This window comes from Oryza sativa, chromosome 7, assembly GCF_034140825.1.
Source record: "Oryza sativa Japonica Group chromosome 7, ASM3414082v1".
Classification (NCBI taxonomy): domain Eukaryota; kingdom Viridiplantae; phylum Streptophyta; class Magnoliopsida; order Poales; family Poaceae; genus Oryza; species Oryza sativa.
In genome coordinates this window covers 9,815,787-9,887,875 of record NC_089041.1, presented here as the reverse complement: position 1 = coordinate 9,887,875, position 72,089 = coordinate 9,815,787, and the positions used below count along the sequence as shown (strand labels likewise).

The window sequence follows — 72,089 nt, the reverse complement described above, 5'->3', positions numbered from 1 at the left end:
CCGTCGCCGGCGATCTCCAGTTGCGCCGCGCCGTCGCCTCCGCCGTCGCCGCCGTTTGCCGTCGCCGCCGTTAGGTGCGCCGTGGTGAGAGGAATCTCGGCCGCCCGTTCCCCTTCGCCGCCGACCACCGGAGCTCCGCCGTCGCCGTCAAGCCGAGCCGCCGCTGCCGTTCTCTTCGTCGCCGGTTGTCGTCGTGCGTCGTTTGACGTTGTGGTGAGTACCGTTGGGTTCGCCTCGTCGTCCTCTACACGTAGGTGTCTTCCAAATCCCCGGCCAAGGCCCCTATCTCCGGCGAGCTTGCTAACCCTAATCGGCCGGCCGTGGGTGACGTCATGCTGACGTCATCATCCTTTCTTTTTCCCTTTTTCTTTTAATAGATTAGATCTTCTAAAAATCATATCTAAATAACCGTAGATCCGTTTCAGGTGGTTCAAGTTGCTAAATTTTTCTAAAATAAAGATCTACATATTAAAATTGTCCATAAATTGAATTAAATTTATTTAATTCTTTTTAAATGGGCTTTAATTAGATTTGATCTTGTAAAATTCATAATTAATTCATATGAAGTCAGAATGAGGCCGTTCAAGTCTTATAATTCATCTAAAATTATGATCTACATGTTTGTTTACTTTTTATGTACTGTTTATTTTGTTTTTATTAGTCTTTTTCTTCGTTTTGCGTGTTAGCTTGTCGTTTCCGTCGTTGCGAAGGTTCGTGAGTGCGTCGGAAGTGATCAAGAAGATTAATTGAAGACCGATTATTGCAAGGCAAGTCACACAGATCGTAAACACAATCCTTTGAGCATGTTGATCCTATATTTAAATTCTCTATTTATTTCAACTGTGCATTTATTTTCGAATGTCACCGGGTGGTGTGAACCTATTCCTTTGTTATGGCCAATTTGCATTGAATGTCCTATTCCTTGATACCTTGGGTAATAAATTGATTAGCTTGAACCTTATGTATTGGTTTGGTTCAGCTAAATGTTATATATATATAATTGCTTAGCAATGCTTAGAAACATTAGCTCACTAATGGGATGAATCATATATACTACATTATTATTTATGGTTATATTGAATGGTAGCTCACGATGGTTAATCGTGTTATGATAATTAATTGGTAATTAAAATATGATTATTGGTGGGTTGTGAGCACATGGTTTTGAAGGTCGTGCTCATGGCAATTAAGGACCGGTTCGCGAGCTACTGTTGTGAAACATTTATCGTGCCAACCACAAGCCAGCGTGGGCAACGGCTTTATCTTTTGTATAGCGTGATTCATTATTGTGCACCAGACTGAGAAGTGGCGAGAAGTCCATGGGGGTCGCTGGGGAGTCCATGCCTTGTTTATAAGGGGGTGATTATGATCCAAGTACGGTGCACTGTGGTGAGTTGTGTTATGCGAGGGGTATTGTCACAACTCCTTTCCGAGGTACCGCGGTGGTACTGAGGCACATGGTGACATGATGTGGGGTTGTGTCTTGTGGGTACAGTGGTACACCTCTGGCCAGAGTAAAACTATTCGAATAGCCGTGCCCGCGGTTATGGGCGAGTTGAGCAATGTTTTTCGTGATTAGTCTCACACCTCTCATAATAATTATAGATGTTATAACTGGTAATAATTTGCTTAGCTCCTGGTTTGGAGTTAGATCTGTACAGCCGGGTATGGTTGTTCAGGATGGTTGGGCCTGTACAGCATGGGTGTGCTGTTAAGTGTTGATTAAAATTTTGGATTAATTACTCCACTGTTTTATTTCTCTTAAATGTTTTGCTAAATGCTGCTTTTGCAAATGAGCCTATATTATGCCATCCTTTGGTATCCTTGTGCACTTGCATACTTGCTGTGTGGCTTATTGAGTATGTCATATGCTCATTCTTGCAATAATCAATCAACCTCAGTTGAAGAAAAAGGATCCAGAAGGAGAAGACGTTTGGCTTATACCCCAGTTGAGCTGCCTGTGGGAGTGGAGCCGGAGCTTCGCTAGATTTTATTTTCCGCTGCAGTTTTCTTCTTGGTGAGGACTAAGTGCCTCTTAAGTAAGTATTTATCGATTTAGTTATTATGATGGATTTGTATATTAAATTGTCAGTTTGTGTACCTCGGCTGATTCCTGGACGAGGATTTTATGCACAAATTAGTTCGGAAATTACTAGTGAATTTCCGGGCGTGACATCTAACTTGATCAAACAGAGTAGGTTTAGCTTGTAAAGCGGCCACAAAACCTTTGTTGACTATTCCCAAGTTCAAGTTTTCAAATTCTTGGCATAACTCCCAAGGTAAACGTCGACCTTCTGACATATTACAGTAGCTTTTCCTGCTAAGGGCATCGGCTACAACATTTGCTTTCCCCGGGTGATAGTGGATTTCCATATCATAGTCTTTAATCAATTCTAACCATCTTCGCTGACGCATGTTCAAGTCAGGTTGAGTGAAAATGTACTTCAAACTTTTATGATCCGTATACATCTCTGTACGGTTACCGAAAAGATAATGACGCCAAATCTTCAATGCATGCACCACAGCTGCCAACTCTAGGTCATGCGTAGGATAGTTATTCTCATGAGGACGTAATTGCCTAGATGCATAGGCAACCACCTTTCCTTCTTGCATCAACACACAACCCAAACCGAGTCGGGATGCATCACAATACACTTGGAAACCTTTCCTCGAATCAGGCAAAATTAACACAGGCGCAGTCACTAGCCTTTTCTTCAGTTCTTAGAAACTTTGTTCACAATCATCCGTCCACTTGTACTTCACTTCCTTCTGAAGCAGACGAGTCATTGGTCTGGCGATCTTTGAAAAGTTCTCAATAAAACTGCGGTAATACCCAGCAAGTCCAAGGAAACTACGAAATTCTGAAACCGTCTTGGGTTGCTTCCAACTTAACACTGACTCCACATTGCTTGGATCTACTGCCACTCCTCCAGACGAGATGACATGACAAAGAAACTTCACTTCGGACAACCAAAATTCACATTTACTGAACTTGGCATAAAGCTGATGCTCACGTAGTTTCTCTAAAGCTAGACGAAGATGCTCTTCATGTTCTTCCTTCGTCTTGGAGTAAATAAGAATGTCATCAATAAACACCACGACAAACTTATCCAGATATTCCATAAACACCTTGTTCATCAGATTCATGAAAAAGGCTGGGGCATTAGTGAGTCCAAATGACATAACGGTACATTCGAACAAACCATACCGAGTTGTGAAGGCGGTCTTTGGTATATCTTCCTCACGGATTCGAAGTTGATGATATCCAGAACGGAGATCTATCTTGGAGAAAACTGTAGCACCTTTCAATTGATCAAACAGGTCATCAATTCTGGGTAGAGGATCCTTATTCTTGATAGTGACCTCATTCAACGCTCGATAATCCACGCACATTCTCTAAGTATGATCTTTCTTCTCCACAAAGATGACTGGTGCTCCCCATGGCGAAGTACTGGGTCTAATGTATCCTTTCTGAAGCAAATCATCCACCTGTCTCTTCACGTCAGCTAACTCATTAGCTGCCATTCTGTATGGTCTCTTATGGATAGGGTTTGTTCCAGGTACCAAGTCTATCCGAAACTCTATGTCTCTCTTAGGTGGCATACCTGGCAAATCCTCGGGAAACACGTCTGGGTAGTCTTGTACTATAGGTATCTCTTGTAGAACAACTTGGTTCAAGGTCACACCATGAGATTTAGGAGAGGACGCAAAGAAAGAAACAGTTTCCCCATTGCTACTGGTTAAAGTCACCTTACGGTTGGCACAATCTATAACTCCTCTGTGACGAGATAACCAGTCCATCCCTAGGATAACATCTAGATCTTTGGATTCTAGCAAGATAAGCGAGGATGGGAAAGGAACTTCTTCTATTTCTATAGTAACAGAAGGACAATACTGTGTCGAAAATACTTGATTACCTGGGGTATTAACTAGTAAAGGTCTCCCAAGACTAATAACTTCCATCCCATGATTGCTCGCAAAACTTTTAGACAAAAAGGAATGTGTAGCACCGGAATCAAAAAGCACAGTTGCGGGTATAGAGTTAACAGGAAACGTACCCAAAACAACATCTGGTGCATTCTGAGCTTCTACTGCTGCAACATGATTAACACGTGCCTTCGGTACTGGAACATTGGAGTTGTTCGGGGCTGGAGCGTTCTTCACGCGCCGAGGCTTAGGACACTTATCAGCATAATGTCCTGGGTCACCACAATTGAAGCATATCACTGGCTTGCTTCCCTGTTCCTTCCTGACGGGCTGATTCTGAGCTGAAGTTGCTGCAGGACGAGCAACCATGTTGCGGTTGTCATTGCCACGATTACCAGTATTGTTGTTGTAGAACTGGCGTTGGGGACGGACAACTGATGAAGATCCTACTTGAGGGTACGATGGAGCTTGAGGTCCAGTAACGAGTCGCGGTCTCTGGTTACTGCCCTGTTGTGCCTTGAATTGGGCAGCCCTGCGCTTCTTCTGCTCCATCCGGTTATACTTGTCTTCCTGACGAATCGCCTTGTCCACCAACTGCTGGAAATCCCGGAAATCCGTAGACATCAAAGCATAAGACAACTCATCATTTAGTCCCTCCAAGAACTTCTCCTGACGCTCTTCATCGGTGCGAACATCTTCCGGAGCATAACGAGCTAAACGGTTGAAATCATGGAGGTACTCAGTGACCGAACGAGATCTCTGGTTGAGTGCTCTAAATTCTCTCTTCTTTAGAGCTACGACACCCGCTGGTATGTGCGTCTTCTTGAAAGCGGCCGTGAACTCCTGCCACGTAATAGGCTCTCCTTCAGCCCTGCCTTGGCGAAAATGATCCCACCATTCAGCAGCAGGTCCATGCAACTGATGCGAAGCAAAAGAAACTTTCTCCTGCTCAGTACACTGGATCAAGTCCAACTTCTTCTCCACCGCATGCAGCCAATCTCCTGCTTCTACTGGATTGGTGGTGCTTGAAAAGGTAGGGGGTCTCACACGTAAGAAATCTGCCAACTTGTTTTGGGGAGGTGGGGGTGGATTCTGATTCTGATTGTTTGCCTGCTGATTCTGTGCCTGCTGCACTAACAGATTGATCAGTTGTGTTTGTTGGGCCAGAATCTGAGCTAGCGTGGGATCTCCTCCATCGTTAGTAGCTCCACTTCCACTTCCACTTCCACTTCCGGTGCGCGTGTTCACCATCTGACGATAAGCAGAAACAACAGGAAAGAACGACAGAGAGACACCCTTAGAACGAAGTTATTTAATTAATTTAAATTCTATATTACTCTTAACTGTGTATGATTACATTTAAGTTGCATTAACACTATCTCACCAACTATCTTACACTCTGACAAGCAAAAGAACTAGACTCATGCTGTTACATCCCACCCATGATGTAAGCAACAACTAAAACCCACACACTCACAAGCAAACTTAAACAAGCAATCTAACACAACGAACTACGGCAACGATCTAACTAAGCGACTACTCCCGCCTTGCGTCGGAACGAAGCGATGGATCTTCTTCCTCTGGAGTAGCTGGCTCTCTTTCTTCAGGGTCTTCCTCCTCTTCCTCATCACTTATGATGTCGATGACAGGTTCAGCACGATCGGGCACAGCTTCACCCATCACGCGAATCTTCGAAGCTAACTGGAGACGAGGTGGCGGACAGGTTCTCTTTCTTAGTGTGACGCGAAGCTTGGGTGTTGGCGGCGGCGTTTCTCCTTTAAGTTCAGCTAATTCGTTCTGTAGACGGTACACCTTGCTCTCCAACTTGCAAATCTTGCCTCGATTCCAGTTTTCCCTGTCATGAGCTGCTTTGTCTCGCTCCACACTTACTGCATCCATAGCACTAAGCATATGCACCGCATGCATCAGAGTGGCACTCTCTTCACCATCAGGACAGATATAGGTTCCATAGTCTTGACCATGAGGCTTGTGAGGATGATACTGGAAAGCTGATGAATCCAACTCTTCTTCAAAACGTTGACGCAACTCTCCAATGGCCACCAAAGCTACTTCTTGACAAGCATGGCTGTACGATCTTCCTCCAGCTTCAAACTTAATGGACAGAAGGTCTTCACGATCACTAGCCAACGTCACACGAACACGACACTTCTCTTCGTCGGGGTCATGGGAAATTTGGCGATACTCGGGAGCAACTTCATAGCCTACCTCAAAAGCCATCAACCTCAGCTCCCTGACGAATCCTAACACCTCGATCAAATTTCTCGGTGAATGTGGCGGCATCTAAGGAAACATAGAAGAGAGGAATTAATGCATATTTTTCTAAGTTAGCTGCACCAACTTGATTTAACTGATTTTTGACCAAAAAGGAAGAAAATAAAATTAAAATACTTATGATTTAATTTGAGCACGGTACAGTGTCACCACAAGAAAGATGAGTAGTACTAGTGCTATCATGATTGTATCGATACCATAATAGATGTACAGTGCGGACTAATCAATAAAATTTGGTAAAGAGAAAGAAAGAAACATTTTGGGAAGAACAACTTTTTGCTTTTAAAAGAAAAGAAATTGAATTTCAATAAATTTTGTGCTTAACCTTGCATGTGCTGCCAACTTAATTAATTTATAAGAGAATAGAGAAGAGCAGTTCTATTTTTTTTCAAAATATTTTGAAGGCTACTTAAGGTTTACCATTTGGCTTATCCTAAGGTCAAGGTGGCTCTGATACCAACTTGTCACGCCCGGAATTTCTATCCAAAATTCCAAACGCTTACATGTGTGTTAAACCCTCGTCCAGGAATCAACCGAGGCACACAATGACAATATTGATAATAGAGTACAATTAAATAACTATTTAATATTCGCAAATAATAAAATATTACAGAGGTAGATAGTTCCTCCCAAAAATATAAAACATTCTACGCAGCGGAAAAATAAAACTATAACAAACTACGGAACAGCTATGACGACTCCACTCCACAGGCATCTTAACCGAGAACAAGCCTAATCCTCCAGATCATCACCTTCACTGAGATACTCCTCTTCTGATGAATGAATATTGCAAGAATGAGCATATGACATACTCAACAAGCCACACAGCAAATATGCAAGTGCACAGGATAACAAAGGATGGCATAATATAGCTCATTTGCAGAAAACAGCATTTAATAAACATTTAAGAGAATAGTAAAACAGTTGAATAATTAATCAATATTAAATAAACACCATACAACACACCCATGTTGCATAGGCCCAACCACATTTGAACAACCCAACCCCAGTTGAACAAATTGAACCTCCAAACCAGGAATTGTCCATTCCAAACCAGGAATTAAATTAATTACCACATTATTACCATTAATGAGTAGTGTGAGACTAATCACGAAAAACATTGCTCAACTCACCCATAACCGTGGGTACGGCTATTCGAATAGTTTAAACTCTGATCAGAGGTGTACCACTGTACCCACAAGACACAACCCCACATCATGTCACCATGTGCCTCAATACCACCACGGTACCTCGGAAAGGAGTCGTGACAATACCCCTTGCACAACATAACCCATTACAGTGCACCTTTCCTGGATCATAATCACCCCCTTTAAAACAAGGCATGGACTCCCCAGCGACCCCCATGGACTTCTCGCCACTTCTCAGTCGGGCGCACTATAATGAACCATGCTATACAAAAGATAAAGCCGTTGCCCATGCTGGCTTGTGGTTGGCACGATAAATGTTTCACAACAGTAGCTCGCGAACCGGTCCTTAATTGTCATGAGCACAACCATCAAAACCATATGCTCACAACCCACCTTATCCAGGTTTTAATTATCAATTAATTAACATCACACGATTTACCATCGTGAGCTACCATTGAATATAACCCTAATTAATAATAATAATTTTGTAATATAATTTATATTTAACCCCTTTAGTTAACTAATGTTTCTAAGCATGGCTAAGCAAACATACATATAGCATTTAGCTGAACCAATCCAATATATAAGGTTCATGCTAATCAAATTATAACCCATAGGAAAATAAAGTCATCTTCGGCCATTAATTAATTGGGAAAGGTTCACCACCCGATGACATTCGAAAACAATGCATAGTTGAAATAAAATAATAGCTTTAAACGGGATCAACATGCTCAAAGGGTTGTTTGGGATCTGTCTGACTTGCCTTGGGCTTCCACAAACGCTTCGGAACCTTCCTCAACAGAAACGCTTTCCTCCGGAACGTCGGAAACTAAAGCAATTAAACAAAAATCAACAAAACAGTACAAAAACAAGCATAAACAGTACATGTGGATATTTTTAACATGTAGATCTTGATTTTAGAAGAATTTAGAAACTTGAACCACCTGAAACAGATCTACGGTTATTTAGTTATGATTTTCTGAAGTTTTAATCTATTAGAAAATCGAGAAAAAGAAAAGGGAAAGGAGATGATGACGTCATGCTGACGTCAGCAATGGCGGCCGGTTAGGGTTTGCGAGCTCGCCGGAGCTAGGGCGGTCGACCGGGTGATTGGAGGACACCTACGCGTAGAGAACCACTACAACAAAACAACCCACAAAACAACCCAAAGGAGACATCTTATTTGTAAGATAGAGACGTTTTATTTCGTCTCCCACAGATAACTGAGACGCTTTTATAAAGCGTCGTAGGATCGTCTCTGTTTGCACCGTCTTAAAATTATGGAGACGCTTTTTAAAGCGTACCTATATTATTTAAGACGTTGCTAGAGACGTGTAAATTGCATCTCTACAAAAATATAGAGACGCTTTTATATAGGCACGCACATCTTAATATATTTGATATTAATGCTTTCATCTAGGCTCGAACACAGCACCTGCAGGTTACAAAGTTCATGCACTAACCAAGTCATTAACGTGACAATCTTGAAGGTAAATAGATAGTTTTTTTTATATTGCAACTCTGCAAACATGCGTTCTGTAGCAGTTCTCTTCTTTTTTAATCTAAGACTGAATATTAAATATTTATTTTTTTGTCCAAATAATTATAATATTATTATAATGGTATTTGATGATGACGATTAGGATCAGTGTGTTTATTTTCTTCTTTCTCTATATAAATAATTATATATTATCTAATAACGATGACACGGATATAATAAAAACGTCTCAAAACTCATTTCTACACATGAGATGTTCCAAAAACGTCTCAATATTCATCTCTAAACGATTTAATTTTGTGCTAACCTGTAAAGCGTCTTAAACTATATCCTCAACTAATAAAGCGTCTCAAACATCGTCCCTATTTTAATTTCACTTATAAAAAAGAGACGACTTATAGAATGACTTAAGTGAAACGTCTTAAAACAATGGTTTTGTTGTAGTGAACATCGAGACGAACCCGATGGTACTCACCACAACGTCTATCGACGAACGGTGATGGCCGGCGACGAGGAGGAAGGCGGTGGCGGAGCTCCGGTGGTCGGCGGCGAAGGAGGACGGGCGGCCGAGCTTCCTCACCTCCGTGCGCACCTAACGGCGACAACGGCAAGCGGCGGAGACGGCGGACGCGGCGGCGCGACACGGCCGAAAGATGGCCGGCGGCGGCGGCGGCTAAATGCACGTGGCGGCGGTGCTACGGTGCACGGGAGAGGACGAGAGAGGGGGCAAATGGAAGAGGACGACGAGGGGAAGCTTTATAAAGCATTGGATTGAAGAGATCGAACTCCAAACGAGAGGAATCGACTCGGGAAAAATCCAAACTCGGTTTTAGGGATAAAATCAAAACGAACTCGATTCGGATGAAATCCTCAACGATTCGCTCCGATTCTTGGGGGAAAAGGAAGAGGAGAACGAGAGGAACAAAACCCCTCAAAAACCCGGAGGAATCGGAGTCGGATTGAGGCGGATTTGAGAGGAGAAAGGCGGCGGCAAAGCGGCGGCTCGGGCGGCTCGGCCGGAGGTAGGGGATGGATCCGACAGGTGGGCCCCACCTGTCGGCCTCCACGATAGAGGGGAGCGGGCGGCGGCGGCAGCTGGGCCGGCTTGGGCCGGTTCGGCCGCGGGAGAGGAGGGAGATGTTGGGCCGAATTCGGCCCAACGACCAAGGAGGGGGATTTTTTTGAACTTTTTAAAATAAAACAATTTGTGAAATGTTGTTTCAATTATTAAAAATACTTCCCTTACTCAAATAATTCCCAGAAAATTCTAGAAAATAGAGGAGCAAGCATAGTATTTAATAAAATTTTATCTAGCTCATTTTTATGTTAAAAATTTTCCTAGAAAATTAGGGTTTAGCTTGTAGGCTTTTAAAATAATTTCTAAGAAATGATTTAAAATATGCATTTTTAATTTAGTCAATTTTTAGGGCGTGACATGCTGCTAGGGGCTCAGTTCTGCCTGCCTGTCCCGGGGGTTCCGGCCGTAGGTGGGATTGGGTCGGTACTCTTGTCTATGGCTAGGATGGGTTGGAAACTATGTCACGTCTTCCGTCTGTATACCGTGGTGGTATGTGGCACGTGGTTGCACGTGAGGAAGATGTGTCTTGTGGGTAAAGATGTACACCTCTGATCAGAGTATAATCTATTCGAATAGCCGCGCCCTCGGTTATGTGCAAGCCGAGCAATGTACCCAAGTTAGTGTTTTAATTCTTAAAACCTGCTTATCAACTAAAATGTGGAATGGTTGGCCTAGGTTGGCTTGGGACGAGCTGGGACCCAGGGTCGGGTTGCCAGTTCGGTCTGAATCATCGTAGGCCTTGGGTTAAGGCAGGTTCGTGTGGGTTCACGGCCTTGATAAATAATATGGTATAGTTCTAGAATCGTGTTTACAAAATAGCTTTGAGCAACTAAGTACCTTTAAATGCTGTTTACTGCAAACCCTAACCCTTTATAGTATGACTCCTTTGTACTCCCTTGCATTTATTCTGCACTTGTGGGTGTGTCTTGTTGAGTACGGTGGTTGTACTCAGTCTTGCTCAATTTTTCCCAACCCCAGAAGAGGAGCCCCTTGAAGATGAAGGTTTTGGTGTCTAGCTCGTGCCTGCCGTCAAGCGCCTGTGGTCGTCGCCCTAGTCTTCCGTTGTTTCTCGTTTGTCTCTGTGTGTGCTGGGCCTTCGCTGCCCATGTAATAAGTTAGCTATTTACGCTTCCGCTTGTTAAACTCTGAATTGTATCAACTTTTGGTGTACCTTGCCTCCTGGGACAAGGATTAATGCACGCACGTAAGGAACGCCCGTTGGGTTATTTCCGGTCGTGACATTAGATCTTTATTGATTGAGAGGAACTATCTACCTATGTAATGACTTTTTATTCGCTTATTAATTAGAGTAATAATTGTACTCTATTATCAATTTGTTATTGTGTGCCTCGGCTGATTACTGGACGAGGGTTCACACACATGTAAGCGTTTGGAATTTTGGATAGAAATTTCGGGCGTGACATATATGCATATGACCGACGCTAAGGAGTTGTGGGATGCACTGAATACTAAATTCGGTGCTACTGATGCTAGCAATGATCTGTATATCATGGAGTAGCCCCTTGAAGTGATGAGAAAAAGAAAACTGCGTCTTTTCCGATCTACGTGTAGTGCTAGATGCTGGGTGCCATGGATCGAGTGATCAAATCAGAATTTATTTACGTTCAGAACTCAGTTGACTGCTTCTATAGATAAGGCGGAATGTCCTTAGTTCAGCATTATAGCACATAGTCTCCAACGCTACGCCATATGTCGCTTAGACTTGACCTTTTCTCCCGCCCCCTAAAATCTTCGGCTCCTCGTTTTTATTCAATTATGAAATTACTCATTTTGATGGAGATTTATAGCATCATTCAAGTAAATACAAATTGAGATCGTAGAAACATGAGCTTGCAGTTTCATGACTACAAGATGGCTGACAACCGTTTTGTAGTCGAACAGGCTCATGAGATACAAACCATAGCTAAGGAACTCGAACTCCTTAAGTGTGTCTTACCCGACAAATTTGTGGCCGGGTGCATTATTGCGAAACTACCTCCATCATGGAGAAGTTTCGGTACTGCATTCAAACACAAGAGACAGGAATACTCCATTGAGGGGTTGATAGCATCTCTTGATGTTGAGGAGAAAGCTCGGGAAAAAGACGCCGCGTCTAAGGATGATGGTGGGCAGTCCAGTGCCAATGTTGTGCACAAGGCCTAGAACAAGAGCAAGGGGAAATATAAAGCTCAACAGACCACCAACTTCAAGAGGCAGAAGAAGAACAACAACAATCCTAACCAGGATGAGAGGATTTGCTTTGTGTGTGGGCAACCTGGTCATCTGGCTAGGAAGTATCCACAGCGCAAGGGGATGAAGGCACCTGCAGGGCAGACTTCTAAGTCTGCTAATGTGACCATTGGCAACACTGGAGATGGAAGCGGGTATGGTAATTTACCTACTGTTTTTTCAGTTAATCAGTCTACTAATTGGTGGGTTGATACTGGGGCCAATGTACTTGTTTGTGCTGACATCTCATTGTTTTCTTCTTATCAGGTCGCACGGGGTTCCACCTTCCTAATGGCGAATGGGTCACATGCTTCTGTTCATGGTGTTGGCACGGTAGATGTGAAGTTTACTTCGGGAAAGATCGTGCAGCTGAGGAACGTGCAGCATGTCCCTTCTATCAACAGGAATCTTGTTAGTGGCTCCCGTCTAACTAGAGATGGATTTAAGTTGGTTTTTGAGTCTAATAAAGTAGTCGTGTCTAAACATGGATATTTTATTAGTAAAGGTTATGAGTGCGGAGGCCTGTTCCGCTTTTCCCTTTCTGATTTCTGCAATAAGTCTGTGAACAATATTTGTGGAAGTGTGGATGATGAGGCTAATGTTTGGCACTCACGTTTATGTCATATTAATTTTGGCTTGATGTCTCGGCTTTCCAGCATGTGTTTAATTTCTAAGTTTTCCATTGTCAAAGGTTCTAAGTGCCATAGTTGTGTGCAATCGAAGCAACCTCGCAAGCCTCACAAGGCTGCCGAGGAGAGAAACTTGGCACCACTAGAACTCCTACATTCAGATCTTTGTGAAATGAATGAGGTGTTGACGAAGGGTGGAAAACAATATTTCATGACGTTAATTGATGATGCTACTAGATTTTGCTATGTGTACTTGTTGAAAACGAAAGACGAGGCTCTAGACTATTTTAAAATTTATAAGGCAGAAGTTGAAAATCAACTTGACAGAAAGATAAAAAGGCTTAGGTCTGATCGTGGTGGAGAGTTTTTCTCGAACGAGTTTGACTTATTCTGTGACGAACATGACATCATACATGAGAGGACTCCTCCCTATTCTCCCGAGTCTAATGGGATTGCTGAAAGGAAGAACCGCACACTGACTGACTTGGTGAATGCCATGTTGGACACCGCGGGACAACCTAAGGCATGGTGGGGGGAGGCATTGTTGACCACGAATCATGTGTTAAACAGAGTTCCTAACAGAAATAAGAACAAAACACCATATGAGATATGGATTGGGAGAAAACCATCACTTTCTTATTTGCGCACATGGGGTGTTGTTGGTCGCTCTGAAGTTAAGGTGAATTGTATGTTTCAATTGATCTCCCGAAGGTGATGTCAAGATGAACCCCACACCTGCTCCTTGGCTATTGAGCGCGCCATCGAACGCCATTGTCCATGTTTCATTGTCGGTTTGACTGTCTAACCTATTATTAGGCATAGTCCAATCGGCTATGACATCGGCGAGAACCTCGGACTTGATGGCTGTTCGTGGTACAAAGTGGACGTCAAACTGGCTTAGCTCGACTACCCATTTCGCAATGCGGCCGATAACGTCTTTGTTTCTCATGACTTCGCCAAGAGGGAAGGCGGAGACAACTGTGACCCTGTGGGCTTGGAAGTGGTGGTGTAGCTTTCTTGACGTCATGATTACTGCGTAGAGCAGTTTTTGGATCTGTGCGTACCTTGTCTTCGCGTCGTGGAGAGCTTTGCTGACGTAATAGACTGGTCTCTGTACATTTTCTCTTTCGACAACAATGACAGTACTCACAGAGTAGGGTGTGGCGGTAATATAGAGGAATAACTCTTCATTAGGTTGGGGAGCAACAAGTACAGGGGGATTTGATAGGTAGCACTTGAGTGCGATGAACGCTTCTTAGGCTTCTTGTGTCCATACAAATTTGTCCTGCTTTTTAGCAGTGCGAAGAAATGCTGTCCTTGTTCTCCCATCCTAACGACGAACCTACTTAGTGCCGCCATGCATCCGGTTAGCTTCAGTACCTCCTTGAGTCTTGTGGGCGACTTCATGTTCTCGATTGCCTTGATCTTCTCGGGGTTCGCTTCTATTCCTCTGCCAGAGACAAGGAACCCAAGCAGTTTACCCGACGGTACCCCGAACGTGCACTTCTCAGGATTGAGCATGAGGCGATATTGTCTGAGGTTGTCGAAGGTTTCCCGTAGATCGTCAATCAATGAGTCGCATGTCTTGGTTTTGACAACAATGTCATCGACGTAGGCCTCAACATTGTTACCCAGTTGATCGCTAAGTGCCCCTTGGACCGTACGCTGGAAAATATTTCCTGCGGTTATCAGTCCAAACGGCATTTTTACGTAGCAGAATACACCGAACGATGTGATGAATGTTGTCTTTTCCTCGTCCTCTTTTGCCATGCTTATTTGGTGGTAGCCGGAGTAAGCGTCAAGGAAGCTTAACAGCTCACAACCAGCTGTTGAGTCCACTAGTTGGTCTATTCGAGGGAGAGGGAAGTGATCCTTGGGGCACGCCTTGTTGAGGTCGGTGAAGTCGACGCACATCCTCCACTTCCCGTTGGCCTTCCGCACCATGACTGGGTTGGCTAGCCACTCTGGATGGAGTACTTCTCTGATGAAACCAGCTTTGAGAAGTTTATCGAGCTCTTCTCGTATGGCCTGTTTCTGATCTGGTGCAAATCTCCGCAGCTTTTGCTTTACTGGCTTGGCAACGGGTCGCACCATGAGTTTGTACTCAATCACCTCCCTAGGGACCCCTGGCATGTCGGACAGTTGCCAAGCGAATACGTCCGCATTATCGCGGAGGAAGGTGATGAGCGCGAGTTCCTATTTCTCGTTCAGTGATGCCCCGATCTTGACTGTCTTGTCGGGGTTGGCACTGGAGAGTGGAACGATTTTAATTGCGTCGTCTGGTTTTGGCATCTTAGTCGTTTTGATCATTTTCTTGGGTGGCTCGGCTGTGGCGGGTGGGCTGGGCGTGTGCTCGACCATGTCGAGGCTCTGCTTGTCGCATTGGACCGCCAGCTTTGTGTTTCCTTGAATAGAGATTGTTCCCTTCGGCTCGGGCATCTTGAGTACCTGATACGCGTAGTGAGATGCGGCCATGAACTTCGCGAGTGCAGTTCTTCCGATGATGGCGTTGTATGCTGTATCAAACTCAGCAACATCGAATGTTATCTTCTCTGCTCGAAAGTTGCTCGCTTGGCCGAAAGACACAGGAAGCGTGATCTAGCCCAGTGGCTTGGACGAAGACTAAGGAGTGATTCCATGGAAGGGTTGATCGGTAGGCGTCAACTCGTTTCGTGGAATGCCCATTGCGTCCAAGGTGCTGGCAAAGAGAAGGTTGATGGAGCTACCGCCATCGACGAAGACTCGCGCTACCTTGATATTCCGAATAGTGGGTTCAACCACGATCGGATATCGTCCTGGGATAATAGCAGTTTTGGGGTGGTTCTCATCTGAGAACTCGATGTTCTGTTCAGACCACTTCATCTTGGGTGCAACCCCCTGCCATGTCGAACAAACCTCACGTTCCACTTTTTTGTATTCTCGCTTTGAAGAGTACGCTGTGGAACCTCCGAAGATGTGCGAGACATGAAGATCGGAATCTGGATACGCCGAGTCCGAGTCCTGAGTGGTTGCCTCAGTGGCCTTCTCAACTACACGTACTCGCTTGCCCTTCTCCAAAGCCAGCTGCTTTGCCAACGACTTTTTGAAGATGAGGCACTCCTCCAGAGAATGTTTGTCCGACTTGTGTATGGGGCACCATATTCTCTTCGTATCACTGCCTTGTGGGTCTGGGTGTTTGGGCGGGCGCTTGTATTCAGACACGAGGACTTCCGCTTGAGCTTTCCTCTTCCCACTCTTGCCGCTTTTCTTCTTGCTTGATTCGGGTGTGTCCTTGGCTGGCTTCTTCTCTCCTCCCGCCTTTGACTCGTCGTTCTTGCGTCTCACTGCGTCGTCTGCATGGGCGCATCGATCGACAACCTCAAACAAACTTCGAGTCGTTGTGATTCGCCTTGTTGCCAACTCCTGGGTAGTATAGCGATCTCTGACACCGGTTTTGAAAGCACGAATCACAGAAGCATCGGTGATATCGGGGATCGTATTTCTGCACTCATTAAAGCGCCGAACAACACGTGTAAATCGTCTTCGATCGCGTGGCGCTTGTAAGTTCCCTGGAAGTTAGCGACGAATTGCTACCACAAATCTGCCCATGAAGAGATCGAGTAGGGTGGGAGGTGCATCAGCCACGAACGCGCAGAACCTTTCAACGCCGTTGGCAAATAGTTTGCTAACGCGTTGTCGTCTGCCCCAGCAGCGTATAGTACCGTGGAGTAGACCTGGAGGAATTCTTCAGGGTCAGTACTCCCATCGTACTTCTCTATTGCTCCGGGTCGGAATCTCTCGGGCCATCGGACATCACGTAGAGAACGGTTGAAAGCTCTACACCCAGTGCAGGGGGCGGTGGGTTGTCGGCGATTGTGTGTCCTCCGTGGATGTCTATCGGATGACGAAGATGAAGATGATGACGATGATGACGGTGGTTCACTCGGCTCCGGTGTGCGATTCCGAGGGCGACGTTTAGGTTCTCGAGAATTCTGTCGTCATCCACCATTGTTGTCCTAGCGCCGATCCCCATTATCATCACCGTCATGTTGACGCCCTCGACCAGCATCGTCTGGTGTCCGCTGTTCGCGATCGTCGCGGTCGCGGCAGTTGTGACGATTATCGTGGTCTTGGTCTTCGTTCGAGCGACCTCCTCGCTGTCACGCCCAGAAGTTTCCCCTTTTTCTTGCTTTAAAAATTGGTTAAATAAATTGCCCGAAGAAATTATCTTAATTAACCTAGAGCTAACTCCATAATTAATAAATGCAATTAATAATCGGAAATAGCGTGGTGGAATTTTTCTTGAGTTCCCCATGCTCCAATGCATTAACAAGATTTTTAGTGGAATTTTCAGAGCCTTGGAAATAATTTTAACCAATTAAAAATCACCAAAGTGCAATATTTAATCCTAGGAAAATCCTTCTCCTCTTTTTCTTTTTCTTTTCCTTCCTTTTTCTCTAGATGGGCCATCGGCCCATCTCTCTCCCCGCGCTCGGCACCCCTTTCCTGGGCCGGCCCGCTCCTCCTTTCCACTCCCCGAAGTCCTCCCTCCCTCCCTTTCTCTTTCGGGCACCGACAGGTGGGGCCCACCTGTCGGTCGTCCCCTACCTCCGGTCGTTGGAGCCGGAGCTCCAACCGCCCGCGCTGCCGCCTTCTCCGCTCCACGTCGCGCCTCCACTCCGCGCCCGCACCTCGCGCCCACGTCGCCGCCCTCTCCCCCGCATCTCCCGCGCGCGCGCGCGCCCGCAAGTGGTGGGGGATTTGAAATCTCCCAACACCCTCTCTCTCTCCTCCACCTCTCCACGTCGCCGGCCAAATAGGGGCCATCCCCGGCCGTTTCCGCCCCTCCCTCGCCCATAAAAACCCTCACTCGAGCTCTCTCTCTCATTTCCCCCATTCACCGTCCTCTCCCACGCCCTCTACCGCCGTCGCGCCGCGCTCGCCGAGCTCCGCCCCCGCCGCCCATCTCCTGCCACGTGCCGTCGCCACTAGGGCCGCCGCTGTGCCAAGCCGCCGCCGCCGCTAGCTCCGCCGCCGTGTGGGCCATCTCGGCCACCGCCTCGCGTCGCCGGAACCCCACCGGAACCCCATCTCCCTCGCGAGCCGGTGAGCTATCCATTCCCCTCCGTCTCCGGCCAGCCACTTTGGTCGTCGTGGTCGCCTTATCCATCCCTAACTCCTCTCCTCCCCTCCTCTAAGTGTCGCCGCCGCTCGTCCGCCCCTCCTCTTGTCGGGTCGTCGTCGCCGCCTTTGTCTTCCGCTCCGGCCGCCGTGTCGCCGGTGAGTCCTTCCTCCCCCTCCTTTCCTCACCTTCCCGCGAGCGCCGGCCACGCCGCTGCTCCGGCCATGCGCCGCCGCCTTTCGGCCGTCGCAGCCGCTTCCCGCACCGCCGGTCACCGCCGTCGGTGGCCGTGCCTCGCCGCCGCCTCGCCTTGGTCGGCCGGTCGGCCTTGAGGCCAAGCTGAGCCTGGCCGGCGCCTCCCTCGCCTCCCCTTTGAGCCACCGCCTGGTGGGGCCCACCTGCCAGGCGCCACCTCCCTCCCTTTGGAGCCGCTGACCCGTGGGGCCCACGTGCCGGTGCCCCCCCTTTCGCTGACGTCAGCCCTGGGCTTTATTGCGCAATAAAATAATTAAGGCTTTTTCTTTATTAGTAAAAACACAGTTTATCTTTTAAAATTCTTAAGTAATTCATCCGAGCTCCGTTTAAGTCCATTCAAGTCTCAGTAAATCAAGAAAAATGCAAAGAATCCACTAAAAATGGTTTTGTTTCATGTTTCAGTAGTCTTATAGCATGTTTTGCTTGTGTGCTTTGTTTGTCGCGTAGGTTTCGGCCGTTTCGTCGATCCGCGGTTTCTCGAAGACGTTGCTGAGGTCTCATCAGTTCGAGAGCAAGGCAAGTCATGCAATACGTTTGATCATATTGTACCCAATTTACAAATATCCCGCATTTCTATTAAATGTTGCATTCTTTTACAATGTAATGTGGGATGGGTCCTATTCCTCAGCCACATATTGGTTACCTTATGCCATTGATAACTTGGGTATCAAAATGACTAGATGTTGGCTTAGGAAATGCTTAGCCATGCTTAGTTCAACTAGTACACAAATGGGGATCACATTATTACATAGACTCTGACTATTGGCATAGCTTTAGATTGGCGCCACCGCAAGGGTGTCAGTTAATTAAAATATTCTGAATGGCGGGCTGTGAGTGCATGGTTTTGCTGGTCGCACCCATGGCAGTTAAGGACCGGTTCACGGGAAACCCTGGGAGACTTACCGTGCTGACCACAAGCGGGAGTGGGTAACTGCTTGATCTGAAGTATAGCTCGACCCTTTCCTAGGCACCGGTGGTGAGGGTGGGCGTGATGGAGTTGGGTCGGCCGAGGTGTTCGGTTGTCCAGCTGCCGGATTCACCGCGGCGCAAGAGGGGACCGCCCACTGCCTTTTGAGGGGTGGGGGTGAAACCTTAGCGTGGTGTGGATGGTTAGGGGAGGGTTAGGTGGAGGATCTTGTCACGATTTCCCCCTTTGCAGTATCATGGTGATACTTCGGGGCATGGCGACATGTGTGGAATCGTGTCTTGTGGGTACAGTTGTACACCTCTGGCGAGAGTAAAACTATTCGAATAGCCGTGCCCGCGGTTATGGGTGATCAACCAGATTTACCGTGATTAGTCTCACCCCTAGTTTAGCGTAATGAACTGGTGTAGTTCAGGTGGTTGGTTGGGCTTGTTGCAACGTGGTGTAGCGTTGGACAGTGATTGGTTAAAATTGATTAATTACTACAGCTGTTTTACTGCTTTCAACTACTGGTTTGAAATGCCTGCTTTTTGCAAAAGAACACCTAGCTTCCTTTGGTTATATCCTGCATCATACCTCCTTTTCCGGTATGACTTGCTGAGTACAGTGGGTAGTACTCAGTCTTGCTCTCTTTTCCCCCACACCAGAGTTGAAGTTCTTCTCAGATGGAGCCGCCTCAGAGAGGTTGGTTTCGTCGCTGCCGTCAAGGTTTGCCTGTGGAGTGGGGTCGCCCGCTGCTGAAGTCAAGCTTCCCGGTTTAGCTCGCTTTTATCTTTCTCGCTGCATTTGTAATCTTTTATATTTTTGTAAGACGTGGGTCTGTATGTCAACAAATGTCGTTTGTGTACCCTGGCTGGTCCTGGACAGGGATTTAATGCACAATCAGCTTAGAAATTCTGGTTCGAGAATTTCTGGGTGTGACAAGTTGGTATCAGAGCCGACCTTGACCGTAGGACAAGCCAACTGGAAACCTAAGAGCCCTCTGAACCCTTTTTTTTCATATGCATATGCTCTTTTGCACTTGGATTTGTTTCAGGAAAATTTGGGGTTTTGCCTCTTTGGTTTGTGGGAAAAATCTTGGTCGTTCATTCGGATCGGATTTTTAAAATTAGCTCAGTGTAGGGTTTTAGAAAAAAAAATCTATTTGGGGGTTTTAAAATTAGCTCAGTTTAGGTTTGTTGCTTGTGGGTTAGTCGGCGGTCGATATCATGTGTCAGTGGTATGACTGCCTCAATTAGGAGTTGCGTGCCTCTTTTTCAGTGTTTTAATCAAGATTAAGATAATTACACTTAAATTCATAAGCAAGATTAGTTTCTAAGCCCCCTGTTTTTCTTCCTTTTCTCATATTTCTCCCTATCCCCTTCAGATGGAGACAAGGAATGGTTAACGGGACTCCAACAATGCCAGTGGCAGCGAAGAGCCGATCAATGGAGCACGTGCCAACAGTGCATCTGACAACAGTCCGTCCCCATCGCCTGAGAACCCAACAATTGCTCAGGTGTTGAACAATCAGACTCAGATAATGACAATGATGATGCAACAGATGCAGCAACAGTACCATCAGGTGTTGCAGCAGGTGCAGCAGCAAGCACAGCAGCAGCAGCAGAACCTGCAGTTTGGTCCTCCACCTCCTCAGTCCAAACTGTTAGAATTTCTTCGTGTCAAGCCGCCCACCTTCTCAAGCACCACCAACCCAATCGAGGCCCACGACTGGCTTCATGCCATTGAGAAGAAGCTGAATCTTTTGCAATGCAACGAGCAAGAGAAGGTTGCTTTTGCTACATACCAGCTGCAAGGCCCCGCTTCTGTTTGGTGGGACAACTACATGGTGACCCGTCCAGCTGGGGCAGAGGTTACTTGGACAGAGTTTTGTCATAGTTTCAATAAAGCCCAGGTTCCCGAGGGAGTTGTGGCGCAAAAGAAGAGAGAGTTCCATTCCCTGCAACAAGGAACCAGAACAGTTATAGAGTATTTGCATGAGTTCAACCGCCTCGCGCGCTACGCCCCTGAGGACGTGCGTACCGATGCCGAGAAGCAGGAGAAGTTTATGTCTGGTCTTGATGATGAATTGACCAACCAGTTGATCTCTAGAGACTATGAGGACTTTGAGAAGCTTGTGGACAAGGCTATTCGTCAAGAGGAGCAGTCTAACAAAATGAACCGTAAGAGGAAGGCAGCCTAGTTCAGGACTCCCCAGGGGAAGTGTTAGAAGCCTCGTTTCACAATGGGATATCAGGGTGGACCTTCCACCATGATTATCCGACAGCACCGTCCCTACCACCCGGGTAGCTTCAACAAGAACCACCATAGTGGCAGTCACAACAACAGTGAGTAGCACAGCCTCAACCCTACTCCGAGTTCACTAAAGATTCCAGCCCAATCAGTTCAGCCACCTTTGCCAGAACAGCCCAAGAGGTTGGGAGAAAAACCCGAACTCTGCTTCAATTGTAACAAACCCGGACACACGGTTGGAAAGTGCCCGAAGCCAAGACGTGCTGGACCCAAGTTCGTTCAGGCCCGTGTTAATCATGCATCTGCAGAGGAGGTGCAGTCAGCACCAGAGGTTATATTGGGCACATTCCCCGTCAACTCGACACCGGCAGTAATATTGTTTGATTCTGGTGCAACCCATTCCTTCATTTCCAAGCGTTTTGCTGGTGCACATGGGTTATCTTTAGTGAAGCTTAAGATACCAATGCGAGTTCATACTCCTGGAGGTGGCATGACCACAACTCACTACTGCCCATCTGTGACAGTTGAAATTCAAGGGTTGATTTTTCCAGCCCACCTCATTCTTCTCGAATCCAAGGACCTAGATGTCATACTTGGAATGGATTGGTTGACAAGGCACAGAGGAGTGATTGATTGCGCCAGCCGCACCATCAAGTTGACCAATGCAAAAGGAGAGGTGGTAACCTTCCAGTCTCTAGTGCCGCAGAAGCCAGGGATCAGTTTAAACCAGGCTGCTGGTGAAGAACAAGAGGTAGCAGTGGAGAAAACCACTAAGAAGCTAGAGGATATTCCCATAGTCAGAGAGTATCCAGAGGTTTTTCCGGACGATCTGACAACAATGCCACCAAAGAGGGATATCGAGTTCCGGATTGACTTGGTACCTGGAACTGCACCGATCCACAAGAGGCCTTACAGAATGGGAGCCAACGAGTTGGCGGAAGTCAAGAAGCAAGTCGATGAACAGTTACAGAAGGGATACATCCGCCCGAGCACGTCGCCTTGGGGTGCTCCGGTTATCTTTGTGGAGAAGAAAGACAAAACCAAGAGGATGTGCGTTGACTACCGCGCACTCAATAAGGTCACCATCAAGAACAAGTATCCTTTGCCAAGGATTGATGATCTGTTTGATCAGTTGAAAGGAGCTACTGTGTTCTCTAAGATAGACCTGCGATCAGGCTATCACCAGTTGAGGATCCGCGAAGAGGATATTCCAAAGACAGCATTCATCACTCGGTACGGGTTGTTCGAATGCACAGTTATGTCTTTCGGACTCACTAATGCACCTGCCTTCTTCATGAATTTGATGAACAAGGTGTTTATGGAATTTCTAGACAAGTTTGTCGTGGTTTTCATCGATGACATACTTATCTACTCCAAGTCCGAGGAAGAACATGAGCAGCATCTTCGGCTGGTACTTGAAAAGTTAAAAGAGCACCAGCTATATGCCAAGTTCAGCAAGTGCGACTTCTGGCTTAAGGAAGTTCAGTTTCTCGGTCACATCGTGAATGCTCAAGGAGTAGCTGTGGATCCAGCAAATGTGGAGTCAGTTACCAAATGGACCCCACCAAGGACAGTCACTCAGGTTCGGAGTTTCTTAGGACTTGCGGGCTATTACCGCCGGTTCATTGAGAACTTCTCTAAAATTGCTAAGCCAATGACACAGCTATTGAAGAAGGAAGAAAAGTTTATCTGGTCTGCTGAATGCAATAGGAGTTTTGAAGAACTCAAACGACGGTTGGTGTCTGCACCAGTCTTAATCCAGCCTGATCAGACGAAAGATTTCCAGGTCTATTGTGATGCATCTCGCCAGGGGCTAGGATGTGTGTTGATGCAGGATGGCAAAGTGGTTTCTTATGCTTCACGGCAGTTGCGTCCTCATGAAGGCAACTACCCGACGCATGATCTGGAATTGGCCGCAGTTGTTCATGCTTTAAAGATTTGGCGGCACTAGCAACTACCCGACGCATGATCTAGAATTGGCCGCAGTTGTTCATGCTTTAAAGATTTGGCGGCACTATCTCATCGGTAACCGTTGTGAGGTATATACAGATCACAAAAGTCTAAAGTACATCTTCACTCAACCTGATTTGAATCTCAGACAGCGAAGATGGTTGGAGCTGATCAAGGATTATGATATGGGAATACATTATCATCCCGGCAAGGCTAATGTGGTTGCAGATGCCTTGAGCAGGAAGAGCTACTGCAATGTTGCATGGGTAGAGCAACTATGTTGTGAGGTTCAACGCGATTTGGAACATCTGAACCTTGGTATAGTTGAGCACGGATTCGTGGTTGCCCTAGAGGCACAGCCCACACTGGTGGAGCAGGTTCGCATAGCTCAAGCAAGTGATCCTGAAATAGCAGAGCTCAAAAAGAACATGAGAGTTGGAAAAGCCCGAGGTTCTGTTGAGGATGAACAAGGAACAATCTGGATGGGAGAAAGATTGTGTGTACCCGAAAACAAGGAATTAAAAGACCTGATACTAACCGAGGCTCATCAAACTCAATATTTCATTCATCCCGGTAGTACAAAGATGTACCAAGACCTCAAAGAGAAGTTTTGGTGGGTCAGCATGAGAAGGGAAATAGCTGAATTCGTAGCACTCTATGACGTCTGTCAACGAGTAAAGGCAGAACACCAAAGGCCAGCAGGTTTGCTACAGCCACTTCAGATTCCAGAATGGAAGTGGGAAGAAATCGGAATGGATTTCATCACCGGTTTGCCCAGAACGTCATCGGGGCATGATTCTGTTTGGGTAGTCGTTGACCGACTCACCAAAGTGGCTCACTTCATTCCGGTGCACACTACCTACTCAGGGAAGAAATTAGCAGAACTCTATCTGGCAAGAATTATGTGTTTACATGGTGTACCTAAGAAGATCGTGTCTGATCGAGGAAACCAATTTACTTCAAAGTTCTGGCAGAAATTACAAGAAGAATTGGGAACCCGGTTGAATTTCGGCACTGCTTACCATCCACAAACGGATGGCCAGACCGAGCGAGTCAATCAAATACTAGAGGATATGTTGAGAGCCTGTGCGCTTGACTTTGGTGGAGCATGGGACAAAAGCTTGCCGTATGCTGAGTTCTCTTACGACAACAGTTACCAAGCTAGTCTACAGATGGCACCGTTTGAAGCACTGTATGGACGAAGGTGTCGTACTCCGCTCTTCTGGGATCAGACAGGGGAACGCCAGTTGTTTGGTACAGAAGTTTTAAATGAGGCAGAAGAGAACGTCAGAGCTATTAGGGAAAGATTGAGAATCGCGCAATCTCGGCAGAAAAGCTATGCAGACAACCGCCGAAGGGAGCTCGCTTTCGAAACAGGGGATTATGTGTATCTCCGTATCACTCCGCTCAGGGGAGTACATCGCTTCCAGACCAAAGGAAAGTTGGCACCACGCTTTATGGGACCATACAGGATCTTGGAACGTAGAGGTGAAGTTGCTTACCAGCTTGAGCTTCCCTCCAACATGCTTGGCATCCACAACGTGTTCCACGTCTCTCAGTTGAAGAAATGTTTGAGAGTTCCTGAGGAACAGGCAAGTCCGGATCACACCGAAATTCAGGAAGATCTGACATATGTGGAGAAGCCGACTCGTATCCTCGAAACCAGCGAGAGAAGGACCAGAAACAAAGTAATAAGATTCTGCAAGGTTCAGTGGAGCCACCACTCAGAGGAAGAAGCCACTTGGGAAAGAGAAGATGAGTTGAAGGCCGCCCACCCGCACCTCTTCGCCAGCTCTTCCGAATCTCGGGGTCGAGATTCCGTTTAAGGGGGGTAGGTTTGTCACGCCCAGAAGTTTCCCCCTTTTTCTTGCTTTAAAAATTGGTTAAATAAATTGCCTGAAGAAATTATCTTAATTAACCTAGAGCTAACTCCATAATTAATAAATGCAATTAATAATCGGAAATAGCGTGGTGGAATTTTTCTTGAGTTCCCCATGCTCCAATGCATTAACAAGATTTTTAGTGGAATTTTCAGAGCCTTAGAAATAATTTTAACCAATTAAAAATCACCAAAGTGCAATATTTAATCCCAGGAAAATCCTTCTCCTCTTTTTCTTTTTCTTTTCCTTCCTTTTTCACTAGATGGGCCGTCGGCCCATCTCTCTCCCCGCGCTCGGCACCCCTTTCCTGGGCCGGCCCGCTCCTCCTTTCCCCTCCCCGAAGTCCTCCCTCCCTCCCTTTCTCTTTCGGGTGCCGATAGGTGGGGCCCACCTGTCGGTCGTCCCCTACCTCCGGTCGTTGGAGCCGGAGCTCCAACCGCCCACGCCGCCGCCTTCTCCGCTCCACGTCGCGCCTCCACTCCGCGCCCGCACCTCGCACCCACGTCGCCGCCCTCTCCCCCGCATCTCCCGCGCGCGCGCGCCCGCAAGTGGTGGGGGATTTGAAATCCCCCAACACCCTCTCTCTCTCTCCTCCACCTCTCCACGTCGCCGGCCAAATAGGGGCCATCCCCGGCCGTTTCTGCCCCTCCCTCGCCCATAAAAACCCTCACTCGAGCTCTCTCTCTCATTTCCCCCATTCACCGTCCTCTCCCATGCCTTCTACTGCCGTCGCGCCGCGCTCGCCGAGCTCCGCCGCCGCCGCCGCGCCAAGCCACCGCCGCCGCTAGCTCCGCCGCCGTGTGGGCCATCTCGGCCACCGCCTCGCGTCGCCCGAACCCCACCGGAACCCCATCTCCCTCGCGAGCCGGTGAGCTATCCATTCCCCTCCGTCTCCGGCCAGCCACTTTGGTCGTCGCGGTCGCCTTCTCCATCCCTAACTCCTCTCCTCCCCTCCTCTAGGTGTCGGTGCTGCTCGTCCGCCCGTCCTCTCGTCGGGTCGTCGTCGCCGGTCACCGCCGTCGGTGGCCGTGCCTCGCCGCCGCCTCGCCTTGGTCGGCCGGTCGGCCTTGAGGCCGAGCTGAGCCTGGCCGGCGCCTCCCTCGCCTCCCCTTTGAGCCACCACCTGGTGGGGCCCACCTGCCAGGCACCACCTCCCTCCCTTTGGAGCCGCTGACCCGTGGGGCCCACGTGCCGGCACCCCCCCTTTCGCTGACGTCAGCCCTGGGCTTTATTGCGCAATAAAATGATTAAGGCTTTTTCTTTATTAGTAAAAACACAGTTTATCTTCTAAAATTCTTAAGTAATTCATCCGAGCTCCGTTTAAGTCCATTCAAGTCTCAGTAAATCAAGAAAAATGCAAAGAATCCACTAAAAATGGTTTTGTTTCCTGTTTCAGTAGTCTTATAGCATGTTTTGCTTGTGTGCTTTGTTTGTCGCGTAGGTTTCGGCCGTTTCGTCGATCCGCGGTTTCTCGAAGACGTTGCTGAGGTCTCATCAGTTCGAGAGCAAGGCAAGTCATGCAATACGTTTGATCATATTGTACCCAATTTACAAATATCCCGCATTTCTATTAAATGTTGCATTCTTTTACAATGTAATGTGGGATGGGTCCTATTCCTCAGCCACATATTGGTTACCTTATGCCATTGATAACTTGGGTATCAAAATGACTAGATGTTGGCTTAGGAAATGCTTAGCCATGCTTAGTTCAACTAGTACACAAATGGGGATCACATTATTACATAGACTCTGACTATTGGTATAGCTTTAGATTGGCGCCACCGCAAGGGTGTCAGTTAATTAAAATATTCTGAATGGCGGGCTGTGAGTGCATGGTTTTGCTGGTCGCACCCATGGCAGTTAAGGACCAGTTCACGGGAAACCCTGGGAGACTTACCGTGCTTACCACAAGCGGGAGTGGGTAACTGCTTGATCTGAAGTATAGCTCGACCCTTTCCTAGGCACCGGTGGCGAGGGTGGGCGTGATGGAGTTGGGTCGGCCGAGGTGTTCAGTTGTCCAGCTGCCGGATTCACCGCGGCGCAAGAGGGGACCGCCCACTGCCTTTTGAGGGGTGGGGGTGAAACCTTAGCGTGGTGTGGATGGTTAGGGGAGGGTTAGGTGGAGGATCTTGTCACGATTTCCCCCTTTGCAGTATCATGGTGATACTTCGGGGCATGGCGACATGTGTGGAATCGTGTCTTGTGGGTACAGTTGTACACCTCTGGCCAGAGTAAAACTATTCGAATAGCCGTGCCCGCGGTTATGGGCGATCAACCAGATTCACCGTGATTAGTCTCACCCCTAGTTTAGCGTAATGAGCTGGTGTAGTTCAGGTGGTTGGTTGGGCCTGTTGCAACGTGGTGTAGCGTTGGACAGTAATTGGTTAATATTGATTAATTACTACAGCTATTTTACTGCTTTCAACTACTGCTTTGAAATGCCTGCTTTATGCAAAAGAACCCCTAGCTTCCTTTGGTTATATCCTGCATCATACCTCCTTTTCCGGTATGACTTGCTGAGTACAGTGGGTAGTACTCAGTCTTGCTCTCTTTTCCCCCACACCAGAGTTGAAGTTCTTCTCAGATGGAGCCGTCTCAGAGAGGTTGGTTTCGTCGCTGCCGTCAAGGTTTGCTTGTGGAGTGGAGTCGCCCGCTGCTGAAGTCAAGCTTCCCGGTTTAGCTCGCTTTTATCTTTCTCGCTGCATTTGTAATCTTTTATATTTTTGTAAGACGTGGGTCTGTATGTCAACAAATGTCGTTTGTGTACCCTGGCTGGTCCTGGACAGGGATTTAATGCACATTCAGCTTAGAAATTCTGGTTCGAGAATTTCTGGGTGTGACACTCGCTCTTCGTTCTCGCGACGTTGTGAAGAAACACGATGTCGGGAATGATTCTCATTGTCTCGCGTGCGTCGTGCTTCTCGGCGGCCATTCAGATGGTCGCGGAGATCGCCGGTGCTGCGAGGTGGATGGGTAGCTCATCTAGGTGACGTCCGCTGCTCCGGTGGTTCGCCGTTGGCAGCGCCAGCTATCAGTCGCTCTTGTTGTGCTCTGGTAGCGGCTTCCTCGAACGCGTTACTGAGATTGGCTACCGATTCCCATAGTCGTTCTATCCATCGTGCGAGATCATCGTTAAGAACGGGGTCATAGGGAGCTTCTCTCAGTACTGCATTGATGGTGCCGAGATGTTGGGCCGGCGTGACCGTCTGGTTCTCCGCCCCTGCGTTAGCGTGTGCAGACGTGCTAGTCCCACCGATGGCAAACATGTCGCGTGGTGTACTGGAAGATGATGAGCCATAGTCTTCGAGCAAGTGTAGGACTGATGGCTCGTGGGGATCAATGTCGATTACTCCAACAAATCGATCCGAGGTCAACGTCGCTCCTTGTTCCTTGTTTGTGCCCTTACGAGAGGTTCCTACCTGCTGGACCTTAGGAAGCGTCGTTTTCATGGCGTGGAGAAAGACCTTGTAGCTTGAGAAGTCGTGATTCTTCGTCTTGTGAATAGGACAATAGACATCATGAGTTGGAGAAGTACGCTGGATTCCACGCTCTTTGCAAGCACGAATTTTAGCTTGTACGTTGAGAAAAACCCAGCAAGCTTGCAAGTTGTGCTTCCTGGACTTGTGGATAGGATACCAGGACTTTTTTACCTCAGAAGTTGTCCTTGTCGGCTCGGAGTTCTTGTCGGAAGGACAAGGTTCGGCCACACTAGGAACCTTCTCGGGCTCGTATGACGTCGATGTTCCATTCTCTGCTACGGCGGGAGGATCCTTAGACGCGGGATCGTCCGGGGTTATAGCCACGGCGTTCTCGTTTCCGATAATTGATGGACCAGCCGAGATTGGCACCGTGGTGTAAACCGGGAAGATGATTTCGCCAACTTGAGTCCACACCAGCATTGTTCAAGTAGGGACTCCATGAATGGGGCCGGTGCTGACGCCGTTGTCGACGAAGCTTGATGTCATAGTAGTAGAACCTTGAGCACCAAAGCTCCCTACGTGGCGCGCCACTGTCGACGATGGGTACCCATAGACCGGATATAGAGGGTATTGGGGTACACTGGTACGATGATCAACGTAGTACGACATGAAGGAAACAAGAGACAAAGATTATACTGGTTCAGGCCCCTAAATAGGTAATAGCCCTAATCCAGTTGATATAGGATTATATGGAGATGACCACAAATTACAAAGGGAATAATAGAACTGGATGATACCAGCGAGATCGTAGTCGAGTTGATTCGACTAGATCACCCGGCGACTTGGCTCCTGTAGGCTCCGGCTTCGTAGGCTGTGGTCGTTGTGTTGTGTCACGCCCGGAATTTCTATCCAAAATTCCAAACGCTTACATGTGTGTAAACCCTCGTCCAGGAATCAGCCGAGGCACACAATAACAAATTGATAATAGAGTACAGTTATTACTCTAATTATTAAGCGTATAAAATATCATTACAGAGGTAGATAGTTCCTCTCAATCAATAAAGATCTAAGCAGCGGAAAAAGATAAACGGCGCGGACGACTCCACTCCACAGGCAGCTTGACCAGGGCTACACCTAATCCTCCACACCATCAGCTTCACTGTAGAACTCTTCCTCTGATGAATGATTGCAAGGTGAGTATATGACATACTCAGCAAGCCACGCAGCAAATATGCAAGTGCACAGGATAACAAAGGATGGCATAATAGGGTTTCATTTGCAAAAGCAGCTTTTAGCAAACATTTGAGAATTTAATAAAACAGTTAAGTAATTAAACAATATTAATCCAACGCTATACAACATACCCTGTTGCATAGGCCCAACCATTCTGAACAACCATCCCGGCTGCACAGTTCTATCTCCAAACCAGGAATATACCATTCCAAACCAGGAGCTAATCAAATTTTACCAGTTATAGCATCTTCTATTATGGTGAGAAGGGTGAGACTAATCACGAAAGACATTGTTAGACCCGCCCATAACCGCGGGCACGGCTATTCGAATAGTTTTACTCTGATCAGAGGTGTACCACTGTACCCACAAGACACAACCCCCCATCATGTCACCATGTGCCTCAATACCACCACGGTACCTCGGAAAGGAGTTGTGACAATACCCCTTATACAACACAATCCACTGCAGCGCACCTTCCTGGATCATAATCACCCCCTTATAAACAAGGCATGGACTCCCCAGCGACCCCCGTGGGCTTATCTCCGCCACTTCTCAGTCTGGTGCTCCGCAATGAACCATGCTACACAAAAGATAAAGCCGTTGCCCATGCTGGCTTGTGGTTGGCACGGTTAATGTTTCACAACCGAAACTCGTGAACCGGTCCTTAATTGTCATGAGCACGACCATCAAAACCATGTGCTCACAACCCACCATTATCAGGTTTTAGTTGGCACGTTAATTAATTAACCAATCACGATTGACCATCGTGAACTATCATTAAGCCATCATTAAATAACAGTGAGTCATAAGTTATCCCAATAGTGTGCTAATGTTTCTAAGCAGGGCTGAGCAATTATATCTAATATCTAGTTGAACCAATAAATAAAGCCCAACTAGTCAAGTTATAATAACCCAAGGTATCAAGGAATAAAGTAATCAAGAACAAAAGGGCTATAACAAACAATAGGTTAATTCCACCCAATGACATTCGAAAATAAATGCAATATTTGAATAGAAACAATAGCTTTAAATAGGATCAACATGCTCAAAGGGTTGTTTGGGATCTGTGTGACTTGCCTTGCTGGCCTTGGAACTCTTCAAACTCTTCTCCGGCGAAAACGGATTCTCCGGAAACGACGGAATCTAAGCAGAAAAGAACAAAATCACCAAAACAGCACATAAACAAGCATGAACAGTACATGTGGATATTTTTAACATGTAGATCTCAATTTTAGAAAAAATTAGAGACTTGAACCAACTAAATCGGAGCTAAGATGAATTAGTTATGAATTTTTAAAGATTAAATCGGATTAAAACACTTATATCGGTTAAAATTGAATTATGACGCAATAATGAATTATTTTTGAAAAGGAAAAGAAGGTTTATTGCGTCAGCGGGCTAGGGTTTGCGGTGGACCGGGCGCACGGCGGCGGTTCACGCGAACGGACGGCCGAGATCGAACCGATCTAAGATGGACGGCCGAGATCGATCGGGTCCACGGCGGCTCACAGCGGACGACCTCGATGACGTCGGCAATGACGTCACCGACGGCGGCGGCGGCTCGGCGGAGCAGACGGCGCGAGGACGCAAACGGAAGGCACCAGCACGTAGAGGACGACGCGGCGAACTCACCGGTGACCACAACGGCGGCGGAAGGTCAACAGACGGCGACGGCGACGAGGAGGAAGTGGTGAAGCTCTTCGGGTCGACGACGGCGATGATGCTCTGGCGATCTTCGGCGGCGGCGAAGGGGCGGATGAGGACGGCGACGCGACGGCGACCACGATGACGTCCTTCCCGAGCGACGGCGACGTCTGGAACGGCGGCGGAGCATGGCTGGAGCGGCGGCGACGACGGCGGCGCTAGGGCACACGGTGCTAGAGCTCTTCCGGCGACGAGAGGCGAAGGCGAGGGTGGCGACGGGTAGAGGAGACCACGGGGAGCCTTTTAAAGGGACTCGGAGGCGGCGGCGAAGGCCCACGGCGACGGCAACGGCGAAGGAAAGCTCGGCTTGGAGAGAGAGAGCCCGATCCGATTCGAACTCGAATCCCTCGATTTCCAAACCGATTTAGCCGATGATTCCAAAGGAGAAAAGGTAGAGGAGATCCCGAGGATCATTTCCCCTCTATTGATTCGGCCGGAGAAGAAAAGGAACGGCCGAATTTGGAAAGGAACGGCGGTGGCGGCTCGGCGGCGGCGTGCTAGGGTTTCGGCCCGAGGAAGACGACGGGCCTGACAGGTGGACCCCACCTGTCAGCGGCAGCGAGGACGCGCGCGCGCGGGCGGCTGCGGACTAGGCCGGCTGGGCCGAGGAGAGAGAGAAAGCGGTTTTGGGCCGACTTTCGGCCCAAAGCCAAAAGAGGACTTTTTAAAACCTTTTTCAATTTAAATTATTTCTTAAATGCAATTCCATTTATTAAAAATACTTCCTTAGCTCAAATAAATCCCAGAAAAATCTAGGAATTATAGAATTAAGCAAAGTATTTAATGAAATTTTATCTGGCCCCATTTTATATTGGAATTTATTAATTAAAATTAGATCTTCTTTTCAAGACTTTTAAAATTATTTTCTAGAAATTCCATTTAAACAACAATTTATATAATTTGAATTTTTAGGGTGTGACAAACCTACCCCCCTTAAACAGAATCTCGTCCTCGAGATTCGGAAGAACTGGCGAACAGATACGGATGAGCTGACTTCAATTCATCTTCTCGTTCCCAAGTTGACTCTTCTTCCGAGTGATTACTCCACTGGACTTTGCAAAAACGGATAACTCGATTCCTGGTCCTTCTCTCATTTGTTTCCAAGATACGGATTGGTTTCTCCACATAAGTCAGATCCTCTTGGACTTCTATTTGTTCAAGATTAGCTTCTTCGGTAGGTACCCTTAAACATTTCTTCAATTGCGACACATGGAACACATTATGGACTCCTGCCAAAGATTGAGGTAACTCCAACTGATAAGCAACTTCTCCTCTTCTACTGACAATCTTATAAGGTCCCACAAAACGCGGTGCCAATTTTCCTTTGGTGTGAAAACGATGAACTCCTCGAAGAGGCGTGACACGAAGATACACATAATCTCCCTTAGGATACAACTCAAATCTCTGCGGTGATTGTCGGCATAACTCTTATGACGAGACTGAGCCACACGCAATCTTTCTTGAATGATTTTCACCTTTTCTTCTGCTTCCCTTAGGATATCTGTCCCGAAAACCTGACGTTCTCCCGTTTGATCCCACAAAAGCGGAGTGCGGCACTTCCGACCATACAGTGCTTCGTACGGAGCCATCTGAAGACTAGCTTGATAACTGTTATTATACGAAAATTCTGCATAGGGTAGATTCTTATCCCAACTTCCACCGAAATCTAAAGCACAAGCTCTCAACATGTCTTCCAAAATTTGATTCACCCTTTCGGTTTGTCCGTCTGTCTGCGGATGATAAGCAGTACTAAAGTTCAGCTTAGAACCCATCTCTTCCTGAAGTTTCTTCCAAAAATTTGAAGTAAACTGACTTCCTCGATCAGACACTATCTTCTTAGGGACGCCATGCAAACACACAATCCTTGCCATATACAATTCCGCTAAGCGACTTCCGGAATAAGTTGTCTTTACCGGAATGAAATGTGCCACCTTGGTAAGTCTGTCGACTATTACCCAAATAGAGTCATGGCCAGATGACGTTCTGGGCAAACCAGTGATAAAATCCATACCGATTTCTTCCCATTTCCATTCAGGAATCTTCAAAGGCTGCAGCAAACCGGCAGGTTTCTGATGTTCTGCCTTGACTCGTTGACAAACATCACATAGTGCTACGTATTCTGCGATTTCACGCTTCATACTTGCCCACCAAAATCTTTCCTTGCGATCCTGGTACATTTTTGTACTACCAGGGTGAATAGAGTATAAAGTATCATGGGCTTCTTTCAGAATTGCATCTTTTAAATCTTTGTTGTCGGGGACACAAATTCTCTCACCCAACCATACAGTTCCTTGCTCATCCTCTAAGAAACCGATAGCTTTTCCTCTTCTCATATTCTTCTTGATCTCTTGAATATCAGGATCATTAATTTGGGCTTCTCTAACTTGATCAATTAGAGTGGACTTCGCTTCTAAGGCTGCAACGAAACCTCTTCGGACAATTCCCAAATTTAATCTTTCAAATTCCTTGCATAATTCCAATGGCAACTGTCGTCCTTCCGTAGCATTGCAATAGCTTTTCCTGCTAAGAGCATCTGCTACAACATTAGCCTTTCCCGGGTGATAATGAATTCCCATGTCAAAATCCTTAATTAATTCCAACCATCTCCGTTGTCTCATGTTCAGATCCGGCTGAGTAAAGATATACTTTAAACTCTTGTGATCAGTGTATACCTCTGTACGAGTACCGAAAAGATAATGATGCCAAATCTTCAACGCATGAACTACTGCAGCTAATTCAAGATCATGAGTAGGGTAGTTCTTCTCATGCAAGCGTAACTGACGAGATGCATAGGCAACCACCTTCCCATCTTGCATCAGAACACAACCTAACCCAAGTTTGGATGCATCGCAATACACCTGGAAACCCTTCTTTGGATCAGGTAAAATCAAAATAGGAGCTGATATTAAGCGACTTTTCAACTCTTGAAAACTCTGCTCACATTCTACTGACCACTTGTACTTCACATCTTTCTAAAGCAGTCGTGTCATGGGCTTAGCAATCTTGGAAAAATTCTCTATAAACCTCCGATAATATCCAGCGAGGCCTAAGAAACTGCGAATCTCTGAAATTGTCTTTGGTTGTTTCCAGTTGGTTACGGATTCCACATTACTGGGATCAACGGCAACTCCTCCTGCTGAGATGACGTGACCAAGGAATTTCACTTCAGACAACCAAAATTCATACTTGCTAAACTTAGCATGCAGTTGATGTTCTCGTAGCTTCTCCAATGCAAGGCGAAGATGTTCTTCATGCTCTTCTTTGGTTCGAGAGTAGATAAGAATGTCATCAATAAAGACCACCACAAACTTATCTAGGTATTCCATAAACACCTTATTCATCAAGTTCATGAAGAAAGCAGGGGCATTGGTAAGTCCAAAAGACATAACAGTACATTCAAACAATCCATACCTAGTGATAAAAGCTATCTTAGGTATATCTTCCTCTTTGATTCTCAACTAGTGATACCCTGATCGAAGATCTATCTTGGAGAAAACAGTGGCACCTTTAAGCTGATCAAACAAATCATCAATTCTGGGTAGCGGATACTTATTCTTGATAGTCACATCATTTAGTGCACGATAGTCCACACACATCCTCTGGGTATGATCTTTCTTTTCCACAAAAATAACCGGAGCTCCCCATAGAGATGAACTCGGTCTGATGTATCCCTTCTGAAGCAAATCATCCACTTGCCTCTTGACTTCTGCCAACTCATTGGCTGCCATTCTATAAGGTCTATTATGGATCGGAGTTGTTCCAGGTACCAAATCTATTCTGAACTCTATATCCCTTTTGGGCGGCATACCAGGTAAATCATCTGGGAACACATCGGGATACTCCCGAACTATAGGAATCTCTTCCAAAGTTACTTGAGTCAGTCTTGACCTTAAAGACTCAGAAGACAATGCATGAACAGTTACAACTCGACCATCATTGCTGGAGAGAGTTACTTTTCTGTTGGCACAGTCTATCATACCTTTATGTCTAGCTAACCAATCCATCCCTAGGATGACATCAAGGTCTTTGGATTCTAACAAGATAAGATTGGCTAGAAATGGTACTCCCTTAATTTCTATTCTGACAGAGGGGCTACGTTGCAAAGAGAGTGCTTGATTACTTGGGGTACTAACCATCAAAGGACGTCTAAGATCTTCTACTTCCATCCCATGATTTCCCGCAAAACTCATAGATAGAAATGAATGTGTAGCACCAGAATCGAAAAGCACTGTTGCAGGAACTGAGTTAACAAGGAACGTACCCAAAATCACATCTGGAGCATCTTGAGCCTCTGCAGCTGCAACATGATTGACACGAGCCTCTGATGCTGGTGCGGTAGAGTTGCTCTGGACAGGGACAACCTTCACGCGTCGGGGCTTCGGACACTTGTCAGCGTAATGTCCCGGGTCTCCACAGTTGAAACACACCACGGGCTTGCTACCTTGCTCCCTCTTGGCAGGCTGTTGTTGTGTTGGAGCTGCAACAGGACGTGGAACTTGATTGCGGATGTTGTTGCCAACATTGTTGTTGAAGAACTGACGCTGCGGACGAACGACAGACGAAGAACCTCCATGTGGCATAGACTGGGGTCCTAAAGTAAGACGCGGCCTCTGATTATTCCCCTGTTGCGTCTTGAATTGAGCAATCTGGCGTTTCTTCTGCTCCATGCGATTATACTTGTCCTCCTGACGAATAGCCTTATCCACTAATTTCTGGAAATCAGAATAATCTCCAGTCATGAGTGGGTAAGAAAGCTCATCATTAAGTCCTTCCAAGAACTTCTCCTGACGCTCTTCATCATTGCGTACATTTTCCGGAGCATAACGGGCTAGACGATTGAACTCGTGTAGATACTCCGTAACAGTGCGAGATCCCTGGGTAAGCGACCTGAACTCCTTCTTCTTGAGAGACACCACTCCCGATGGTATATGCGTCTTCCGAAAAGCAGCGGTGAATTCAAGCCAAGTGATAGGTTCAGCAGTAGTCCTATTCAGACGGAAGTGATCCCACCATTCAGAGGCAGGGCCATGCAACTGATGCGATGCAAATGAGACCTTTTCCTGATCAGTGCACTGAAGCAAATCCAACTTCTTCTCTATGGCATGCAGCCAATCAGCAGCTTCAACAGGATTAGTGGTACTAGAGAAAATAGGCGGCCTCACACGAAGAAATTCTGCTAACTTATTCTGAGGAGGTGCATGGTTATTTCCTTGGTTCTGCTGGTTCTGAAGTTGTTGCATCATCATGTGCATTAGCTGAGTCTGTTGAGCAAGAACTTGAGCAAGGGTTGGATTCTCCCCATTGTTATTGTTATTGGGGTTGTTGGGGTTGGGACCATTCCCGTTGCTACGAGTGTTCACCATCTGGCATGGACAGGGCACAAGAAGAGAAACCGGGGGAAAACTACTTAGGACAGAGAATTACTTTAACTTTTATTGATCTTAACTGAGTTTCATTATTACAAACTGAAGACTCTCACACCACTAAACTCACCAACTTCCTAACACTCAAAAAAAACAAACAAACGCATGCACTTACATCCTACCACTGATGTAAATCACATGCAAGACCCACACACAAGCAAACTTAAAACAAGCAAACTAACACAACAATCTAAGACAACGACTTAACAAGTCACTCTAGTTCTTCCGAGCATCGGAGGTCGATTGAAGGCTCGTTCGGCTCGTCTTCATCATCTTGGGTAGCTACCCACTCAATCTTGGAATGAGTGTGCTTGGGTTCTTCTTCTTCTTCATCACTTACGTTGACGACCGGAGGATCTGCTGGGGCAACTTCTTTCTCCACCACACGGACCTTTGGCGCCAATTGATAGCGAGGGACAAATAGAGCTCTCTTCCTTGCGGTAAGACGAATCCTGACCTTCTGAGGTGGTGCTTCTCCCTTCAACGCGGCTAGTTCCTTCTCCAAACGATCCACCTTGTCTTCTAGCTTGCAAATCTTACCACGATTCCAATCTTCACGATCTTGGGCCGCTAACACAGTTTCCGCACGACTTTCATCCATAGCCCATAGCATCTCAACCAAATGTGTTGTGGTAGCATCATTCTCAATTCCTTCAGTCTCAAGGTAACTGCCACGGTCACTTCCCTGTGGTTGACGAGGATGGTAACGATACTCAGTGTCAGCCAACTGATCACTGTAACGATCACGGAGCTCTCCTATGGCGATCCTTGCCACTTCCTGACATGAATGGATGTAGTTTCTTCCTCCAGCTTCGAACATCACCGATGGGATATCTTCACTATTACTGTTCAAGGTGACTTTGACTCGGCACTTCTCTTCATGACGATCATGAGGAATCTGGGCATAAAAAGGGGCAGTCCCAAATCCAACGACAAAGGACATTGTACGCAACTCCTGGACAAAACCCTCAACACCAAACAAGTACTCAGGCTTGTAGCGCGGCATCTAAAGACAAGTGAAAGGAGGGAGTTAAGACATCTATCCAATTAATAGCACAAGTTTTTGGATTAATTTTAGAAATTCAAAGTAAAAGGTAAATAAATAAAGTAAACCAAGTTTGCAAGATAAGTTGGAAAAGTCAGAAACAATATTACAAGTTTTATACTTTTGAATAACAGGTTCCAAAAGAAATAAAAGAAAGTTATAAAATCAACTTGCTAAATTTATTTTATTGCAGCAAGATTAAATGAAACAACATTGTAAAACTTTTGCTGGAAAATGAGCCATTAGTATAGTAATAGATGTACAGTACTAATAACACTGGAATAAATTTTAAATGAGAACCATTAAAAGAGATTATGAAATGCATGTGCCATTAGTTTGGTTTAATTAAAAGAGAAAGGGAGGAGAACAGTTCTACTTTTCCAATATTTTTAGAGGGCTTCTATGGGTAACCATTTGGCATAACCTAGGGTCAAGGGGGCTCTGATACCAACTTGTCACGCCCGGAATTTCTATCCAAAATTCCAAACGCTTACATGTGTGTAAACCCTCGTCCAGGAATCAGCCGAGGCACACAATAACAAATTGATAATAGAGTATAGTTATTACTCTAATTATTAAGCGTATAAAATATCATTACAGAGGTAGATAGTTCCTCTCAATCAATAAAGATCTAAGCAGCGGAAAAAGATAAACGGCGCGGACGACTCCACTCCACAGGCAGCTTGACCAGGGCTACACCTAATCCTCCACACCATCAGCTTCACTGTAGAACTCTTCCTCTGATGAATGATTGCAAGGTGAGTATATGACATACTCAGCAAGCCACGCAGCAAATATGCAAGTGCACAGGATAACAAAGGATGGCATAATAGGGTTTCATTTGCAAAAGCAGCTTTTAGCAAACATTTGAGAATTTAATAAAACAGTTAAGTAATTAAACAATATTAATCCAACGCTATACAACATACCCTGTTGCATAGGCCCAACCATTCTGAACAACCATCCCGGCTGCACAGTTCTGTCTCCAAACCAGGAATATACCATTCCAAACTAGGAGCTAATCAAATTTTACCAGTTATAGCATCTTCTATTATGGTGAGAAGGGTGAGACTAATCACGAAAGACATTGTTAGACCCGCCCATAACCGCGGGCACGGCTATTCAAATAGTTTTACTCTGATCAGAGGTGTACCACTGTACCCACAAGACACAACCCCACATCATGTCACCATGTGCCTCAATACCACCACGGTACCTCGGAAAGGAGTTGTGACAATACCCCTTATACAACACAATCCACTGCAGCGCACCTTCCTGGATCATAATCACCCCCTTATAAACAAGGCATGGACTCCCCAGCGACCCCCGTGGGCTTATCTCCGCCACTTCTCAGTCTGGTGCTCCGCAATGAACCATGCTACACAAAAGATAAAGCCGTTGCCCATGCTGGCTTGTGGTTGGCACGGTTAATGTTTCACAACCGAAACTCGTGAACCGGTCCTTAATTGTCATGAGCACGACCATCAAAACCATGTGCTCACAACCCACCATTATCAGGTTTTAGTTGGCACGTTAATTAATTAACCAATCACGATTGACCATCGTGAACTATCATTAAGCCATCATTAAATAACAGTGAGTCATAAGTTATCCCAATAGTGTGCTAATGTTTCTAAGCAGGGCTGAGCAATTATATCTAATATCTAGTTGAACCAATAAATAAAGCCCAACTAGTCAAGTTATAATAACCCAAGGTATCAAGGAATAAAGTAATCAAGAACAAAAGGGCTATAACAAACAATAGGTTAATTCCACCCAATGACATTCGAAAATAAATGCAATATTTGAATAGAAACAATAGCTTTAAATATGATCAACATGCTCAAAGGGTTGTTTGGGATCTGTGTGACTTGCCTTGCTGGCCTTGGAACTCTTCAAACTCTTCTCCGGCGAAAACGGACTCTCCGGAAACGACGGAATCTAAGCAGAAAAGAACAAAATCACCAAAACAGCACATAAACAAGCATGAACAGTACATGTGGATATTTTTAACATGTAGATCTCAATTTTAGAAAAAATTAGAGACTTGAACCAACTAAATCGGAGCTAAGATGAATTAGTTATGAATTTTTAAAGATTAAATCGGATTAAAACACTTATATCGGTTAAAATTGAATTATGACGCAATAATGAATTATTTTTGAAAAGGAAAAGAAGGTTTATTGCGTCAGCGGGCTAGGGTTTGCGGTGGACCGGGCGCACGGCGGCGGTTCACGCGAACGGACGGCCGAGATCGAACCGATCTAAGATGGACGGCCGAGATCGATCGGGTCCACGGCGGCTCACAGCGGACGACCTCGATGACGTCGGCAATGACGTCACCGACGGCGGCGGCGGCTCGGCGGAGCAGACGGCTCGGGCGGCGCACGCTCGCTGGCGAACGACGGCGCGAGGACGCAAACGGAAGGCACCAGCACGTAGAGGACGACGCGGCGAACTCACCGGTGACCACAACGGCGGCGGAAGGTCAACGGACGGCGACGGCGACGAGGAGGAAGCGGCGAAGCTCTTCGGGTCGACGACGGCGATGATGCTCCGGCGATCTTCGGCGGCGGCGAAGGGGCGGACGAGGACGGCGACGCAACGGCGACCACGATGACGTCCTTCCCGAGCGACGGCGACGTCTGGAACGGCGGCGGAGCACGGCTGGAGCGGCGGCGACGACGGCGGCGCTAGGGCACACGGCGCTAGAGCTCTTCCGGCGACGAGAGGCGAAGGCGAGGGTGGCGACGGGTAGAGGAGACCACGGGGAGCCTTTTAAAGGGACTCGGAGGCGGCGGCGAAGGCCCACGGCGACGGCAACGGCGAAGGAAAGCTCGGCTTGGAGAGAGAGAGCCCGATCCGATTCGAACTCGAATCCCTCGATTTCCAAACCGATTTAGCCGATGATTCCAAAGGAGAAAAGGTAGAGGAGATCCCGAGGATCATTTCCCCTCTATTGACTCGGCCGGAGAAGGAAAGGAACGGCCGAATTTGGAAAGGAACGGCGGTGGCGGCGTGCTAGGGTTTCGGCCCGAGGAAGACGACGGGCCTGACAGGTGGACCCCACCTGTCAGCGGCAGCGAGGGCGCGCGCGCGGGCGGCTGCGAACTGGGCCGGCTGGGCCGAGGAGAGAGAGAAAGCGGTTTTGGGCCGACTTTCGGCCCAAAGCCAAAAGAGGACTTTTTAAAACCTTTTTCAATTTAAATTATTTCTTAAATGCAATTCCATTTATTAAAAATACTTCCTTAGCTCAAATAAATCCCAGAAAAATCTAGGAATTATAGAATTAAGCAAAGTATTTAATGAAATTTTATCTGGCCCCATTTTATATTGGAATTTATTAATTAAAATTAGATCTTCTTTTCAAGACTTTTAAAATTATTTTCTAGAAATTCCATTTAAACAACAATTTATATAATTTGAATTTTTAGGGTGTGACATGTTGGCTATGAGATTCGATGCCCTAGGTCTTCCCGGAGGGTCCCTTTTATATCGCAGGTCAGGAGGTCTCCAAGTAGGACTCGGAGACATCGGACCCTACACGATATAGTGGCGACCCAGTCCTATATGGGTAGGAACCTTTCCATTGGTGGACTTCGAAATGAATTTCCTTAACGTATTCAGAGAACGTCCGTACACGCGCCGATATACCGTATTGCCGTATAGCGTACATCCAAGGGTAGAGGGTATACCTTATCCATAACCCTGACAGTCTTCGAGGAGTCTAGGGTGTTCAGCTAAGGAGTAGTCCATTTTCGCTTTGCAATACGACTTTAATGATAGGAAAGAAGGTGGAAAGGTGGAGTCGAGAGAAGGTTGAGTTAAGGTGGAGTCTCTTAATGACGGTGAGTTTGGTGTAGGCTCATCGGGTGGCTTACAGTGAAGATTCAAATGAAGACAATTCAAGTTTGGAGGACCGATGGATCGGTATGGTAATTCTACTGCTTCTAGGTATCATATATTCGAAGCTGGACTTTGTTAGAATATTTGTCGAAGATACTAGTTCTACTAGGAGTTGGACTTGGAGTTGGAATATGTCGCAGGGAGTGGAGTTAGATTTGGACTATATAACCCGACAATCCTTTAAATAAAGAAGGGCACCATAATGTAACCATGTAGTGTACATACGCAAGGAGAGGATATACTACAACAGAACCATTGTTTAATGTTGAAATAGGGACGATGTTTGAGACGCTTTATTTGTTGAGGACATAGTTTAAGACGCTTTACAGGTTAGCACAAAATTAAATCGTTTAGAGATGAATATTGAGACGTTTTGGAACGTCTCATCTGTACAGATGAGTTTTGAGACGTTTTTATTATATGCGTGTCATCGTTATTAGACAATATATAATTATTTATATAGAGAAAGACGAAAACAAACACACTGATCCTAATCGTCATCATCAAATACCATTATAATAATATTATATTTATTTGGACAAAAAAACTTGAATATTTAATATCCAGTCTCAGATTAAAAAGAAGAGTATCTGCTACAGGACGCATGTTTGAAGAGTTGCAATATAAAAAAAAAAGTGTATTTACCTTCAAGATTGTTCACGTCAATGACTTGGTTAGTGCCTGAACTTTGCAACCCGTAGGTGCTGTGTGCGAGCCCGGATGAAAGCGTTAAATATTCAATATCAAATATATTAAGACGTATGTGCCTATATTAATGCTTGTATAAAAGCGTTTCTATATTTTATAGATATGCAATTTACACGTCTCTAGCAACGTCTTATATAATGTAGGTACGCTTTAAAAAGCGTCTCCATAATTTTGAGACGGTGCAAACATTGACATTCCTACTATGCTTTATAAAAGCGCCTCAGTTATCTGTGGGAGACGAAATAAAACGTCACGTCTCTATCCTACAAATAAAATGTCTCCGTTGGGTTGTTTTGTTGTAGCGAGGCTATGGACACTTGGTGGCTAGGTGCTATATTAACTAGATAAAACCTCGCGCATTTGCTGCGGGAATTCGGTATGATAACTTTAAAAAAATAACATGTAGATAGATAGATAACATCAGATTAAGTAAATTAATGTGGTTTATGATAATTTAAATTTAATTAGTATATAGATTGGTGATTCAAACGTAAAAAGTAAGTTGGTATGACTTTATGGAAGAAGAAAAGTAGGGAGATAATTTGGACCGTATAATCATCTAAAGGCTAAAAACAATTGATGTGATATGACTTAATTAGAGGAAAAAAGGAAAAAGATAATTTGGACCATAGATTAATCATTTAATCACTAAGTGAGGATGAACTATATAAGTATATAGGATATCATAAAACATAAAAAGATATACATTGAAACATTATGTGAATGATGTTGGATGATAATTTAACATGTTTGTAGTTGAAAAGCTGTTAAATTATAAAAACTATAAAGATATAGCATGTTTGCATGATGTTTAAATGTGATGATTGTTAATGGATGATGATGTAGCATCTTGTTAATTAGTGAATGATAATGTGGTATCTTGTTAGTAGATGATGATATGGCATCTTTGCATGTTAAGCTTAAGGAGTTAGTGGGAGATAACTTTATAGTAAGATAGGATTGGGAGGAGCGCTCATGATCAGAGCTATGGAGATATATACTTCGGCTGCACTTTATTAACGAATATTTCGTGTTCCTATATCATCATCTGGTGTATCTTGGGTGATCATTGACTGAAATGATAGGGAAGACACAAGTCGTCGTTCCGCTATATCGGCAAACTTGTACAACGTACGGACTCAGGAAAACGGACCATGTGAAACCCTAGTTTTACATTCCACTTGTTCAACGCATGAGGATGAAGAGGGAGGTACCACCGTAGGGATTCCCTTGCCTGGCAGTAGAGGATTGAAGGATGTTGAATCTACCTTAATGAATGGCTCTAATTACAGGTACCACCGTACCAGGAGGTAGCAAAGGTTCTCATGACTCATGGACGGTTAAAAAGCTAGCTCTTGCCCGTTATATGGTCGTGTGGGAACAATGGATTTCTAATGTTAGCCTTGAGAACCCAACGATTTAATTATTACAAAGCAAAAAATATATCGGCAAACTTGTACAGTGTACGGACTCAGGAAAACGGACCATGTGAAACCCTAGTTTTACATTCCACTTGTTCAACGCATGAGGACGAAGAGGGAGGTACCACCGTAGGGATTCCCTTGCCTAGCAGTAGAGGATTGACGGATGTTGAATCTACCTTAATGAAAGGCTCTAATTACAGGTACCACCGTACCAGGAGGTAGCAAAGGTTCTCATGACTCATGGACGGTTAAAAAGCTATCTCTTGCCTGTTATATGGTCGTGTGGGAACAATGGATTTGTAATGTTAGCCTTGAAAACCTAACGATTTAATTATTACAAAGCAAAAATAGTTTGTGAAACCTGGTGGTACGAATATATTGTATGTGTAGCTTGTCTAGCTCCATATATTAACAAGTGAAAAGTGAAATCATTGTTAGATTAATGGGCTAGGCCCAATTAAATCCTAATAAATTCCATTGGCCCACATTAAGTTCTATGGGTAATAATACCACCTTAGAAATCTAAGTGAAGAGGTCTCAACTTAAATACGGAGCTAGTGGAGAGTCTTTGTTGACCGGTTGAGATGGTGCGCGGACAACCAGGCGGGGCGAGGCGAGGCAGACAGCTACTGCGCTCTCTCGTTTTGTAACGGACGGTAATAAACAACGGAGAATTGATTTCGTATCAATGAACGCGTCGGTTACGGAATTAAACGTCGTGAATTGATTCCGTCGGTTACGGAATTAAATGCCGTGAATTGATTCCGTATTAACGAGCGCGTCGGTTACAAAATTAAACACCGCGGTTGATGACTCCGAACATTACCCTCGCGCTCGCATATAGATACTCCGCAGCAACCAGAAGGACAGAGAAGTTCTTCACGACTCTTGCACTTCGAGTTCCTCCTCCTTTTTTCCTGAGCTGCCTACGCGCACAGGTGTACAGGATGAGCAGGTGCCTCCGGAACTCCATCCGCTTGAGAACTTGCACGGGTAGGCGGGCGATCAAGTTTTTGGGTATCGCTTCAAACGCGACTGCTCTTGTTCTTCGCGGCTACTGCTGCTGCATCGGTGCCTTCACCAAGATGTCAACGGAGATTGGAGACAAGAAGATGAACGACATCAACGGAGGCAATACTGCCTCAAAATCCAGCGGTGGGACGTTCTCGGGGTATACTTTCATTCTCCCGATTCTATTAGATGTTTCTTTGTTAATACTCTTCGCAATGGCAGCATTGCGTTACTTTGTAAATGTTGATGCTTATTTCATATTAAACATACTCAAGTTGTATATATCTAGCACTGTCACTACATCTACTCATATTGCAAATGTCATGTTTATTGTCTTAATATTTTGGATTAAAATATACCGAATTATGACCAAATTTCCAATAATCCAAAAACTTGACCGGTCTTTTTCGATAGTTGACTTTGCTGCATCACTCAAACCAGATGCTTTCGATGGTTCAAATTATAAAAGATGGAAAGCACATACACTTTTGTGGTTGACGGCGATGCATTGCTTCTTTGTCTCACTGGGCAAACCGAGTGAAGCGCCTCTCTCTCCTGAGGAGGAGGCTAAGTTCGAGGCTTCGGATTGCCTGTTCCGTGGAGCATTGTTTAGTGTACTCGCTGACAAAATAGTGGACGTGTACATGCACATGCCTTCAGGGAAGGACATGTGGGATTCTCTTGAGGCCAAGTTCGGGGTTTCCGACGCCAACAGCGAGCGGTATGTCATGGAGCAGTTCTATGACTACAACATGGTCGATGACCGTTCTGTAGTGGAACAGGCTCATGAAATTCAGATGCTGGCAAAGGAACTTGGGAACAACAACTACGAGTTGCCGGACAAGTTTTACTGATCTTATTGGCTCTTTGGGTGTTGAGGAGAAGGCGAAGGCAAAGGACAACTGAGGCAAAAGGATCGAGGGAGGTTTTAGCACCAATTTGGTGCAGAAGAAGAACCCTCACGCATCCCACAACAACAACAAGAAAGTCAAACCTGACGTCAAATCCAAGGCTACAACCAATTTTAAGAAGAAAGGCAAGGGAAAGGCAAAAGAAGATTGCTTTGTGTGTGGCAAGCCTGGGCATTGGGCCAAGGATTGTCCTGAGCGCAAGGACAAGAAGTTTGCAAACATGGTTATTAGTGAGGGCGGAGGAACATTGGGGTAAGGTAAATTTTTACCTACAGTTCTCTCTGTCTGTCACTCACCTGATTGGTGGGTTGATACTGGTGCTAATATTCATGTGTATGCGGACATTTCCCTGTTTTCTTCTTATTAAGTCGGGAGAGGTTCCTCCTTGTTGATGGGAAATGGATCGCTTGCGGCTGTTCATGGTGTTGGTACAGTCGATCTGAAGTTTATTTCGGGAAAGATCGTGCAGCTGAAGAACGTGTAGCATGTCCCTTCAATAAAGAAGAATCTAGTTAGCGGCTCTCTACTGTGTACAGATGGTTTTAGACTTGTGTTTGAATCCAATAAATGTGTCATATCTAAATATGGAACGTTTATTGGAAAAGGTTATGACAGCGGAGGTTTGTTTCGCTTTTCCTTGGATGATATGTGTAATAAAGTTGTGAACCATGTAAGCGATGATGATGATGAGTCCAATGTGTGGCATTCGCAACTTTGTCATGTGAATTTTGGTTGTATGACATGCTTAGCCAACATGAGTTTAATTCCAAAATTCACTTTAGTCAAAGGCTCTAAGTGACATACTTGAGTTCAATCGAAACAACCTCGCAAGCCTCACAAGGCATCTGAGGCGAGAAATTTGGCACCACTAGAACTTGTTCATTCCGATCTGTGAGAAATGAATGGCGTGTTGACTAAAGGGGGAAAGAAATATTTCATGACACTGATAGAAGATTGCACTAGATTCTGCTATGTGTACCTATTGAAAATAAAGGATGAAGCTTTACATTACTTTAAGATCTATAAGGCTGAGGTAGAAAACCAACTGGAAAGGAAAATCAAACGGTTAAGGTCTGATAGGGGTGGAGAGTATTTTTCCAATGAGTTTACTTCTTTCTGCGAAGAGTATGGAATTATTTATGAGAGGACGCCTCCCTATTCACCCCAGTCAAATGGGGTAGCCGAAAGAAAGAACCGTACTCTAACTGAGATGGTGAATGCCATGTTAGACACTGCAGGACTTTCCAAGGAATGGTGGGGTGAGGCAATATTGACTGCGTGCCATGTCCTGAATATAATTCCTACTAAGCATAAGGAAGTAACACCATTTGAGGAATGGGAAAGGAAAAAATTAAATCTCTCTGACCTGCGCACATGGGGCTGTTTGTCCAAGGTAAATGTACCTATAGCCAAAAAGCGTAAACTTGGACCAAAGACCATAGATTGTGTGTTCCTTGGTTATGCTATCCACAGTGTGGGATATAGGTTCTTAATAGTAAATTCTGGAGTACCCGACATGCGTGTTGGTACAATTACTGAGTCTAGAGATGCCACATTTTTTGAGAATGAATTTCCTATGAAAAATGCACCTAGCACTTCTAGTCAAGAACCTATTTTATCCCCTGAGCACTTTATGCCGATAGAACACATTGATCAAACGCTTGAGGAAAATCCTGAGGACGATAGCATTGTAGCAACTCGAAAGAGTAAGAGACAAAGGACTGCAAAGTCTTTTGGAGATGACTACATTGTATATCTTGTGAATGATACTCCAAGAACTACTGAAGAGGCATATCCATCTCCTAACGCTAGCTATTGGAAGGAAGCGGTACACAGTGAGATGGACTCAATTATGTCTAATGGTACTTGGGAAGTCGTCGAGCATCCATATGGGTGCAAGCCTGTAGGATGCAAATGGGTTTTCCAAAAAAAGCTTAGGCCTGATGGTACAATTGAAAAGTACAAGGCAAGGCTTGTGGCCAAGGGTTATACCCAAAAAGAAGGTGAGGATTTTTTCGACACTTATTCACCGGTTGCTCGCTTGACCACGATTCGAGTACTACTCGCGCTGGCAGCCTCTGATGGTCTACTCGTCCATCAGATGGATGTTAAGACAGCTTTCCTCAATGGAGAGTTGGAGGAGGAGATCTATATGGATCAACCAGATGGGTATGTACTAGAAGGTCAGGAGGGAATGGTGTGAAAGCTGTTGAAGTCCTTGTATGTTCTCAAACAAGCGCCTAAGCAATGACATGAGAAGTTTGACAATACACTTACATCTGCTGGCTTTGTTGTGAACAAAGCTGACAAATGTGTGTACTATCGCTATGGTGGGGGAGTGTAACATACCTGAATTCTAGGATTAAGGAATTTCCATCAAAACTAGTTGAAAGGGAAGTTCTTCAATTTTGTAAACCAAAAATTTCCATTTTAAACCTAGGTGGAGTTGATCCAACTCTTGCATGAATAAAATTTGAGAACAAATTAAAAACTTTTTCATCTTTAACCTAGGACTTGGATGCAACCCAAGTGAAAGCATGCATACTCGCATAAATCATATTTTGACTTGAGTCCTTCATATGCATTTGGATTTTCGATTTGCATTTCATAATAGGTCTCATGAATATGATTGCAATCTAGACAAACAACTAAACCATTAGGGCCTAGTGCTAACTAATGGAAAATAATACATAGAAACCATACACCTTAAAAAAATATCAACATGGCTAATGTCAAGCCTCACAAAACTAATTTGGACATCCATCTGAAGACATGTCATGAACATGAAAGTGAACAAGTAAATTATATCATATAGGGTATATTCTATCTTAATCATCTCTATAAGCATTCTCTTAATTTAATACTAAAGTAAACTTATGCATAAATAGGGAAGGAGCTTATGACATGTGTAAGGTAAACTGTAATTCTAACATATCAACATCACCTCAGGTTAATGAGAGTCCAAATATAACTTTTATAAACATTTACATGCATTTAGGAAAGGGAAACACATATAAGACATAAGTCCTGCGAATTATCTAAAATAATTCATGCAAGATAAATCATGGGAAAATTCATGTAGGCTCTACTCAACACATACAACTCACTGTAATTTTGGTATAATTTAATAACTAAATTTGGTACCTCAAATAAATCAGTCAAACTAATAAAAACTAGATTAACTGTAGTTCTTAATCGGCTAAAACCATACTTTGTCTAAAAGTGCATTTAACTTACATAAAAGTGTATAAGTAAAATAACTTATTCAAATACTAGGTCATTTATCATGAATAAAAATAATTTTTCCAGAATTTATCTTCTCTGTTTAGGTCTCCTAAAAATTCAAACTAGTTTCCAAAGAACCCATATTCCTCTAATTTCTGTGAGTAATCTATCCATAATTTTTTAGTGCAACCAAAGAAAATGGAATCTAGGTATCTTCGTCTACCTTCAGAAAAATCCACACTAAATTATTCTACGCACAAATTAAATAATTGAATTACTAAAGTGGGAGAGAGAAATAATCCTTAAAATCATTCAAACCTTTTGCTCACCCACGTTTCTGCCCAACCCTCTCACCCTAGCTTAGTTTGCCACGACCTGGACCCACTTGGCAGCCACTCTGGCTCGTCCTCACCCTGTGCAAATCTTCCAGCCGGCCAGAGACAGCCGAGAGAGAGAGAGATTGGCGCCGGCTGTGTACGACGCATGGCCTCGACGTGGCAGCGCTGAACCGAGGCTTCACCTCCACCCAGCTGCGTCGCCAATCTTCACCCACCATCCCAGTGCCGATCCAACCGAGGGAGGAAGCTCCAGCTCTCCCTCTCCACCTCTCTTTTGTCGCCGGCCGCCAAGAAGAGGGACATCGCCAACAGTCATCGAGCCCTCTTCATCTCTAACATATACTCGTTCCATTCTCATCTCACCATGACGAACAACTTTGGTTTTGATCCCATTCCATTTCATCTTCTACAGCAGCGGGAACGCCGCCATGTCATGGTCGCTCTAGAGCGCGCTTTGTGCACCGCCGCAGCGACATCATCGCCGTTCCCGCTTATCTGGACCAAGCCGGGCCAAGCTGTCGCGCCAGCGTCTTCGCCTCGACCTCCTCTCCATTTCCCCTCAAGAATCTCGAAGGATGGTGCTACGAGTGTGGAGATCGTCCACCGTCTTCTCCACCTCCGGTCACCGTCGCCGTTGCCGAATCCACCCCCTCCGGTGAGTACCAACCCAATTCCATGCATCAGTAGCATCCCTGGGGCCTCACTAACCTCATGGACACACATGCATGATAGTTCTTGGAGCTGATTGAGCCATCGCCGTTCACCCGGAGGTTCTTGCCGCCGCCGAGCCGTTACACGAGCCGTCGTCATCAACCTAGCTACCCCAGCCATGTCTAGCATCTCGGTGAGCACCTTTCAGCCTATAGAACATACATGCATGCACCCAATTAACCAATACATGATTGTAGAAGCACATGCATCACCACCTGAAAACATCCTCCTTTCGGACTCGCCGCCGGCGTTACTCCGATGTCCACTGACCGACAAAAGTAGAGGAATGGAATCGCAATAACATGATATTCATTTTGTATTTTGGTCGCACCCCCAAACGAGCCATCGTTTGTCGCCGGTGAGCTCGAGATCGAGCTCAGCCATGGCTGTTCTGCCTCTGTGCGTGAGAAAAGAAGTCAGGGACCTTGTTTCGAGAATTTAAACAACTATAAGGTTTAATGTGCAACTTTTCAACTCACTGACATATGAGGCTAGGTCTGCGGGTTGATTCTTAGAAACCTCAGGGATCTTTTTGTATATTGATCTTTCACTGACAGTGGACCCCTTGGAAACAAAAATCTGAAATTATAAAAGAAAAGTACCTAAAACTTGTAAAATCCATATAAAATTAAATATAGCTCATTTTAAGATGATACAAATTTCTGTGAACTCACCAAATTGTGAACTTTAGTGTTATGGAATAAAAACTTGCACTCACAGTACAAATTTAGCCTCTAAAATTTATCCAAGTTAAATCACACATAAAGCATGCACAAACTTATAAAATGCATACAAAATTCATTTCAACTCATTTTGGAGCAAACTCAGTTTCTACAGATCCACCAACTTATGTTCTCCTATAAAGCAAAATGAAATAGTATACATACTATACATGGAATGCCTCTAAAACTATTACCTTTAAAATGACTAATTTTACATAAGCTGAACTTTAGAAGTTTATATAAAATTCATCTTAGATCCTTTTTGAGTAAACCCAAATTCAGTAGAATCATAGGGTTGTGCACTTCAATGTTATAAAATAAAAAGACATACTTAGAGTATAATGAAAACCCCTAAGTATTTAAGTAAGGAATAAGCAACATGGAGCATACCTTAAATTGTAACATTTGTAGAAAATTCATCTATAGTCTAAATGAAGTGAACCAAATTTTCTATAGAACCAGCAAGTAATATACTTCAACCTAGTAGAGTGAATTATAGCACCCTCTTTACAGACCATGGCTCTGAACCTTAATTTGGTAGAATAGGTACTAAACACATAGTAGTGGTTAAACAATACATATGAAAAAGTATATATATGCATGGTAGCTCCAAATAAATCGAAATAAAACTTGTTGAACCAGTGAAGGCATAGATCCATTCCCTTCCACCAAAACTTAGTATCCTTAACTCATATAATAATCTCCAGATTGATATGTTAAGTTTCTAACATAGAACATCCCCTAGCTTATAAAATGTGAAGTAAAGTAATTTGAACACTAAAATTTTATAAACTAAGATTAGATTAGTTAACTAAAATACTCATTTTATACAACACTAGCAAGTTAGAGCAAGTTCTGGACCTAAATCTCCAAAGCCATGTACACATAGGGACTATATGCCTAGAACACGTTAAAACTTGTAAAATATATAAATAATTCATATTAACTCTAAAAATTATGAAACCAAATGTGTTAGTCTTAGAAAACAAATATCTTCACCCCAGAAAACATAAACTTAATAAGAATCACCTTACAACAGCATTTCACAATAGTAACTAAGTAAATCCTACACTATACCGACGAAACTTCTAAAATTCATAACTCCCAAATAAAATGAGATAAAATAGAAATTCTTTCACCTAAATTCATTTTATATAAGTACCTATTCTCTGTGCACAAATCATGCATTTTAGAACATTTTGGATTTTTCGCATATTTCGGTGTTTTATTGCATAACGTGTACTTTGTATAGATGATTGCTTAATCGGTGAAGAAGTGATTTAGGTGCTGACATTTTCCTGATTCAAGGCAAGTCCCACCTCCCTCTCTTTGATCACTTTGAACCTATCTTTTGGAGGTTATTCAAAATGTTTGCAAATCTTGCATGTTGATTGTACACTAATAAATTAAAATTTTGTTAAACTTGTTAGATAAACTCCTATTATTTGCATTATCACCTTAACTCCACATATATCCATATTCCTCATTCCTAACCTTAGGAACCATTATGCTATACCACTTTATATATGAGTTTTGGTGACACTAGGTTACTATAAAGCTTAGCCATGCTTAGAATGGTCTTCCTTGTCATTTTGGGCTCATTTCAAACATGAAAATTGATTTTTAATTAATCTGGACAGAACTTTAATACTTGTGATTTTGATAAATAAAATGGTGGAAAATATGGATTTTAGGTTTGGGCCTCAAGTGGTGCACATATGGTGATTAGTTGTGTACCGATAGGGGGAGAGTGCGCCCAAACCGACCTAAGGACTTCACTCAATGTCAGTTCATTTCGTATACAGTACAACCACATGTGCTAGTATGGGATAGCCCAAGCTTAGTAAATTATTTATGGTTTAGCCTTACATTCTGGTAGGCCGGTGTGTATGAGTTCGGATAACTCAGAGGAACTTCCTATTTACCCCGACGTGGTAGTTTAGGTGACTAAGTCTGTCCAATACAATGGTATTGTGCCACGTGGGTGAGTTCCCGTTGTGTCCGCCACCACGGCGTTAAGTTCAAGGCGTGGGCCCGCCACTTAACGGTTCTAGGTCATATTTCCAGTATGACTAGGATGGAGGAACACGTATCGTGCTGGTGTAAGGCTAAATCATGAATTTTGGAAAAGCTTTGTTGCGGGTAATAAATCGGGTACTTATGTATCGCGTGCCACGCTCTTGCATGATTATTATTTCGCATCATGTGGGTAAAGTGTACAAACTCTGCAGAGTTAAAACTAATCGATTAGCCGTGCTCGCGGTCATGAGCGGCGTGTGGATATGTATTGAGTATAGACTTGTGTTTATTCTCCTAAATGCTGAAATTTACCTTTAAATTGTGATGAGATTTGAGAATGATCTCCTTGCTGCCATGGATGGCAATGAGCTGAATATTTATACATGATTAATGCCTACTTTGATGCCCATATGCTAAGTACTAGCTTGCTGAAATTTTATTTGAAAGCAAATCCGTTTTGAATGTGTTTTATGCAAATAAAACTTGCTTTATGCTAAAAAGAACCATACTATGCCTTCCTTGATTATATACCTTGCAAGTAGGGTGTTAGGCTTGTCTTGGTGCTTGCCAGTATATTATTTCTAATAATGTACTGACTCTTGCAGTTAAATTAACTTTTGCTTGCAGGATTTAGACTTAGTCTTTGAGTGATGCGGGTTATCGACTGCTTCTTCTAGGACTTGAACATAATGGGTAAACCCCTAGTCGGTGTGCTTGTGGATTGGGTAGACAAGCTTCCGCTGTTCTATTATTTATTTGGCCGGTCGGCCAATGTAACTAAAGTAGATGTAGTTTATAATCGCTTTCATCTTATTTGTGTTTGCTATGTATAATCATGCTTGAGATGAAAGTGTGAATCTAGTGCACATCCTGGGAACTAGATTCACATGAGTATGACTTAGGAATATTTGAGATGTTGTAGAACTTTAGCCATTTTTGTCAAGTCTCCTGAATGTGTAACACATCTGGTCGCCGCCTTCGAGTGGTTTGATGGGCACATCTCAGGCTGAAGTTGACTGGCAGGCTAAAGGCCTAGCAATATCTCCAATATTCCTCTCTCGAGGCGTCGTCATTATGCTTGTTTGATGACTTGAATTATTCACTTCATCTCTCAATTATAATGGAAGGTCCAGAGAGCCTACGACAGGGAGAGGGAGTAATCTTGTGTTTATATGTCGATGACATATTGATCTTTGGGACCAGCCACAATGTGATTGAGGAGGTCAAGGACTTTCTGTCCAAAAGCTTTGAAATGAAGGATTTGGGAGTGGCTGATGTTATTCTTAACATTAAACTACTGAGAGGAGATGAGGGTGGGATTACACTTGTGCAATCTCACTATGTGGACAAGGTCTTGAGTCGCTTTGGTTATAGTGACTGCAAGGCAGCTCCTACTCCTTATGATCCTAGTGTGCTATTAAGCAAAAACGGAAGAATAGCAAGGGATCAATTGAGATACTCCCAGATTATTGGTTCATTGATGTACTTAGCTAGTGCAACGAGGCCTGACATCTTATTTGCTGTGAGCAAGTTGAGCCGGTTTGTTTCAAATCCGGGAGACAATCATTGGCATGCTCTTGAAAGAGTAATGCGCTATCTAAAAGGGACAATGAGCTATGGAATTAGCTCCACTGGGTACCCAAAAGTACTGGAGGGCTATAGTGATTCAAACTGGATATCTGATGCTGATGAGATCAAGGCCACAAGTGGGTATGTGTTCACACTTGGAGGGGGCGTTGTTTCCTGGAAGTCTTGCATGCAGACCATCTTAACGAGGTCAACAATGGAAGCAGAACTCACAGCTTTAGATACTGCCACAGTTGAGGCCGAATGGCTTCGTGAGCTCTTGATGGACTTGCCGGTGGTTGAAAAACCGGTACCAGCAATCCTGATGAACTGTGATAATCAAACAATGATTATTAAAGTGAACAGTTCGAAGGACAACATGAAGTCTTCCAGGCATGTTAAAAGAAGACTGAAGTCTGTCAGAAAGCAGAAAAACTCCGGAGTGATAGCATTGGACTATGTCTAGACGGCTAAAAATCTGGCAGATCAGTTTACCAAGGGGCTACCACGTAATGTGATAGACTGTGCATCGAGGGAGATGGGCTTGAGACCCACTTAGAGTTGCACAATGGTGGAAACCTGTCCATTGTGATCGGAGATCCCGTGAATTTGGATGGCGAAATAAACTATTGTGTAACTGAGAGAAGAGACCCTAAAATGGGCTTATCTTCATGATGCACTTCTCTTCTAATCTGTATGGTAGGATGGTATACACCTTAATGTGATTCGAGTGGCTTTCCATAAAGCAGAGATGTTGGCCTACAGAACATCTTAGAAGGAACACACCTATATGAGTCCGATTGCTAGTCACAGTCTATGAGATCTAGGTGATCTCTACATACTCATGAAAAGGCCAGGAGTATGACTTATACGTTTCAAACAGAGGGGATGCAAACGGCAGCCTAGTACCAGTTAAGGGTTTGAGTGAAACCTGAATCGCACAAGACTGACAATTCAAGGCATAGTCCATTGTCCAGTTGTGATCTGGTGTAGCTCTTTTCCTAGGTGGAAGTTCAACTTAACAGTCTCCACCAAAACACTGGTATAACAAAAAGGATCAGAGTCGAGAGCATTTCCTGTGAGCCATGAAATTTGGTGGGGATTGTTACATTAATGGGCTAGGCCCAATTAAATCCTAATAAATTCCATTGGCCCACATTAAGTGCTATGGGTAATAATACCACCTTGGAAATCTAAGTGAAGAGGCCTTAACTTAAATACAGAGCTAGTGGAGAGTCTCTGTTGACCGGTTGAGATGGTGCGCGGACAACCAGGCGGGGCAAGGCGAGGCGAGGCGAGGCAGACAGCTGCTGCTGCTACGCTCTCTCGTTTTGTAACGGACGGTAATAAATAACGGAGAATTGATTTCGTATCAATGAACACGTCGGTTACGGAATTAAACGTCGTGAATTGATTCCGTTGGTTACGGAATTAAACGCCGTGAATTGATTCCGTATTAACGAGCGCGTCGGTTACGAAATTAAACACCGCGGTTGATGACTCCGAACGTTACTCTCGCGCTCGCATATATATACTCCGCAGCGACCAGAAGGACAGAGAAGTTCTTCACGACTCTTGCACTTCGAGTTCCTCCTCCTCTATTCCTGAGCTTCAGAATCCTTCCCCGGTTCTGTTCACCTGCGCGCACAGGTGTACAGGACGAGCAGGTGTCTTCGGAACTCTGTCCGCTTGAGAACTTGCACTGGAAGGCGGGCGATTAAGTTTTTGGGTAGCGCTTCAAGCGCGACTGCTCTTGTTCTTCGCGGCTACTACTGCTGCATCGGCGCCTTCACCAAGATGTCAACGGAGATTGGGACAAGAAGATGAATGACATCAACGGAGGTAATACTGCCTCAAAATCCAGCGGTGGGACGTTCTCGGGGTATACTTTCATTCTCCCGTTTCTATTAGATGTTTCTTTGTTAATACTCTTCGCAATGGCAGCATTGCGTTACTTTGTAAATGTTGATGCTTATTTCATATTAAGCATACTCAAGTTGTATACATCTAGCACTGTCACTAGATCTACTCAGATTGCAAATGTCATGTTTATTGTCTTAATATTTTAGATTAAAATATGCCGAATTATGACCAAATTTCCAACAATCCAAAGTGAAACAAGAATAAGCCAGATCATTTGGTAAATATTAGCCATTGGATTTACTACGAGAAAAAAAAGAGAATGAATCTTAAACCGTTTGATTAGATGGATGGTAAAATAACACATTCAAGAGGTTTCCAGAGACGAAGCTACTACAAGTGGAAAGAAAGAAAAGAAGGAAAAAAACCCTGATCCTTTAACTTAAGATTCATTAGTTAAGATTGAGCTATTTAGGGCATATTCAAGTATGATCATGTCATTAATTTTGTTTCGAGCAATTAGTTGTTAATTAATGTATTTGAAAGAAAATTGCTGCAGAGGCATGTACATTCCTTCCAATAAAGAGGTCATAGTCGCCTGATTAATGATTTTCATACAAATTTTTAAAAAATTAAACTAATTCCTTAAAAACCTACAAAACATATGACGCCACAAAGGACATGCACCAATCAAAAATAAGTGAAGGATAAAATGTAATAGAATGGCAAAGAGATATATAAACACAATGACTCATACCTATTGAAGTTTGCAATAAATATTAAGCCATTTATTGTATCCTAATCCAAATTTTTGCTAAACAACAAGAAACCCTAGAGAAATTTATTGGCACTCTCACGTATCACATTGCAAGATGTGTAGAGTCGCGCAAATGCACGGCATCACATGCTAGTTAACGTTAAGCATATCAGCGGACAACCATGGATGCATAGGTTCAAAAGTTACTCCCTCCGTTTTTTAATAGATGACGTTGTTGACTTTTTCTCACATGTTTGACCATTCGACTTATTCAAAAAATTTACGTAATTATAATTTATTTTGTTATGAGTTGTTTTATCATTCATAGTACTTTAAGTGTGATTTATATCTTATACATTTGCATAAACTTTTGGAATAAGACGAATGTTCAAACATGTGAGAAAAAGTCAACGGCGACATCTATTAAAAAACGGAGGTAGTATATGATATGGCCCACATTTAAGTGGAACCAACATTAACACCATAAGATATAAATGCATAAATAGTGTCGCCCCTTTAGAAAATGATCATAGAATCTCAAGGAGAAAAACTGCATTGGCATTAAACATACTATTATACTGTCATACTGTTCACATGGTAAAATATTTATTTATAAGTGGCAGCACAGAGCACACTAATGAGCACATATGACACAAATAAGATATTGAATCGTAAGAAAACTGATACATATAAGCATTCAACAAGCAAATAAAAGCAGCATACTGGAACGGGTTGGTCTTTTAAGCAATATATAAATCACCCATTTTTGTCCACAACAACTGTAATGCCATCGTTGGAGGATGCTCCAGCAACCTGCTCTTTACCAGAGGAGTGTTCAGCATGGGTAGTGCGTGAATCACCTGAGCATGCTCCGTTTGGGAGCTCTGCCCTGGCCAGCTTCTCTGCCAAGGTCTCCATCCCCATGTAATGCATAAGCAGCCAGACATAGCTCAGGAACTCGACTCCGGTGCCAAGGCTCTTAGCGTGCAAGTACCCCCGGCATCTGGCAGCAGAAAAGCAGAGCATCTCCACCCACACGCCTTCGATCACTCTCCACATCTTCTCCTCGTCATGTAAATTCAGGAGCACTTCAGCTATAGACCAAGCGTCGTCTATGAGCCCTGTTTTATTGGATGGTGCTGGTGTCTTGTCTTCGATGGTTTTCTCCTTGATTGGCTGTTGCACATGCACCTGCACCTCACTGATTATTGTCCCTGCAAGTTCTCCTTCATTCAGTGGTGTACTCTTCTTGTTGAACATGCCCTTCAGTTGGTTGTAGGCATCTGTGAATAAGTTTCGCCTGCTGCCCGCCATTAGCATCTCAGGATTCACAACAAGTAGGTACATCATGTAGTTGGACATTTCTCGGCAATGAACAGCTCTTCCTTGGTGAATAGATTCTTCGCAGAAAGTTGGACTTTCACTTTTGAGATCAGAGGTGCCTTGAAAGCACGTTTTTGTAGCATGTTCACAGTCATGAGATCCACAGATGTGGTAGTAGCAGAAATCGGTGGCGAGATGCCAGAGAAGGACACTCTCATCGAATGCACCCTCTAAGCTCCAGCCTAGTTGCTGAAGGAACACCTCAGATTCAAGAGTCCACTGGCCCCTGTTATCATTGAACTTCCTGTAACAGGAAACATTAGTTATTTCATCGTTCCACCAACGTTTCACATGTCCAAGAACTAAGTTAGTAATGTTGCGCGAGGAGGAACAGGACTTCATTCTCCAACGTTGGTCGAGATAATCCTTGCAACTGAGGAATTCCGCAACACCCATTATCACGGAATGTTTTCTGTTGCGGACAAAGTATCCTAATAGGCTATATTGGGAGACCATGTCATCCATGATATCATATACTGGTAGCTTTCCTTTGGCCTTTGACTTCGCTTGGACATCATGTTTAGCATGATTTACTTTCCCGACCGACTTAGGGCTGTTCATATTAAAACTCGTTTTTTGAACCCTTGCTTGCCCTGAGGTCAAGATTTTCTGTAAGGTAGGTCCGTATAACTCTAGGACAGCAGTACAACAAAGCAAGGTATATGTAACCTTGACATCAGTGTGATTATAAGCTTTTCTGTGACTTTGGTGGAACAGGCCGATGGCTACAAAGGACAAGTACGGAAGTAATCCTCGCAGCATCGAACCGCAAAACCCTTTTAAAGTTTCTTGCTCTTTCTTTCCCTCATCGGTGTCAACATTGGTATTCACATAATTCTGTTGTCTCTTTAGAGCACTAAGAATAATTGGAAACATCTTTTCTTTGGTGTAAAGAAGATCGAAGGTTTCATACAGACTTTTCTGCAACAAAATATACGATTCATCTCCTTCACGTTGTAAGAATGACAAAAGTTTACTAAGCCGATCATCGGAAGAAGGAGATGCAAGGTCAACAAATAGCTCACTGGGCTTAAAGTCGGCAGGAGAGCTTGATTCTTCCCAGCGACCATCCTCCAAACGAGATTCATTTACCTTGTCTATAAAATCTTGAATCGGATCTTTCTTTACTTCTCTGTTTGTCGTCCTCCGAACATTCTTGGGAGAGCTCACTAGACTATTAATGCTTGCACTACTGAGAGCCCAGGGCTTTTCCAAGCACTTGAGAACACCAGGGACGAAGAGCAGGATTGCTGCCTGAAGCAACCTCCTGTCACCACCTGGCCATGATTTACAGAACACATAGATGGCTATGGTGATTTGGGACAGCGATGTGAGGGCGTGCCTTGTCCACAGCTCGTTATCTTCGATGTTATACGCGGTTATGCTGTCCTGTCCAGCAAGGTGTATCAGGAAGATAGGTGCCCACAGCACCTCTAGGATGCTCGTGTTGTGTGCATGGCCATAATCCTGCTTCTTATGTCGATTGAAGAGTGTTGCGAGAGCATATATCGCTAGGGCATCGCTGCTAAGGTATGCAAGCCAGATAATGTATCTCAGGTAGAATTTCATAGGAAACTTACGCCGAGGAGCCATGACGAGGAGGATATACTGAACAAGTAGGCTGCTCAGTGCGAGAATGCGCAGCTGCCACTCATCCCACCATTGGATGGCACTTGAGATACCCATTCTCTCCTTTCTCCTTCCTTTTCTCTCTGTCCGTGTCTATCCGGTATGCAAAATGGGAGTTGCATCCAGCAATAATAGCAATGTCACCATATATTCTCTCCTCCTTCCTCCCTTCCTGTTTGTCCGTGTGTCTGTCTAGTATGCAAAGTAGTGGAGGTTCCATTCAGCAAAAATAACCACATGATAGTGATGTTTAGTATTTTGGTGGCATCAAATGAGTACAGAGAACACTTTGTGTCATTGTATATGATTCATGTGCAGTCCTCTTGTTATAAAATAAAACCAAGTGGCCTGATAATTCATATTTCTCTTGACTTGACCAACTTTTTCGGTGCCTTCGTCTTTAAAAAAATTACCTTTATCTGATTCACATGTGATGGCCAGGCTCAGTCTCATCTTCGCGACATTTTAAAAAGCTAATATATGTGTTAATTGGACCGACAATAGGGCATTGGTTGCCAGCTGCTTCGATTTCAGAGGAACAACGATCCAGCTGTACAATTGTGTAGAATCACAACACGGCATACCACACTCCATTTGAAAATATAAGACCAAGTCATCAATAATGTACAATAATTCGAAAATGCTTTTGAGGATGAATCTAATAAATCAATTTTTCTTCATAAAAATATATTATAATAGAGAGTAATTGATGGTCAAAGTATTATCCTAGCCAAACAGAAATTCACAGTGAATAAAAATACCAGAATGAGATATCTTTCCCGTTATGCTAGCATGGTTTTGAAAAGATTAAATCAGATGAAATCGAATTAAATAAAAAACTAATAAAAACTACAATATCAAAAGAGAGCGAGATTACCCACTACCACTACTGCAGAACTAAAAAACTAATAAAAATTACAATAGCCCCGGTTCCAATAAGAACCAGAAAAAAAACATTTTTAGTCTCGGTTAAAAACTCCATCGGAACTATGTGATCTTTACTCCGGGTTCATCCCTTGATAAGGCCTGTCAGGGGGCCGAGGATATTTAGTCCCGGTTGGTGTCAACAACCGGGAATAAAGATTACCACTTTAGATTTAAATAATCTTTACTCCCATTTGTTATTACCAACCGAGACTAAAATTCAACGCGTAGTATATAATCCCTCACACTTATCCTCTCCTCTGGAATCGCAAATGCTTGCTCCTTATGTTCTTAACTTCCTCCTCCCTTTCCTCCTCTGCCCTCTGTTTCTTATCCTCTCCTTGACTTGCTCTCATCCTCTCCTCTCAAATATTGCAGCAGCTAGGAGTGAGCGCAGCACGGGGACGGAGGCGGTGGCCCGCGCGTGGGGCAGTGGCGGCCGTGTTCGGCGGCAGCCTGGCGCAGCGAAGGGGAGGAGGCGGCAACACGCATGGGGATGATTTTTTGATGTGATATGATCTTTCTGGATGATTTTGTGATTTCAATTTGTGGATGATTTTGTGATGTTAATTTGTGGATGATTTTGTAATATTCGATCTATGAATGTTGGATCTGTGATTTGTGATATGTGATTGTTGGATATGTGAATATTAGAAAAAAGCTCGATCTGTGATTAAAGGTCTGTGAATGTTGGCAAAAGACGATGAAAAAATATGCAAACAGCTAAAAACAATAGAAAAAAAAAGAACTCTACTCCCGGTTGGTAACACCAACTCGGAGTATTTCACCCGGATACGTAGTCCCAGTTACATACCCGGGATTAAAGGGGTTGTGAACCGGGAGTATACATGCATTCTCCAGCAGTGTACTTTCCTTCGTATAAGATGATATTTGTTAGATTAAAAATATTTACGATGACCAAGTACACCCAAACACTCCTGTCTATACTATGGAAATCTACCACGTATAAGGTGGTTTGTGTTGGCAACTTTTTGTGAGAAGTTGACAAGCACGTCGCAGCACCTAAACGCCTTGCAGTGATCCTAGAGTCGCAAACCACCTCAATCTAGCAAAAGCCAAACCAAGATGTGTTTTGATAACTAAACCGGCTAGCGGAGCCAATTCTAGATAACTACCCGTCTCCTTCCAAATTCGGTCGATCCTTTCCTTCTCCGGCCGAATTGATAGAGGGGAAATGATCCTCGGGATCTCCTCTACCTTTTCCCTTTTGGAAACATCGGCTAAATCGGCTTGGAAAGTGTTTGATTCGAGGTCGAATCGGATCGGCTTTTCTCTCTCCGAGCCCGACCTTTCCTTCTCGTCACCGGCCGCCGTGGGCCTTCGCTGTCGCCCTCCAACCCCTTTAAAAGGACCCCCGAGCTCTTCTCTACCCGTCGCCACCCTCGTCTTCGCCTCTCGTCGTCCGTAGCGCCCTAGCGCCGTGTAGCTTCGCGCCGCCGTCGCCGCCGTCGCTCCAGCCGTGCGCCGCCGCCGTTCCGGTCATCGCCATCGCTCGGGAAGACCGCCGTCGTGGTCGCCAAGTCGCCACCGTCCTCGTCCGCCCCTTCGCCGTCGCCGAAGACCGCCGGAGCACCGTCGCCGTCGTCAAGCCGAAGAGCTCCGCCGTTTCAACCTCGTCGCCGTCGCCGTCCGTTGGTCTTCCGCCGCTCCTTTGGTCATCGGTGAGTTCGCCGCGTCGCGCTCTACCCGTTGGTGCCCTCCGTTCGTGCCGAAGCGCCGCCGTTCACCGGTGAGCTTGCGCCGTCCGAGCTGTCGAGCCGCCGACAGCTTGTTTATAATTTTCTTTTGTTTCTTTTGGGACCTGTTGTTCAAAAGCACAAAACTTGTGACCTTGTTTCCAACTGTTTCAACTTATCTTGCAAGCTTGGTTTACTTTATTTACTTACCTTTTTACTTTGATTTTCTAACTTTATTTAAATTAATCCAAAAACTTGTGCTATTAATTGGATAAATGTCTTAACTCCCTCCTTTCATTTGTCCTTAGATGCCGTGCTACAAGCCTGAGTACTTATTTGGTGTTGAAGGATTTGTCCAGGAGTTGCGTACGATGTCCTTTGTCATAGGATTTGGGACTGCCCCTTTTTATGCCCAGATTCCTCATGATCGTCATGAAGAAAAGTGCCGAGTCAAAGTCACCTTGAACAGTAATAGTGAAGATATCCCCTCAGTGATGTTCGAAGCTGGAGGAAGAAACTACATCCACGCATGTCAGGAGGTAGCAAGGATCGCCATAGGAGAGCTCCGCGATCGCTACAGTGATCAGTTGGCCGACACTGAGTGTCGCTACCATCCTCGCCAACCCCAGGGAAGTGACCGTGGCAGCTACCTTGAGACTGAAGGAATTGAGAATGATGCTACCACAAGGCATTTGGTTGAGATGCTGTGGGCTATGGATGAAAGTCATGCGGAGACTGTGTTAGCAGCTCAAGATCGTGAAGACCGGAATCGTGGTAAGATTTGCAAGTTAGATGACAAGGTGGATCGTTTGGAGAAGGAACTAGCTGCGTTGAAGGGAGAAGCACCACCGCAGAAGGCCAGGATTCATCTTACCGCAAGGAAGAGAGCTCTATTTGTCCCTCGCTACCAATTGGCGCCAAAGGTTCGTGTGGTGGAGAAAGAAGTCACCCCAGCTCTAGCGGATCCTCCGGTCATCATCATAAGTGATGATGAAGAAGAAGAATCCAAGCGCACCCATTCCAAGATTGAGTGGGTAGCAACTCAAGATGATGAAGACGAGCCGAACGAGCCTTCAATCGACCTCCGATGCTCGGAAGAACTAGAGTGCCATGTCTAATCGTTGTCTTAGATCGTTGTGTTAGTTTGCTTGTTTTAAGTTTGGTTGTGTGTGTCTCGCATGTGATTTACATCAGGGGTGGGATGTAAGTGCATGTGTTTGTTTGCTTTTGAGTGTTAGGAAGTTGGTGAGTTTAGTGGTGTGAGAGTCTTCAGTTTGTAATAATGAAACTCAGTTAAGATCAATAAAAGTTAAAGTAATTCTCTGTCCTAAGTAGTTTCCCCCGGTTTCTCTTCTGGTGCCCTGTCCATGCCAGATGGTGAACACTCGCAGCAACGGGAATGGCCCCAAAAACAACAATAACAATAACAATGGAGAGAATCCCACACTTGCTCAAGTTCTTGCTCAACAGACTCAGTTAATGAACATGATGATGCAGCAACTTCAGAACCAGCAGAACCAGGGAAATAACCATGCACCTCCTCAGAACAAGTTAGCAGAATTTCTTCGTGTGAGGCCGCCTACTTTCTCTAGCACCACTAATCCTGTTGAAGCTGGTGATTGGCTGCATGCCATAGAAAAGAAGTTGGATTTGCTTCAATGCACTGATCAGGAGAAGGTCTCATTTGCATCACATCAGCTGCATGGCCCTGCCTCTGAATGGTGGGATCACTTCCGCCTGAATAGGACTACTGCTGAACCTATCACTTGGCTTGAATTCACCGCTGCTTTCCGGAAGACGCATATACCATCGGGAGTGGTTTCTCTCAAGAAGAAGGAATTCAGGTCGCTCACTCAGGGATCTCGCTCTGTTATGGAGTATCTGCACGAGTTCAATCGTCTGGCTCGTTATGCTCCGGAAGATGTGCGCAATGATGAAGAGCGCCAGGAGAAGTTCTTGGAAGGACTTAATGATGAGCTTTCTTACCCACTCATGACTGGAGATTATTCTGATTTCCAGAAGTTAGTGGATAAGGCTATTCGTCAGGAAGACAAGTACAATCGCATGGAGCAAAAGAAACGCCGGATTGCTCAATTCAAGACACAACAGGGGAATAATCAGAAGCCGCGTCTTACTTTAGGACCCCAGTCCATGCCACAGGGAGGTTCTTCATCTGTTGTTCGTCCGCAGCGTCATTTCTTCAACAACAATGCTGGCAACAACATCCGCAATCAAGCTCCACGTCCTGTTGCAGCCTCGACACAGCAACAACCTGCCAAGAGGGAGCAAGGCAGCAAGCCCGTGGTGTGTTTCAACTGTGGAGACCCAGGACATTATACTGACAAGTGTCCGAAGCCCCGACGTGTGAAGGCTGTCCCTGCCCAGAGCAACTCTACCGTACCAGCGCCAAAGGCTCGTGTCAATCATGTCGCTGCTGCAGAAGCCCAAGATGCTCCAGATGTGATTTTGGGTACGTTTTTTGTTAACTTAGTTCCTGCAACAGTGCTTTTCGATTCTGGTGCTACACATTCATTCTTATCTATGAGTTTTGCGGGAAATCATGGGATGGAAGTAGAAGATCTTAGACGTCCTTTGATGGTTAGTACTCCAAGTAATCAAGCACTCTCTTTGCAACGTAGCCCCTCTGTCAGAATAGAAATTAAAGGAGTACCATTTCTGGCCAATCTTATCCTGTTAGAATCCAAAGACCTTGATGTCATCCTAGGGATGGACTGGTTAGCCAGACATAAAGGTGTGATAGACTGTGCTAACAGAAAAGTAACTCTCACCAGTAATGATGGTCGAGTTATAACTGTTCATGCCTTGTCTTCTGAGTTTTTAAGGTCAAGTCTGAACCAAATAGCTTTGGAAGAGATTCCTATAGTCCGGGAGTATCCCGATGTGTTCCCAGATGATTTACCTGGTATGCCTCCTAAAAGGGATATAGAGTTCAGAATAGATTTGGTACCAGGAACAACTCCGATCCATAAGAGACCTTATAGAATGGCAGCCAATGAGTTGGCAGAAGCCAAGAGGCAAGTAGACGATTTGCTTCAGAAAGGATGCATCAGACCGAGTTCATCTCCATGGGGAGTTCCGGTTATTTTTGTGGAAAAGAAAGACCATACCCATAGGATGTGTGTGGACTATCGTGCACTAAATGATGTGACTATCAAGAATAAGTATCCGCTGCCCAGAATTGATGATTTGTTTGATCAGCTTAAAGGTGCCACTGTTTTCTCCAAGATAGATCTTCGATCAGGGTATCACCAGTTAAGAATCAAAGAGGAAGATATACCTAAGACAGCTTTTATCACTAGATATGGGTTGTTCGAATGTACTGTTATGTCTTTTGGACTTACCAATGCCCCTGCTTTCTTCATGAATTTGATGAATAAGGTGTTTATGGAATACCTAGACAAGTTCGTGGTGGTCTTTATTGATGACATTCTTATCTACTCCCGAACCAAAGAAGAGCATGAAGAACATCTTCGCCTTGCACTAGAGAAGCTACGAGAACATCAACTGTATGCTAAGTTTAGCAAGTGTGAATTTTGGTTGTCTGAAGTGAAGTTCCTTGGTCACGTCATCTCAGCCGGAGGAGTTGCCGTTGATCCCAGTAATGTGGAATCCGTAACCAACTGGAAACAACCAAAGACAGTTTCAGAGATTCACAGTTTCCTAGGCCTCGCAGGATATTATCGGAGGTTTATAGAGAATTTTTCCAAGATTGCTAAGCCCATGACACGATTGCTTCAGAAAGATGTGAAGTACAAGTGGTCGGAAGAATGTGAGCAAAGTTTTCAAGAGTTGAAGAATCGCTTAATATCAGCTCCTATTTTAATTTTACCTGATCCAAAGAAGGGTTTCCAAGTGTATTGCGATGCATCTAAACTTGGGTTAGGTTGTGTTCTGATGCAAGATGGGAAGGTGGTTGCCTATGCATCTCGTCAGTTACGTCCGCATGAGAAGAACTACCCTACTCATGATCTTGAGTTAGCTGCAGTAATTCATGCGTTGAAAATTTGGCGTCATTATCTTTTCGGTACTCGTACAGAGGTATATACCGATCACAAGAGTTTAAAGTATATCTTTACTCAGCCGGATCTAAACATGAGACAACGGAGATGGTTGGAATTAATTAAGGATTATGACATGGGAATTCATTATCACCCGGGAAAGGCTAATGTTGTAGCAGACGCTCTTAGCAGGAAAGGCTATTGCAATGCTACGGAAGGACGACAGTTGCCATTGGAATTATGCATGGAATTTGAAAGATTAAATTTGGGAATTGTCAGTAGAGGTTTCGTTGCAGCCTTAGAAGCGAAGCCCACTCTAATTGATCAAGTTAGAGAAGCCCAAATTAATGATCCTGATATTCAAGAAATCAAGAAGAATATGAGAAGAGGAAAAGCTATTGGTTTCTTGGAAGATGAGCAAGGAACTGTATGGTTGGGTGAAAGAATCTGCGTCCCCGACAACAAAGATTTAAAAGATGCAATTCTGAAAGAAGCTCATGATACTTTATATTCCATTCACCCTGGTAGTACCAAAATGTACCAGGATCTCAAGGAAAGATTTTGGTGGGCAAGTATGAAGCGTGAAATCGCAGAATACGTAGCAGTATGTGATGTTTGTCAGCGAGTCAAGGCAGAACATCAGAAACCTGCCGGTTTGTTGCAGCCTTTGAAGATTCCTGAATGGAAATGGGAGGAAATCGGTATGGATTTCATCACTGGTTTACCCAAAACGTCATCAGGCCATGACTCTATTTGGGTGATAGTCGACAGACTTACCAAAGTGGCTCATTTTATCCCTGTAAAGACCACTTATTCTGGAGGTCGGTTGGCGGAATTGTATATGGCCACTTATTCTGGAGGTCGGTTGGCGGAATTGTATATGGCCAGGATTGGAAGTTGGGATAAGAATCTACCTTATGCAGAATTTTCGTACAACAACAGTTATCAAGTTAGTCTTCAGATGGCTCCTTACGAAGCACTGTATGGTCAGAAGTGTCGCACTCCGCTTTTGTGGGATCAAACGGGAGAACGTCAGGTTTTCGGGACTGATATCCTGAGGGAAGCAGAAGAAAAGGTGAAAGTCATTCAAGAAAGATTGCGTGTGGCCCAGTCTCGTCATAAGAGTTATGCCGACAATCGCCGCAGAGATTTGAGTTTTGAAGAAGGAGATTATGTGTATCTTCGTGTCACACCTCTTCGAGGGGTTCATCGTTTTCACACCAAAGGAAAATTGGCACCGCGTTTTGTGGGACCTTCTAAGATTGTCAGTAGAAGAGGAGAGGTTGCTTATCAGTTGGAGTTACCTCAATCTTTGGCAGGAGTCCATAATGTGTTCCATGTGTCGCAATTGAAAAAGTGTTTAAGGGTACCTACCGAAGAAGCTAATCTTGAACAGATAGAAGTCCAAGAGGATCTGACCTATGTTGAGAAACCAATACGTATTTTGGAAGTCGATGAGAGAAGAACCAGGAATCGAGTTATCCGTTTTTGCAAAGTCCAATGGAGTAATCACTCGGAAGAAGAATCAACTTGGGAACGAGAAGATGAATTGAAGTCAGCTCATCCGTATCTGTTCGCCAGTTCTTCTGAATCTCGAGGACGAGATTCTTTTTAAGGGGGGTAGGTTTGTCACATCCTAAAAATCCTAAATATATAAATTGTTGTTTAATTGGAATTATTAGAATTTATTTTAAAAGCCTAGAAGAGAAGATCTAATTTTAATTAATAAATTCCAATATAAAATGGGGCCAGATAAAATTTCATTAAATACTTTGCTTAATTCTATAATTCCTAGATTTTTCTGAGATTTATTTGAGCTAAGGAAGTATTTTTAATAAATGGAATTGCATTTCATGAATAATTTAATTTGAAAAAGGTTTTTAAAAGTCTCTTTTGGCTTTGGGCCGAAAGTCGGCCCAAAAACCTCTCTCTCTCTCCCTCGGCCCAAGCCGGCCCAGTCCGCAGCCGCAGCCGCCCGCGCGCGCGCGTCCGCTCGCTGACAGGTGGGTCCCGCCTGTCGGATCCGTCGTCCTCCTTGCGTCGGCCGCCGCCCGAAACCCTAGCGCAAGCCGCCGCCGTCTCCTTCCAAATTCGGTCGATCCTTTCCTTCTCCGGCCGAATTGATAGAGGGGAAATGATCCTCGGGATCTCCTCTACCTTTCCCCTTTTGGAAACATCGGCTAAATCGGCTTGGAAAGTGTTTGATTCGAGGTCGAATCGGATCGGCTTTTCTCTCTCCGAGCCCGACCTTTCCTTCTCGTCGCCGGCCGCCGTGGGCCTTCGCTGTCGCCCTCCAACCCCTTTAAAAGGACCCCCGAGCTCTTCTCTACCCGTCGCCACCCTCGTCTTCGCCTCTCGTCGTCCGTAGCGCCCTAGCGCCGTGTAGCTTCGCGCCGCCGTCGCCGCCGTCGCTCCAGCCGTGCGCCGCCGCCGTTCCGGTCATCGCCGTCGCTCGGGAAGACCGCCGTCGTGGTCACCAAGTTGCCGCCGTCCTCGTCCGCCCCTTCGCCGTCGCCGAAGACCGCCGGAGCACCGTCGCCGTCGTCAAGCCAAAGAGCTCCGCCGTTTCAACCTCGTCGCCGTCGCCGTCCGTTGGTCTTCCGCCGCTCCTTTGGTCATCGGTGAGTTCGCCGCGTCGCGCTCTACCCGTTGGTGCCCTCCGTTCGTGCCGAAGCGCCGCCGTTCGCCGGTGAGCTTGCGCCGTCCGAGCTGTCGAGCCGCCGAGCCGCCGCCGCCGGTGGTGACGTCATCGCCGACGTCATCGTCCCCGTCTCCCGTGAGCCGGTCGTGGACCGATCGATCTCAGCCGTCCGTTTTGGATGGATCGATCTCGGCCGTCCGTTCGAGTGAACCGTCGCCGTGCACCCGGTCCACCGCAAACCCTAGCCGCTGATGCAATAAATCCCTTTTTCCTTTTCAAAAATAATTCATTATTGCGTCATAATTCAATTAAAATCAATATAAGTGTTTTAATCCGATTAAATCTTCAAAAATTCATAACTAATTCATCTTAGCTCGGATTTAGTTGGTTCAAGTCTCTAAATTTTTCTAAAATTGAGATCTACATGTTAAAAATATCCACATATACTGTTCATGCTTGTTTATGTGCTGTTTTGGTGATTTTGCTCTTTTCTGTTTAGATTCCGTCGTTTCCGGAGAGTCCGTTTTCGCAGCAGAAGAGTTTGAAGAGTTCCAAGGCCAGCAAGGCAAGTCACACAGATCCCAAACAACCCTTTGAGCATGTTGATCATATTTAAAGCTATTGTTTCTATTCAACTATTGCATTTATTTTCGAATGTCATTGGGTGGAATTAACCTATTGTTTGTTATAGCCCTTTTGTTCTTGTTTACTTTATTCCTTGATACCTTGGGTTATTATAACTTGACTAGTTGGGCTACGTATATTGGTTCAACTAGATATTAGATATAATTGCTTAGCCCTGCTTAGAAACTTTAGCACACTTTTGGGATAACTTATGACTCACTATTATTTTAATGATGGCTTAATGATAGTTCACGATGGTCAATCGTGATTGGTTAATTAATTAATGTGCCAACTAAAACCTGATAATGGTGGGTTGTGAGCACATGGTTTTGATGGTCGTGCTCATGACAATTAAGGACCGGTTCACGAGTTTCGGTTGTGAAACATTAACCGTGCTGTCACGCCCTAAAAATCGACTAAATTAAAAATGCATATTTTAAATCATTTTTAGAAATTATTTTAAAAAGCCTACAAACTAAACCCTAATTTTCTAGGAAAATTTTCAACATAAAAGTGGGCTAGATAAAATTTTATTAAATACTATGCTTGCTCTTCTATTTTCTAGAATTTTCTGGGAATTATTTGAGCAAGGGAAGTATTTTTAATAATTGAAACAACATTTCACAAATTGTTTTTATTTAAAAAGTTCAAAAAACCCCTTCTTTGGTCGTTGGGCCGAATTCGGCCCAACATCTCCCTCCTCTCCCGCGGGCAAGCCGGCCCAGCTGCCGCCGCCGCCCGCTCCCCTCTCTCGTGGAGGCCGACAGGTGGGGCCCACCTGTCGGATCCATCCCCTACCTCCGGCCGGCCGCCGCCAAGCCGAGCCCGAGCCGCCGTTTTGCGCCACCGATTCCGCTTCAATCCGGCCTCCTCGAGTCCGATTGAATGAGGGGTTTTGATCCTCTCGTTCTCCTCTTTCTTTTCCCCCAAGAATCGGAGCAAATCGTTGAGGATTTGATCCGAATCGAGTTCGTTTTGATTTTATCCCTAAAACCGAGTTTGAATCTTTCCCGAGTCGATTCCTCTCGTTTGGAGCTCGATCTCTTCAATCCGATGCTTTATAAAGCTTCCTCTCGTCGTCCTCTTTCGTTTGCTCCCTCTCCCGAGCTCTCCCGTGCATCGTAGAGCCGCCGCCGCGTGTGCCAAGCCCGCCGCCGCCGCCGGCCGTCTTCGGCCGCGTCGCGCCGTCGCCTCCGCCGTCTCCGCCGCTTGCTGTCGCCGCCGTTAGGTGCGCACGGAGGTGAGGAACCTCGGCCGCCCCTCCTCCTTCACCGCCGGCCACCGGAGCTCCGCCGTCGCCGCTAACCCGAGCCGCCGCCGCCATCCTCCTCGTCGCCGGCCGTCGTCGTTCATCGTTTGTCGTCGTGGTGAGTACCATCGGGTTCGTCTCGATGTCCTCTACGCGTAGGTGTCCTCCAATCACCCGGCCGACCGTCCTAGCTCCGGCGAGCTCTCCAACCCGAGCCGGCCGCCATTGCCGACGTCAGCATGACGTCAGCATGACGTCATCGTCTCCTTTTCTTTTTCTTTTTCCCGATTTTCTAATAGATTAAAACTTCGGAAAATCATAACTAAATAACCGTAGATCCGTTTTAGGTGGTTCAAGTTGCTAAATTCTTCTAAAATCAAGATCTACATGTTAAAGATATCCACATGTACTGTTTATGCTTGTTTTTGTACTGTTTTGTTGATTTTTGTTTAATTGCTTTAGTTTCCGACGTTCCGGAGGAGAGCGTTTCCGTTGAGGAAGGTTCTGAAACGTTTGCGGAAGCCCAAGGCAAGTCACACAGATCCCAAACAACCCTTTGAGCATGTTGAACCCGTTTAAAGCTATTATTTTATTTCAACTATGCATTGTTTTCGAATGTCATCGGGTGGTGAACCTTTCCCTATTAATTAAAGGCCGAAGATGACTTTATTTTCCTATGGGTTATAATTGGATTGGCATGAACCTTATATATTGGATTGGTTCAGCTAAATGCTATATATATATGTTCGCTTAGCCATGCTTAGAAACATTAGCTAACTAAAGGGGTTAAATATAAA

General features: G+C 44.9%; 1 protein-coding gene and 1 long non-coding RNA gene across 2 annotated transcripts; one reads left to right on the top strand and one right to left on the bottom strand.

The window, feature by feature from the left end:
- Positions 1 to 50,000: 50,000 nt before the first annotated feature.
- On the top strand, positions 50,001 to 53,820 carry LOC107281546 (uncharacterized). The gene is made up of 3 exons (XR_010742277.1): positions 50,001 to 50,146; positions 52,177 to 52,232; positions 53,571 to 53,820. It is a non-coding gene; the product is annotated as an uncharacterized lncRNA (long non-coding RNA).
- Positions 53,821 to 57,663: 3,843 nt separating this feature from the next.
- Positions 57,664 to 60,286, bottom strand: LOC4342892 (uncharacterized). The gene has a single exon (XM_015789865.3). It carries the CDS (start codon positions 60,193 to 60,195, stop codon positions 57,883 to 57,885), a length of 2,313 nt encoding a protein of 770 aa, XP_015645351.1. The 5' UTR covers positions 60,196 to 60,286; the 3' UTR covers positions 57,664 to 57,882.
- Between the last annotated feature and the right edge of the window lie 11,803 nt (positions 60,287 to 72,089).

Coding starts and splice junctions, on each gene's coding strand:
- LOC4342892 (XM_015789865.3), bottom strand. CDS start 60,195: ATGGGTATCTCAAGTGCCATCCAATGGTGGGATGAGTGGCAGCTGCGC.